Raw genomic sequence first — 72,089 nt, forward strand, 5'->3', positions numbered from 1 at the left:
AATTATCCATGTAGAAAAAAAAAAGAGACAGACAGAAAAGACAGAGACAGAGACAGAGAGGGACAAAGACAGAGAAAAAAAAGTCTTAATCTGCAGTCTATCTGGAGGTAGACAGCATGTTTCATTACAAGTCCTCTGGAATCATGGTTGGTCTTTTCTTTCTATTTTTTTGAATTAAGGTTATGATTCTAATGACAGAATTATAGCACAAAAATAATGATTAGTAGAAAATTGAAGCTCAAAATATTGGAGGAAATAGTAAGAGAGTACCAAACCCTGATAAATTCAAGTCAACTGGCCATATGAAGTAAATGAACACATTTTTGGATCTAATTCTTGAATTGCATTTAAAAACATAAATTGGTGGTGAACAGGTCAGAAGCCATAAGCCTAGAGACAATTAACTTCCCTGATATCTATGAAGATTGATATCTTAAACTTTAAACCATGAACTTTGACATTTATTCTTGGGAAGACTCTAGAATATATTGGAGAAAAACTGATCACTCTGAAACAGTTTGGGTTCATTAAGAATCAGTAAAACTAGATTGATCTCATGTCCTTTTTTAACTAGATTATGAGACTGCTAGGTAAATCAAACTATATACATGTACATTACAGAGAGACATTTTACATAGTCATGATATCCATATAGAAAAAACAGTAAGATGTAGACTGGATCAGAATACAGGAACATGTTCAGAATTGGCTTAATGACTATAACCACAGGGTTATCATTGACTGGTCCACCAATACCACTCTGGTGGATATCTACAAAGGCTTATTCCATAATTTTATTCCTGAATTAATTTTTATTATTGATTTTTCTTAACATAAAATAATACACTTACCAAATGCATGTATGACATAAAGAAAAAAAAAAAGATACCTAATATGGCAGATGATGGAATTGCTATATCCTCTCATGGAATTGTTGATTTCCACATGGTCCAATTTTGATTTGAAGGAGTTTGTTATCTAATAAAATTATTTTGCATTTTTAATAATCAGCTGTTTATTTCCCCATGTAGTCCTATAATTCAGAGTTCTTGTGTGTGTGTGTGTTAGTTAACTGATTGTATATGATATATATATATATATATGTATATATATATATATGCATATATATATATATATATATATATATGTATGTATGTTTGTATATATACAATGAGTTAACTAACCTGGTTAAAAAGGCAGAATAAAATCAAACTTTGTATCAAAAGCAAGAGACAGACAGGCAGACAGACAGACAGACAGACAGACAGACACACACACACACACACACACACACAGAATGCAAAATGACTACGGAAGAAAGAAAATTACCAGAAACTATTTTCAATTATATGCCAATAAAAACAATAACTTAGAGGAAAATATACTTAGAAAAATATGTTACTCTTATTAACAGAACTAGACTGCATAAATAAACAAATATTCATCAAAATATTCCTGAAAAGAAACAAAAATTCATTCACAAAACTGAAAAAGAGTTTAATTAATTGAATGTGCTTTTAAAATAGAAAACTAACAAATAAACAAAATAAGCATATAAGAAGCAATATTGCAAACAGAAAAAACTGGAACTTTGAAACTACTAATAAATTGATAAAGACTAGAATATACAAAATCAAACAAAAAAATAGCAAATTAGCAAGGTGAAATCAAAAAAGGGGAAAATTACATAATAACCTGACTTTATTATACAATTATATGCTAACTGAAATGAAATATGAAAGAAATACTCAAAAAATTAAAAATTCTAACTAATAGATCAGATAGAGATCTAACATTTCAAATTTCAAAATCAAATTGAAGTATCTATCAACATGTTTGATGTGATTGTACATATTACCTATATCAGACTGCTTTCCATCTTGGGGAGGAGGGGAAGGGAAGGGGAGACAAGAAAAATTTGGAACTAAAAATCCAGGGAAAACAAATATTGAAAAGTATCCTTTTATGTAATATGTAACTGAAAAATAACAAAATAAAATTTTTAAAAAAGGAAAAGAATGAAGTATTTATCAAAGAATTACCAAAGTTAGGGTAGGTCCTGATGATGCAACCAAAATTTTAAATAAAAATCAATTTGTTATACAACTCAAATTGTAATCAAGGGGATGAATACCAAAGCCCATGACATGTCAAGTACACAACTATTTTATCCATTCCCCAATTGATGACCATCCCATCAATTTCCAATTCTTTGTCACTAAATAGACCTACAAATATTTTTGAACGTATAAATCCTTTTGATTTTCTTTTTATCCGTATGGTATATAGACCTAATGATGGTATTACTGAGTCAAAGGTTATGCACACTTTTATAGACTTTTGGGCATAGTTCTAAATCGTTTTACAGACTAGCTTTACTATTTCATAACCCCGTCAACAATACATCAGTGTACCTATTTGTTTTTTTTTTCATATACCTCCTAGCATTTGTAATTTTTTTTGATAGGTGTGATGTGTACCTTAGAGTTGTTTTGATTTGCATTTATCCAATTATTATTGATTTAGAGTGTTTTTTTTCACATGAACATTGGTACCTTTGATTTCTTCTGTAAAGTGCATATTTCTTGAATATATATCAATTGGGAAATGACATTCCTAGAAATTTAGCTCAGTTTCCTCTGTCTTTGAGAGATGAGACCTTCTTATCAGAGAAATCTGCTGTAAATATGTTTTCCCAATTTTCTTTCTAATTTTGGCTACATTTCTTTTGTTTCTACAAAACACTTTTTAATTTAATGTCATCAGAATTTATTTATATTACCACAAATGGAACTATCTCCTCTTGGTCTTAACCTTTCCCTTTATCCATAGATCTGACTGATTTTTCCCCATGATCCCCTAATTAGATTATAGTATGACCCTTTATTTCTAAATCATGTAACCATTTTGACCATATCTTGTTATGGAGTGAGAAATTGGTCTATGACTAGTTTCTGCCAGAATAGTTTCTAGTTTTCAGAGCAATTATTTATTAAATAGTGTGTTCTTCCCTCAATAGTTTGGATGCCAGGTTATTACAATCATCTACTTCAAAGTATTGTGTATCTACTTTATTCCATTGATCAACTACTCTTATTTCTTTTCCAATACCAGTTTGTTTTGATGTTTCCCACTTTGCAGTATATTTGGGATCTGGTACAGCTAGGTTGCTTTCCTTCGCTTTTCTTCCCCATATATCCTCTTAATATTCTTAAATTTTTGTTCCTCCAGATGAATTATCTTATTTTTTCTAGCTCTATAATTCTTTAGTAGCTTTATGTTTATGCCTCTAAATATATAATTTTATTTAGGTCCTCTTGTCATTTTTATTAGATATACTTGGTGTTAAGGGCTAAAATTCTAGCTAAACTGTCTAAAATATCTAATGAGTGGTCGCCAATAAATTATAAGCTTTAGCAAGAGTTAGACTTTTAAGCATTTATTAAGGAGAATAAGAGTTTGGTAAAGAGAGAGAGAAAGGCCTAGATTCCTATCTATTAAAGGGAGAGCACATTTCTAGCTCCCTTCTCCGCCAGCGTCCTCAGGAAAGAGAGCGAGACTGAGCGCCAGTCTCTTCCTTCCTCCTCCCACTAGCCCGCGTCACTTCCTGACTCCTGGTCTTGCCCTCAAAGACCTTCCCTTCATGGGCAGAACTCCTCTACAGTAAGTATCCAGCAGGTGGCGTTATTCCAATCGTTACATTGGGATGCCCATGAGCAATTCACATTTTCCCAAATCTTTTAGACCTATGTTTGTGTGAAATGTGTATTTTAATCATGTTCATATAATTCCAATGTATATCTTGGAGGCATATTTACAAGTATTTTATAGTGCCTATAGTTACAGTATTTTAACTACAATTTTCTCTTTTTTCTCTTCCTGCTAGGTTTTGTTAGTAGCACATAAATATGCTGATGATTTATGTGGACTTATTTTATGCCCTAAGGATTTTTTAGTATCATAAAAAAAGCATCTCACTAAAATAAAAAGCAAATACTATATGCAATGGGAAAATGCTAGAACCTTTGCCAATAAATAGAGGAGTAAAACAAAGGTATCCTTGCTTTGTTTATTATTTTATATATTTTATAAAAGTGTGAGTCATTCTAAGATAACAGTAGGAAATAAATAAGGAACCATAGGAATTTACTGATATTTATTCTGTGGTTGAGCATGTCCTTGAGAAAGATTAATTTGATAATGAAATAGATGTTGACCTGGAGTGGGGTAAGACTTTGGGCAGGGAAAGGAATAAGAAGGGTTTTGCAATACTCTGTGAATGAGTTCATCAGAATCTGTCCCTGCTTGGTGGTGGTGTAAGAAGTAAGAAGAGGATACACACACACACACACACATACAAATATGTACGTATACATAAATCATCCATATATACATATGATGTTTCAAAGGTAGAACAGTAGAACTTGGCAACTCTTTTAATGTTGGGAGGGAGGGGTAAGATAGAATGAAGAGTTAAAGATAAACTGTATTTCAAGAGGAGCACTGGGGTTTGGTGGTACCATATACAATAAGGGGGAACTTTGGAAGCTTGAGCCAATCATACTTTATTACTTAATAACATAAAGGTTAACACCTTAATATATGCTCAAGATGTATAGTTTTACAAGTGAAAAACAGAGACTACTTTGAAACTGGGAATCCACAGGCAATCTTAATTTGAAACTCTTAACTTGAAAAATGAGTTGGGAGATAGACCACAAAGGGACCCTGCACAAGAATCATAATGATTATATCTGAGATAAGATGTAATATTATTCATCTGTAGTCTAGCATTTATTTACTGAGGGGTAGTTTTCTGTAGACATAAAAAAGTCTACAAAAAAATCCACAACTTTAAAATAGCTTTGTCAATAATCAAATCAAACAATGAAAGTTCTTAAAAACATGAATTGAGAAGACAATAATTTTTTAAAATCTTCATTTCATCACTTTTTGCATCATCTGCGTAATTAGCCTCATGCCATTATGAGAAATTTTAAAATCTAATATAATTGGTAATAGATGTCAAGGCCAAATCTAACACTGTATCTATCATGACATCTGAGATAATTATGGGGATTACCATAAAAGAACAGAGAAATGATGAGAGATGAGCATTCCCACACTTGAGCAATATATACAGCCCATGCAGTTTGTCAGGCTTAAAATAGGTGGATGGGATATATGTCCATGCCACTGAACATATTGGGGGAAACTGAGTCAGGCTTAATCAGATGCATGGGATTGAGACTTCCATGGCATCAGGCACATTGTAGGGGGACTAGAAACCAGGTGTAGAATGAGATGGACGGGATGAAAACTTCCAGCCATCTACATTGTCTCATCTGAGACACCTCCAGGAACCTGTACATTCCTAGGTACAATATTGTGGGGAAATGGAGCCAAAAGAAGCCAACCTCAGCTCTTGCCAATAGCTATTCTTCTGGTCTTTCCCAAGTCAGTGCAGTACCTGAACTTCATAAGTGTCTTCCCTTCTGTGAGAGTTCAGTGCCTGCTCTTGTATGTATTACTCTCATGGGTAAAGGCAATTAATTGTCTTAAATGGTAAATTCCCATAGTCTCATATGGATTTAAAAATTTGAGTATCTCCTAAATCCCATTATTTTAACACAATATCTAAGCCTTTGCTTTATACCTACTCATGTTTGGGTATTAGACATATTTACTGGCTGATTTCTGTTTTGGACTCTCAGGATATCAAGAATACCAACATCAAAATATGAAATTTTATAAATAGTATAGTTCTGGCACATGTAAGTTTTAATAGGCTTACCATTTAGATATAGACTAATGTCAGAGTTTAATAAATAAATTAAAACTCATTAGCTTTTCCCCCAAAACCACCTCGCTTGAAAAATCCCTTACTAGAGTACCACCAACTTCCTAGTGACCCAGGATTCCAATGTCAATATAATCCTCATGCCCACCCACCCAACACATGTAATCCATTACAAGATCATGTTGTCTCCAATATACCTTCTGTGTATACCCTTCTGTCTACTCACACAGTTACAAACCCAGTTCAGGCTCTTATCACCTCTTGAGCACAAAATATGCTTATACATACATACATACATACATACGCACATACATACACACATACATACATACACACACATATTGTGTGTGTATATATATATATATATAAAACTTTGTAATTGCATTTATTGGTAGATTGAGTACAAAATATTTTATACATTTTGCAATTTTGAATGAGATTTCCCTTATTACCATTTAATTTTGTTATTATTACATAGTTCTTTTGATTTTTTGATTAATTTGTTGCCTCCCATTTTTCTATAGATATTATTTTTAATTGCATCAATTAATATATTTATTAATTCCCCCAAATTTTCTAATTCTAGCATCATGTCATCATCAAAGGAATAATTTCATCTCCTCTTGGCTAATTTTACAATTTTAATATATTTTTCTTGTTATACTGCTATTGCAAACTTTTCTAGAACTATTGAAAAATACTGGGACTATGAGCTTCCTTATTTTACTCATAATGACTGAGATGGCTTCTAGTATAATCCTATTTCTTAAGTAGATTTTGTTATGGTATTAAAAGAAAGATGCAAAAAAAGAAATATCCCTCTATGTATGTATTCTCTGTGTGTACTACATTTTAAAAGTATAATTATTTCATACTTTATGACAGGCTTTTCTTCATGTATTGAGACTTTCATGTGGTTTTAGATTTTTTTTTTAAGTTGAAGCATCTGGGGCAGCTAGGTCATGTAGTGGATAAAGCATTGGCCCTTGATTCAGGGGGACCTGAGTTCAAATCCAGCCTCAGACACTTGACACTAACTGTGTGACCCTGGGCAAGTCACTTAACCCTCATTGCCTCACACACACACAAAATAAAGTTGAAGCATCCTTGCGTTCTTGTTGCATATCCAACATTACCAGTGTGAGTGTTTTCTTGGAGAAATTGCTGTAAATGGTTTGATAGAATTTTATTTAAAATTTTGGAATTGATATTAATTAATGTTGTTGGTTTATAGTTCCCATGTTCTGCTTTATCTTTTCCTGTTGAGACTTTTGGATTGTATTTATTTTACAAAATGAGTACAGTAGATAGTCTTCTTTCTCAATTTTCATTCCCATTTTCTATGGAGTCTTCTCTCTGGTTCCACACAGTTCTAGACTTCTGGATCCTGCAGTTCTGATTCTGTTTCTCCTAAAGCACATTATGTACAAAGATAAAACATATTCTAAGAGGCAGTGGTTACCTGGATTGCCCAATACCTGCAGAAAATACTAGTTGTAAGATTCTTGTCTCCTACTGCAGAAAATATTTCTCCACCCTCTGTAGGAAGGTTCTTCAATGAGATTCTCTCCTAGTACTATGTCAAGAACTTCTGTCTTCTCAATTTCAATTCTTCCCTATGGCATTTCACCTATTCTCCAGTAGCCTCTCTTGCTGATAAACTACAGAATGTCCTCCCCTCCTTATTATTACCATTGGCACACAGTAAATGCTTAGTAAATAATTTTTCATAAGTTATTTATTCATCTATCTATCTGTCATTTAATAACACTCAGCCAAGAGAAACAATCAGCTCAAGGCAAAAATATCTAACATGGTAAGAAAAATAGTGACAAAACATTTTCCCATAAATCAGAGCATATTATCCTTCAATTATCAACTGTGTAGTAAGGAAGAGTTGGTACACACATGGAGTATATTATTATAAACATGGGAAATATATATGGCCGAGACAACTCACATATGTAATTTGAATGTGTGCTGATGTATTTCTCCTGACTTTACTGCAGATGTCACTCATATGTGCTGCTTGGTCCTATTTTTCTCTGAAACTCCACTTTTGAAAGTAAAGCTCTCTTTAACCTTCCATAGGTCACAGAACTTATCTTAATCCTTCCTTGACTCACATGATTTCTTGACTGCAGATTCCTTCTACCTGTTATATTAGCGGCATAATTACTGGGTGAGTAGTTTTGCTGTAAGATGCCATGACTACTTTATCTATCAATCATCTATCCATCCATCCATCTATCTATCTATCTATCCATCCATCCATCCGTCATCTATTAACTATCTATCTATCTAGATGTGTGTGTGTGTGTGTGTGTGTGTGTGTGTGTGTGTGTGTGTGTGTGTGTGTGTGTGTACAGAGAAATACTTTTCTCAGAGGAGGCAAAAAGTGATTTCTTCTTAGGACTTTGGTTTGTCTTCTACAGAGAAGACTTATTTCTCAGCTGCCAGATACCACTTTCATTAGAACTACCTTCTCCTTCGACTCTTGATTGCCTTCTTAGAGTGTTTCCTTTTTAATTTTTTTTAACTTTCATTTTAATTTTTATTTTTTTGAGGGCATGGCTGATCTTTGGCAAAGCAAAGTGTATTTTTTTTTTCTCATCCAGCTTTGGTTTATGAAGTTCTTCTTCTTCTTCTTCGTCTTCTTTTTTTTTTTGCAGGGCAATGAGGGTTAAGTGACTTTCCCAGGATCACACAGCTAGTAAGTGTCAAGTGTCTGAGACTGGATTTGAACATATGTCCTCCTGAATCCAGGGCTGGTGCTTTATCCACTTCGCCACCTCACTGCCCCTCACCACCTAGCTGCCCCAGTTTATGAACTTCTTTATACCTTATAAAGGGATAACTAATTGTAATCCTTTCTTAACACTTTTCTTAAGGCCTCAACCTTTCACTCTTTATTTTACTTTCTCCTTCTGTAATTTTATCAACTGGGTGGCGGAGAAAATAGGGATCTCAATGTCAACCCCCTCCAACTACCTACTGTGCCAGAGGTGTCAAACTCACAGCCTAGAAGGTGGCAGGTAGCCAGCAAAACTCTCAAGTATATCTCAAACTAGATTAAAATGTACTTGGGAAATGTTTAACAGAATAAATGGAAAAAAAATTCCTTATAGATGATATCAATTTGTGATTTTTCTAAGTCAATATATGGCCCACAGGGTTCTGTTTGTCTTTGAGCTTGACACGAATGGCACCATTAACAGTCCATGTTGCTGACCCTAGTGACTATCCAATCTAGATGTAGTAGTTTGTCTTGAACTTTGTGAGCAATCTCTCACAGGCTCCAGAGCTTTACATTGCTCCTACATCTATTGTTGAACTTTGCAACTTTAAATGACAGAGTTTACATCCCTTTTCTTTGCTATCCATGAGGGTTTCATCTATGTTGTCATGGTCAGAACCAATCATATCATCATTATTGCAGACCTCCATTGTGGGATAGCAGGGACAACATGCCAAGGTTTCATCAAATTAAGTTGTGGCAGATGGCCAGTGAGTCCTCATAGTCCTTAAACAGGATCGTAAATTTGTATTCTTTTCCTTAGCAGGGAATAGCAAACAATATTTGATGGTTATTATCCATTGTGCTGAGAAAAATGCCTTGGCAGTATCAATCACTGTAAACCACTTAGCAAATATTAGGCTCAAGTGTTCCAACAGTCAACACATCAGGCAAAGCTGGGAAAACTCTGTGTGACTAGGACTTGATTCCACATTCTATTATCTATTGTCATTCTTCAGAAACTGTTTTATTTTTGTCATATTTGAGTTGGGTGTTAAAGGTTAAAGGTGGTGGCATTTGGGTGACAGGTATTTGTTCTTCACTTTTCCATGCAGTAGACTTGATCTCTAGGCCGCCTTCTGAAATGCAATTTTGTTTTTGATTACTAGTTTCAGAGGGAATTTGTAGCAAAACTTTCACATAGCCTATGCCACAATTTTGGTAGCAATTCCCAACCCCTTACAAGGGTATCCATATGAAAGTTTTGACTTGAGATATACATGCTAGGGGCAGCTAGGTGGTGCAATAGATAAAGCACTTTCCCTGGATTCAGTAGGACCTGAGTTCAAATTTTACCTCACACACTTGACACACATACTAACTGTGTGACCCTGGGCAAGTCACTTAACCCTCACTGCCCCACCACCCGCCCCCGCAAAAAAAAAAATAGATACATGCTTATGCCAGGAATTGGGTATATGGAAGAAAAAAAGGTATGAGGGCCTGTAAGTACCACAGTAATCCTTAGAAGAATAAGAACTCCTGTTATTACCTCACTTCCATATCCCCCAACTTGTATTGAAGGTTCTCTAAATGTCCCTAGTATGTATATACTTATACTCAGTGTCTAATAATGTTCTCTCCAAAAAAGGTACCTTCATTCAACTCCTCCTTTCTTTAGCTTGCTTTTGTGTGTTCTGTTCCCCATTAGATAGCAATCCTTAAGGGTAGGGACTGACTTTCTCTTATTTGTATTATTATTTATTGTATTATTATCATTTATATTTATTCTACCATTTATTTATTTGTATGTCCATTGGTTAGAACAGTGCTTGGCACAAAAAAGCACTTAGTGTTTATTGACTGACCAATGCCCCTTTACAGAATATTTTTCTTCTCCCACGTGAAAAGTCATCAATGTTACCTCCTAATACTATTTATAAAGAAAGATTCCCTCTTCCTCTTTTCCTCCCAAACATCAAATCCTTTTCTTTCCCTCATTTCATATTCTCCCTTTGTTGTTCCAGCCATTCTACTATAGCTCTTCTTCTTGCTGATGGACCATGGGGTTTGTTTTTCTTTTTCCTTTTTTACCCTTCTGCATCATTGCTTACCAGAGGCACATAGTAACAACTAAATAAATGAGTTTTCATAAATTAATTAATTAACTAATTTGTAGTCACTGGGAAAGTAATTTAACACTGTTTGCCTCAGTTTCCTTATGTGCAAAATGAGCTGGAGAAGGAAATGACAAACCACTCCATCATGTCTGCCAAGAAAACCCCAAATCAGGTCACAAAGAGTTGGACACGATTTAAAAAAAAGACTCAACAACAACAGAACTATTGAGTAAGAGGTCATTGCAAGAAAAATAGTTGGAAAATATCCTCCCACACATATCTGGGGTTTCCTATCACACAATTACACATTGTGTGGTCAAGACGAATGGGCATTCACATAAAATATATTAAGAAAGACATAGAAATATAGGGAATGTATGTGGCTAAGGCATTTCACATCTATAACATTAACATTCCCTAATGTAATTCCTTTGACTACTGGACAGCTTGCTCACCTGGAATTCTTAGGCCTGTTCCTCTCTGAAGTTACACTTCCAATACCAAAATTCATCAGTCTTCTTGCCTTCCTGAGATCACATTGCTCAGATGACTCCTTCCTTGACTCATTTGATACCTATCTCCTGCTACTTATAGTGTCTCCTTCTGGATACAGCATTACTGCAAGATTCCATGACTAATGTGTATGTGTATTTGTAGAGAAATATGTTATCTAATTGGAGGCCAAATATAATTTCCTTTCAGGACCTATGGTTTTCTTCTCTACATGTCTCATTTCTCAGCTACCAGATATCATATTCCTGAGATCCATTTCCTGTGTTAACAATTGCTGCCTCCTTAGTGTGTCTTTAGATTTTCTTTTTTTTTCCATTTTTTTTTTTTTGTGCAGGGCAATGAGGGTTAAGTGATTTGCCTATCGTCACACAACTAGTAAGTGTTAAGTGTCTGAATCTGGATTTGAACTCAGGTCCTCCTGAATCCAGGGCTGGTGATTTATCCACTGTGCCACTTAGCTTTCCCCTGTCTCTAGATTTTCTTTAGGGTATGACTAATCGTTTGCTAGGCAATGCGAGGTTTTTTTTTTTTTCTTCCCCTCATTCAACTTTGATCTATGAACTTCTTTATACTTTATAAAGAATAACGGGGCAGCTAGGTGGCGCAGTGGATAGAGCACTGGCACTGGATTCAGGAGGACCTGAGTTCAAATCCAGCCTCAGACACTTAACACTTACTAGCTGTGTGACCCTGGGCAAGTCACTTAACCCTAATTCCCTCACAAAAATAACAAACAAACAAAAACACCCAAGAATAACATATTTTAATTCTTTCTTAACACCTCTTTTAAGGACTTAACACCTCCTTGATTAGGTTCCCTTTTCCTTATATGATTTTAGCAACCTGAAAAGAGACACCTTTGACCGGGGTTCCTTTATCCTATCCAATTATAGCATTAAAGAGATTATAAGTACCATTGTGTGGAATATACTGTCTCTTAAAAACTAAATCCTCCAAAAGGTCTATGTGGTTCTGAATTTCTCAATGTTCAGTGAAGTAAGATGTAGTAGTTTATTTTCAGTTTTGTGGGAAATCTATCATAGGTTATATAACTTATAAGGACCCAAATTTTATATGTGTATATATATATATATATGCATGCGCGCGCACACACACACACACACACACACACACACACTCACAGAAAGGGCAGCTAAGTAGGTAGTACAGTGGATAGAGCACTGGTCCTGGAGTCAGGAAGACCTAAATTCATGTCAAATGTGTAACTCAAAAGTCTACCACTCTATCCACTGTGACAACTATCACAACAGCTATTTGTTAAATGGAATCACTCGGCTTCCCTGAGAACTTAGCTTCCTCTCCCATAAAATAATGGATTAATTGACATTAAGGCCTTTGCTAGCTCTAACCCTATCATCCTATGTACTCAGAGTCTAAGCTTGGAATAACAAGTCCAGAAGAATATTTTGGCTTGTCTCCATTTCTCAAATGTTTAAATTTAAGGTGACATCTTTGGTTAATCTTTCCCAAGGAATAAATTCTTTCTGGTCTAGCTTGATGAGAGCACTCCCTTGCTGTTAGGCTCAAAGGAACCAGGCTGACTCTGCTGCCCTCTGGCAAAATTCTTTGGAAAAATCCTATAATCCATTTTGAATATTATTCCTTGCATTTCAGGTTCAGGCGACTTAAGCTCTTCTATACCTAATAATATCCCTTATGGCAATAACATCTTAAGCCTTATAGTTAGGGTAGGGGTCATCATAGTCTTTGACAAATTATATTCACATAGCACTTTCAGTTTTGCACAGCATGTGTAGTTAGAGGTGATGTGGGTATGTGTATATAGATATATATTGATATCTCTATCATCTATATCCATGTCAATTGTAGCTATGTCACAAATTTTATCTCTACTTGTCCTAAATTTCTACCCATATGACTTCTCTTCACTCTTCTTATTGAGCCATTACATATAATAAAGAATATTTTTAAAAGAAAATTGAAAGGGAAGAATCAGCAAAACTGATTGAAATATAGGAAATATCTGAAAACATTCAATAATATAGGCAAGGGGTCATGGCATCCCCTATGAAAGCAATAGCTATGTGAGTAGAGAGAAGTCAGATTAGAGAATTTAAAAAATTTTACTTTTATTTATTTTATCACATTTAAATTTTTGAACTATCTCCCTCTGCACTAGTATAGAAATGACAGGAATTGGCAACTTTTATGGAGATATAGAGTGAAGGAGAAGGGGAATTAAATGATAATAAAAATTTGGGAGAATGGGAGAGTGCTGGTGCCTAGGAAAGAAATAGGGAAGTTTTGGAAGAGTTTAAGTGTTGGGGCCAAACCTAATGAAAGCAGTCTTTTGGTTTAGCCTATTAACTTTGAGAGGGATTAAATAAATTACTCATAAATTATTGATTCAATTAGAAAGCACTCCTTTCTTTCTCTCTCTTTCTCTCTCTCTTTCTTTTTCTCTTCCTTCCTTCCTTCCTTCCTTATTTTCCTTCCTTCTTTCTTTCTTTCTTTCTTTCTTTCTTTCTTTCTTTCTTTCTTTCTTTCTTTCTTTCTTTCTTTCTTTCTTTCTTCCTTCCTTCCTTCCTTCCTTCCTTCCTTCCTTCCTTCCTTCCTTCCTTCCTTCCTTCCTTCCTTCCTTCCTTCCTTCCTTCCTTCCTTCCTTTCTTTCTTTCTTTCTTTCTTTCTTTCTTTCTTTCTTTCTTTCTTTCTTTCTTCCTTTTTGGTGAGGCAATTAGGGTTAAGTAACTTGCCCAAGGTCACACAGCTAGTAAGTGTTAAGTGTCTGAGGCCGGATTTGAACTCAGGTCCTCCTGATCCAGGGCCGGTGCTCTATCTGCTGCACCACCTAGCTTCTCCATTACTCATAAATTATTAAGGAAGTTTACTTTGATCTAACACAGTAAGGTTATGTAGCAAGGATATAATGGGAATTAGCTTTAAGGGACACAGCCCCCTTTGTGTCCATATGGAAATGTGTCTGTTTCATAGGGCAGATTATGGTAAACCATGTAGTCTCAGAGTGGCAGGGATTAGTCAGATATCTTTGTTGCCTTTTAGGGAGAATTAGTCATTGTTGAGGTGAAACGAGGGAACCCTAGACTTACACTGTTTTCCTTACAGATGAGGAAAATGAGGTGGAAAGGAATTAAGTGACTACATTAGGATCACACAACTCAGTGTCAGAGGCAAGATTTTAACTCAGATTAATCCCTCTATCAGGAGCTAGCTGACTCTACATGGTCCTAATCTTTTACCCTCTGTCCTTCTCACTTTTATTCCATAACTCAAAGGCCATATGAAGTTAAATAATCTGGAAGCAGTAGTCTTCACTACTTCTCTTATAACATTAGCAGTAGTTTATTAAGTAACACCTTGCCACTAGAAGGAAGGAATTAGAGAGGGTGGAAAAGAGAACATGTAAGTTTTGAAGGGGGTAAGAATTAGGGAAAGTCCAGTATATTCCTGAAGCATTATTGAGTCTTAGAGATCTATGGGGAAATGGAATGGATTTGGGTACTGTGGATTGGATGAAGGTAGAGGAGCTAAAAAAGGAGGGGAAGCAAATGAAGAGGATGATTTCTGTACAATTTACAAATTACAATCACTTTGCACTTTATAGTTACAAAGCCTGTTATGTACATATTTTATCTTGTTAACAATCCTATGAGGCAAGGTATAACTATGTCTCACAGAGGTTAAATGAATCATTCAATCACAGAACCATAATGTGGTTAGTAGCAAGAACTGGAACTCAAAATCTGGGCTTCATATTTCAAAGCTACTACTCATTCCACTATATTGCAAACTATGAAAACTGTGGCCATGTCTGTCAACCTATGACTAGCATTGGCCCTGGACATAGTACCTTGTTCTCAGACTTAACAGTGAGCCATTCATGATTTTATTGTGAAACTTGTAAGATGGTTCTTTGTCTTGAAACTGCTTTAATAGTTCATAAATACAAGCAAGGGGTGGGGCTACGTTTAAAATGAAACATACTGATCCACTAAATTTTAAATGCTAAATGATGAACAATTGGTATGTGTGTGTGTGTGCTTGTGAGAGAGAGAGAGAGAGAGAGAGAGAGAGAGAGAGAGAGAGAGAGAGAGATGTGAGAGGGAAAGAAGGAAGGAAGGAAGGAAGGAAGGAAGGAAGGAAGGAAGGAAGGAAGGAAGGAAGGAAGGAAGGGAAATAGTACAAAATTATTCCACTATAATAAAGTATGCAGTGGATTGAGATATACCCAGGCATCAAATCATCTTCACATAACAAAGACATGCTATTTGGTTCACCAATGTGGCATGTATCAACTCTGACCCTCAAGAAGAGTTCCAAGAAAGGATGCCACAAGCCTTTGTTTCAAGAATTAAAAAAAAAAATGTGTGTATGTATTTACATACAATTCTCATAATCATATAAATATATGTATACTATGTGTGTATATACACATATATGTATACATACTGTGATAAATGAATGTTTCTCTCTTGCATTTAATAACTAATAATTGTATTGGGACCAAGGTTTTCCCCCTTTTCTACTTCTTTATCCAAAATTCAAGCAGTGTGGGGAATCTTTCTTAAAGATTTACCCAGGCCAAGATCTAATCAGTTAAACAGTTTTATTTATAGTTTTGAGTATAAATTTATATCTCTCCTTCCCTCCTTCCCCTCGTCCCTCCCTGAGGCTATAACCAATCAGATATGGGTTATACATATGTAATTATATAAGACATAACCATATTAGTCATTTTGTATTAGCTTGGTCTATCCATGAATAGGTAGATGCAGAAAAAAGTTTTGACAAAATAAAGCACTCATTCCTATTAAAAATACAAGAGAGGATAGGGATAAATGGAGCTTTCCTTAAAAGATAAGCATTATCTACCCAAAACTATCACTAAACATATGTTATGGGGATAAGTTAGGGACATTCCCAATAACATCAGGGGTGAAACAGGGATGTCCATTATCACATGTATTATTTAATATTGTACTTGAAATGTTAGCTGTAGCAATGAGAAGAAAAATAAATTGAAGGAATTAGAATAGGCAAGGAGGAAACAAAATTATCACTTTGCAAATGATATGATGGTATACATAGAGAATTCCAGAGAATCAACTAAAAAACTACTTGAAACAAGTTTAGCAAAGTTGTGGAATATAAAATAAATCCACATAAATCATTAGCATTTCTATACATGATGAACAAAGCTCAGTGGCAAGAGAAAGAAAGAGAAATCTCATTTAAAATAACTGTAGACAATCTAATATATTTGGGAATTTACCTGCTAAGACAAAGCCAGGAACTCTCTGAACACAATTACAAAACACTTTTCATGCAAATAAAATGAGATCTAAATAATTGGAAAAATATCAATTGCTCATGGATAGGCCAAGCTAATACTCTGTGGGTATCTCTCTGCTTCAAATGTGTTTCTTGTAAACAACATTTTGTAGAATTCTGGTTTTTAATCCACTCTGCTATTTGCTTCCATTTAACTGGAGAGTTCATCCCATTTACATTCACAGTTATGATTACTATTTCCCTCCATCCTATTTCTCCTTTTGTATTTTTTTCTTCTTGCACCCTATTTCTCCTCAACAGTATTTTGCTTCTGACCACTGCCTCCCTCACTCCGCCCTCCCGTTTATTAGCCACCATCCCTTTTCTTTACCTTTTCCTCCCCTGCTTCTGCCCTCCCTTCCATCAGTGCCCCGCCTTTTCCCCTTATCCTTTTACTTCCCTAAAGGGTAAGCTAAATTTCTTTATCCAAATGAGCATATATGTTATTCCCTCTTTCAACCAAATCTGATGAAAGTTTGAAACAATGCTCACCCCACCCTCCTTTCCTTTTATTGTAATAGGGTTGGGTTTTTTTTTTCTGTACCTCTTCATATGTTGTAATTAACCCCATTCCCCTCCCCTTTCCTCTTCTCCCCATATACTCCTTTTTTCACCCCTTAATTTTCTTTATATCATCATATCCAAGTCAATTCATACCCATGCCCTCTATGTATACTCCTTTTATCTGTCCAAATAGAGATGCAGTTCTCAAGCGTTTTCAGTATTATCTTCACCTTTTGGGGTGTAAACAATTTAACCTTATTGAATCACTTTTTTTCCTGTTCACCTTTTTATACTTCTCTTGAGTCTTGTATTTGAAGATCAAATTTTCTGTTCAGTTCTGGTCTATTCTTCAGAAAACCTTGGAAGTCCACTATTCCATTGAATTTCTACCTTTTCCCTTGAGAGATAATGCTCAGTTTTGCTGGGTAGTTGATTTTTGATCTCAATCCAAGCTCCTTTGCCTTCTGGAATTTCATATTCCAAGCCCTTTGATCCTTTAATGTTGAAGCTGCCAGGTCCTGTGCAATCCTGACTGTGGCTCCATGACACATAAATTGATTTTTTTCTGGCTGCTTGCAGTATTTTCTCCTTTGCCTGGTAATGCTGGCATTTGGCTACAACATTCCTGGGAGTTTTCCCTTTGGGTTCTCTTTCAGTAGGTGATCAGTGGTTTCCTTCAATGACGTCAAGATAATGGAATGTAATAGATGAGATCTGGCAGATACTCAGGAGCCCACCTGAGTGGATTACTGGCTGATTTGACTGGATTAGTAGTTGACTAGATTCTAAGCACATCTGGCTGGTACTTGAGAATACTTAAGAAAGCATGGTTCTCAGAACCTAAAAAAACTTTGAACCTCAGGCCCAGTCAACCAAACAGCTTGAAGAATCTCCCATTTCTGGGAGGGGACAGGAAGGAGGTAAGAGAGCTTGCACAGAGAGAGCTGACTCTTTTGATTCCTGACTTTACCTTGGTGGTGGTGTGGCAGCGGCAGAGGATGAGACAGAGGAATTGAGGAAAGATAGGATTGCCAGGTTGTAGGAATTCTGTTCTCAATCTTTCTCTTCTTTTATTATCTTTCAATAAACCCTTAAAAACCTAAACTAGTTTTATCAGTTATTTTAGTCAGTTTCCCCCCAAACTGGGGGAACAGATTAGGACCCACATTTAGAATTTTAAATTACACAATGACTATTTTATCCTCTGATTCTAGAATATCAGGGCAGTTCTCCTTGCTAATTTGCTGGAATATGGTATCTAGATTCTTTTGTTGATAATGGTTTTCAGGTAATCCAATAACTCTTAGATTATCCTGGATCTCTTTCCAAGGTTAGTTGTATTTCCAATAAGGTATTTCAGATTTTCTTCTATTTTTTTTTTCATTCTTTTGATTCTGTTTGACTGATTCTTGTGTGTCTCACAGAGTCATTAGCTTCTGTCAGACCAATTCTAATTGTTAAGGCATTATTTTCCTCAGTAAGATTTTGCACTTCATTTCCATTTGGCCAAGTTTTCCCCATTTGGCCAATTGTATTTTTTAAGGAATTTTTTTCTTTTTTTATGTTTTACTATATTTTTATTCATTTTATTAAATGTTTCTCAATTGAAATTTTTTTCATAAAAATATTTTATTATTTTCCATTTACATGTACAGATAGTTTGCAACATTTGGTTTTATAAGATTTCTGGTTTCATTTTTTTTTCTCCCTTCCTCCCCTCCCTCCCACCTCCCCAAGGCAGTTAGCAATCTGATATAGGTTATATATGTACAATCACATTAACCATATTTCTGAATTAGTCATGCTGTGCAAGAAGAATCAGAGCAAAAATGAAAAACCTCAAAAAAGAAAAACAAAAAAAAATAGAGATAGTATGGTTCAATCTGCTTCTAGATTCCATTTCTTTTTTTTTTTTTTTTCTGGATTTGGAGAGCATTTTTCCATCATGAGTCCTTTGAAACTATCTTGGACCATTATATTACTGAGAAGAATCAAGTCTATCACAGTTAATCAAGACACAATGTTGTTGATACTGGGTACAATGTTCTCCTGGTTCTGCTCACTTCACTCAGCATCTGTTCTTGTAACTCCTTCTAGGTTTCTCTGAAATCCACCTGCTCATCGTTTCTTACAGAACAATAGAATTCCATTATTCATATTCCACAACTTGTTCAACCATTCAACAATTGATTGGCATCCCCTCGATTTCCAATTCCTTACCACCACAAAAAGAGCAGCTATAAATATTTTTGTACATGTTGGCCCTTTTCCCTTTTTTATGATTTTTTTGGGGAAAAGACCCAAAAGTGGTATTGCTGGTTCAAAGGGTATGCACAGCTTTATAGCCCTTTGGGCATAGTTCCAAAATGCTCTCCAGAATGGCTGGATCAGTTCACAGCTCCACCAACAATGCATTAGTGTTCCAATTTTTCCACAACTTCTCCAACATTTATTATTTTCCTTTTTTGTCATATTAGCCACTCAGATAGGTGTCAGGTGGTACCTCAGATTTGTTTGAATTTGCATTCATCTAATCAATAAAGATTTAGAGTATTTTTCATATGGCAATAGATAGCTTTCATTTCTTCATCAGAAAACTGCCTGTTCATAGCCTTTGACCATTTCTCAATTGGGGATTCTTATAAACTTGATTTAGTTCCCTATATATTTTATTTTATTTCATTTTTTATAAAGTATTTTATTTATTTTTTTCCCTTTACATGTAAAGATAATTCTCATTTTTTGTTTATACAAGCTTTCCAATTTCAGATTTTTTCTCCCTCCCTCCCTTCCCTCCCCCCTCCCCTAGACAGCAGGTAATCTGATATTTCCCTATATATTTTAGAAATGAGGCCTTTATTTTATTTCCTCTTCAGTTAACTTAGGCAATTTGTATTTTTGTAAATATTCATCCATTTCATTTATATTATCAAATTTATTGGCATACAGTTGTGCAAAATAGCTCCTAATTATTGCTTTAATTTCCTTTTCATTAGTAGTGAAACAATCCCTTTCATTTCTGATACTGGTAATTTGGTTTTCTTCTTTCTTTTTTAAAAAACAAATTAACCAAAGATTTATCGATTTTATTGTTTTTTTTTTTTATAAAACCAGCTCTTAGATTTATTGATTAATGCTATAGTTTTCTTGCTTTCAATTTTATTAATTTCTCCTTTGATTTTCAGGATTTCTAATTTAGTATTTAATTGGGGATTTCTAAATTGTTCTTTTTCTAGCTTTTTTTTTAAAGGCAACAAACATTTATTTTATTTTTTTCCAGTTACATGTAAGGGTAGTTTTCAACACTCATTTTCATAAGATCCAGAGTTCCAAATTTTTCTCCCTCCTGACCTCCCTTCCTCCTCCCTCCACAAGATTGCAACCAGGTTATATATGTACAATCCACAAGTGTTCTTTTTATCAGTTCTTTCTATGGGAGTGAATAGTAAGCTTCCTCATTAGTTCCTTGGGATTGTCTTGGGTCATTGCATTGCTGTAAGTAGTTAAGTCATTCACAATTGCTCATTGAACAATACTGCTGTCACTATGCACAATGTCCTCCCAACTCTGCTCACTTCACTATACATCGATGTTCATTAGTCTTTCCATGTTTTTTCTGGAATCATCCTATTTGTCATTTCCTATAGCACATGACCATTCCACCAAAATCATATAGCACAGCTTTTCCCATCATTCTTCAATTGATGGACATTTCCTTGATTCTCAATTCTTAGCCTCCACAAAGAGTTGCTATAAATATTTTTTGTACAATTTTCCCCCTTTTCTCTTTTTCATGATTGCTATTGTTAACTATTTTCCTTCTATCCTATTCCCTTCCCCATGATACTTATTCTATTATCCATCTTCTTTCATCCTATCAGTCTTCAAAATGATTTGCTTCTGTCTTTCCCCTCCCCCACTGTCCCCTTCCTTCTTTTGACCCTCTCTCTTTATCCCCTCCTATTTTCCTGCAGGGTTAGAGAGATTACTCCACCCAATTAAGTGTGTACATTATTCCTTCCTTGAGCCAATTCTAATGAGATTGAGGTCTTTGAGCCAATTCTGATGAGTGTTAGGCTCATTTATTGCCCAGAATAAATAGATTACTCCAGCCAGTTGGGGGTGTGTGTTAGTCCCTCCTTGAGCCAACTCTGATGAGTTTAAGGACATTGAGCCTTTTCTGATGAAAGTAAAATTCATTTACTGCCCTGCTCCTCTTCCATCTCTTACCCCACTCCATAAGCCCTTTCCTGTTTCTTTCATGCAGGATTTCACCTCTGTCCTTCCTCCTTCTCCAGTGCATTCCACTAACTCTTCAATTTAAGCCTAAGGATGTCATCATGGGGCAGCTAGGTGACAAAGTTTAGAAAGCACCACCCCTGGACCCAGGGGGATCAGAGGCAAACCCGGCCTCAGACACAAGACAGCCACCCACTGTACGACCCCAGGTATGTCCCCCGACTCCAATTCTCTGTAGTTCTCTGGGGTCTTGTATTTGAAAGTCAAATTTGCCATTCAGTTCAGGTCCTTTCATCACAAACATCCTAAAGCCTTCTTGTTCATTAAAGTCCCATCTTTTCCACTGAAAGATCATGCTGAGTTTTGCTGGGTAGGTGACTCTTGGTTGTAATCCCATTTCCTTTGCCCTCTGGAATATCATATTCTATGCCCTCTGGTCCTTCAGTGTAGAAGCTGCTAGATCCTGTGCTATCCTGACTAGGGCTCCACAGTAATTGAATTCTTTCTTTTTGGCAGATTGCAATATTTTCTCCTTGACCCGAGAGCTCTGGAATTTGGCTATAATATTCCTAGATTTTTCCTTTTGGGATCTCTTTCTGGAGGTGATCAGTGAATTCCTTCAATTTCCACCCTAGCCTCTGCCTCCAGAACTCCAGGGCAATTTTCCCTGAGAATATCCTGGAAGACAATGTCCAAACTCTTTCCTTGATCATGGCCTTCAGGTAGACCAACATCTTTCAAACTATCTCTCCTGGACCTATTCTCCAGGTCAGTAGTTTCTCCCAGAAGATATTTCACATTGCCCTCTATTTTTTTTATTCATTTGGATTTGCTTTATTGTGTCTTGGTTTCTCAAAAAGTCACTGGCTTCCATTTGTTCAATCCTAATTCTTAGGCAATTATTTTCATCAGAGAGCTTTTCCATTTGGCTTTTCAAGCTGTAGAATTTTTTCTCATGTCTTTGCTGCATCATCCTCATTTCTCTTTCCATTTTTTCCTCTACCTCTTCAACTTTATCTTCAAAGTCCTTTTTGAGCACCTATATGGCCTGAGAACAATTCATATTTTTCTTGGAAGCTTTTGACATAGGGGCCCTGATGTTGGCATCTTCCTCTGAGGGTGCAGCTCTGTCCTCCCTGCTACTGAAGAAACTTTCCATGGTCCTCACCCTTCTCTGTCTGCTCATCCCGCCCTTCCCCCACTCAACTTTTAGCTCCTTAAAGTGGGGCACTGCCTCCGGGCTGTAGCATCCCAAGCCTAAGAAGTCCCAGGTGGCATGAACCAAGGAGGATCAAGTTTCCCACTCGCCAGGCCTGTTCCCCAGTCCTAGATGATCCCAGACCAACTTGCCAATCAACCAGCTTTGTGTGCCATGGTTGTCAGCTCTGAGGACCCTGTGCCCCTCCCCCACCCAGGCCACTACTACTCAAGCCTGCCTCCTGGTTCCCAGCAGGGGTGAAAAATCCAAGTTCTGCCTCAGCACCAGCACAGACCCCTGCAGTCTCCCCCCTGCCTAGGGCTCAGCCCTCTCACCAGACTGTGAGCCTAGTTCCAGACGACAATGACGCCCCAGCTGATTCAGAAGCTGTAGGGGTCCCTCTCTCCAGCAAGGCCCTCCCAGGACTGCATCTGTGTCAGGGTGACAGTGGGGTTGGGCTCAACTCCTGTATCAGCACAGCAGCTCCCTCCCTCCGACCCTCCAAGCCGCTCCTGGCCAGAAGATGACCTCAGCACACCCCTCTGTGAGTTCTGCCACTCTATGCATCCCCCCACTGTGTTATCTGGATGTTTCTTGGAGTGACGGTGCCATGAGCTTGAGAGCTCACTGCCCCTCCTCCGCCATCTTGCCTTTTTCCAGCTTTTTAAGTTGAATGCCCAATTCAATGATCTCCTCTTTCTCTTTTTTATTCATGTAAGCAGTTAGAGCTATAAAATTTTCCCTAAGCACTGCTTTGGCTGCATCCCATAGATTTTGATATGTTGCCTCATCATTGTCATTCTCTTGGATAAAGTTATTAATTGTTTCTATGATTTCTTGTTTGACCCATTCATTCTTTAGAATGAAATTATTTAGTTTCCAATTGATTTTCAGTCTACCTTTCCCTGGCTCTTTCTTACATGTCATTTTTATTGCATCATGATCTGGGAAGGATGCATTTACTATTTCTGCCATTCTACATTTGACTATGATGTTTTTGTGCTCCTAATACATGGTCAATTTTTGAAAATGTGCCATGTACTACTGAGAAAAAGGTATATTCCTTTCTATCTCCATTCAATTTTTTCCAGACATCAATCATGTCTAACTTTTCTAGTAATCTATTCACCTCTTTCACTTCTTTCTTATTTATTTTTCATCTAGATTTATCTAATTCTGAGAGGGGAAGATTCAGATCCCCCCTAGTATAGTATTATTGTCTATTTCCTTTTGTTACTCCTTTATCTTCTCCTCTAAGAATCTGGATGCTTTACCACTTGGTACATACATGTTTAATATTGATATTACTTCATTATCTATAGTAATTTTAGGAAGATGTAGTTTCCTTCTTTATCTCTTTTAATTAGATCTATTTTTGCCTTTGCTTTGTCTGAGATAAGGATTGCTATGCCTGCTTTTTTGACTTTAGCTGAAGCATAATATATTCTGCTCCAGCCTTTTACCTTTACTCTTTTTGTATCTCTCTGCTTCAAATGTGTTTCTTGTAAACAGCATATTGTAGGATTCTAGTTTTTAATCCACTCTGCAATTTGCTTCTGTTTTGTAGCAGAGTTCATCCCATTCACATTCACAGTTATTATTACTAGCTGTCTATTCCCCTCCATTCTATTTATCCCCTTTGTACTTCCACCCCTTCTTTCACCCTATTCATCCTCACCAATTTCTTGTGCTGGGGTATAGGTGCTGTGTCACTGGATTTCTACACTGAGGCCTCTATGGCTTGTTGATATCTCCCTGCCCTGGCTGTGCACTGGGATTGGTAGGCTTAGTCGCACCTGTCTTATGGGTGGCTGTCCAGCTGGCAACCTGCCCTCTTGGCTGGTGCAGGTGGATTTTACCACTGTGCTGCTGCACCATCAGCTTGTTGAGCCAGGATCCAGGGGCCTCAGTTGTTCAGCTGTGGCCCATAGCTTCCTGCTGACTTGCCAGACCCACTCTGTGCTGTGTTGCACCTCCCTTTTGCCCCAGTGAGACCGCCCTTTTCTGAAGTCTTCTACATTATTTCTGGTTGGAAGACTGTGTCTCTCTGTCTCTTTTCAGGTTCTGTAGTTTCAGAATCCATTTAGAGCTTTGATTTAATGTTCTTTTTGAGGGAACAGAAGGACTGCTTTGCAGGCTACTCTCTGCCATATCGGCTCCACCCAGAACCATGTATTTCTTTTTTTTTTTTTAGTGAGGCAATTGGGGCTAAGTGACTTGCCCAGGGTCACACAGCTAGTAAGTGTTAAGAGTCTGAGGCTGGATTTGAACTCAGGTACTCCTGACTCCAGGGCTGGTGCTCTATCTACTGTGCCACCTAGCTGCTCCCATGTATTTCTTATTGAAGAATAACAACTAGACAATGTTTTGCGTACAACTAAGATCCAGATTTAATTAATTTACCCTATAATTATTTAGCAATATACAACCAACAATATTTATTGAACTTCTGCTATGTATTATACAATAGAAAGTTTGTCAGGAAGTAAAGTGAGAAAGACAAAAATGAAGCAGGATGTGCCTGTAGGGATCTTACACTCTATCACTCCAACAAGGAAAACAATATGAACATGTGTAAATGCATACTGTGTACAAAGCACTGTGCTTTGTGTGGCCTTGAGAATAATTTCAAATTGCAGAAGCAAGAAAAAGAAAAGACACACACACATACACAGAATCAATTAGAATTAAATCCATCTGTGTTACAGGAATAAGAGGAAGCAAATTTAAGACAAAGGAAGAACAACATTATTTTATTTCAGTTGTACAATTGCAACTAGCTCTACATTTTAGAGCAACTACCTCATGATTGCATCCAAGAACACGTATAGCATCTAGACAGTTAGCAATATCATCAATGTAGGGACATGGATTGGCTGAAAGACAAACAGATTTGGATATATAAGACATTGTACATAAAAGGAGGAAATGCAATTCAATTAAAAACCATTTTGACATATCTACTGTATGACAGAAATTGTGCCCAACATTGGTAATTCAAATTAAAAATAAAAAGCCAACACATATGTTTGTATGTATAATATGCATTATTATACACAAATATATTCACACACACACACACATATATATATATATATATATATATATATACACACACATTTAAACATATGCATGTACAGGGATAAAGGGTATCTTATGCAAATAAAGAGAGATGGGATAGTGCAGAAACCATTTGAGATAAATTCTTATTCTAGTTTTGATGAGCAAGGGATCAATGGGATGTTTAGAGAGGCTGGCCTTATTGAAGAGGAGTATCATATCCCCTGACACTGGAGCTAATATAGAAAGGATAACTAAAGATATACAGAAGTTAAGGGATATGGAGAGAGTATAAATTATTTTTCAGAATAGATGGAGTCAATCATTTCAGTAAAATATCTGAAATTATCCTGAGAGAGGGAAGAATAGGTTTAAAGTAGGTACCTTGAACACAGAATATGATAGTGAGTCAATTGTTGATTATTAGAATGATTGCTAAATGGATGGGCAGAGTCAACATAACAAAATAACAATTCTACCTAAACCAATCTACTTATTCAATGCCACCCCAATTAAATTACTAAAAAAAAATATTATGAGGTAGGAAAAAATAATAAAATTCATTTGGAGGAATAAAAGATAAATAAAATCAAAAGGATTAATGAGAAATATAAAAGAAGGAGGTTTAGATGTAACAGATCTTAAACTTTATTATAAAGCAGTAATTACCAAAACAATCTGGTACTAAGACAGGGAAAGGTACATCAGTGAAACAGAGGAGATATACCATTCAGAGTGGTAATTGATTATAGTAGCTTTGTGTTTGACAAATGTAATGATGTAAGCGTTGAGAATAAGAATTACCTATTTGATAAAAATTGTTGGGAAAACTAAAAAGCAGTCTGGCAGAGACTGGGTATAGACTAATATCTAATGCCATTTACCAAGTTAAGGTCAAAATGGATACATGTAGATATAAAGGGAGATATAAGAAAATTAAAAGAAAATAGAACATATTACCTAACAGACTTATGGATAGAAGAATTTATAAATAAACAAGAGATAGAGAGCATGGTAAGATGTAAAATAGATAATTTTGATTACAATGAATTGAAAAGTTGTTTTCTACAAATAAAACCAATTTATCCATGATTAGAAGGAAAGCAGAACATTTGGAAAAAAGTATTTATAAAGAATTTCTCACAGATCTTATGTCTCAAATATATAATGTTGGCAAATTTATAAGAATATGTCATTTACCAATTGATAAATGGTAAAAAGATATGAACAGGCAGTTTTTTGAAGTCCTATAAGATACATAAAACTACATCAATATCATATAAATGCTCTGTCATTGATTAGAAAAATACAAATAAAAAGAATTTTGTGATATCATCCTACAGCTATCAGAAAATGATAAAGGGTTAAATGACAAATGTTGAAGGGGGAATGACAAAATTGTGATATTAATATAATATTGGTGGAACCGTGAACTGATCCAACCATTTTGGAGAACAATCTGGAATTATTCCCTAAGAGTTATAAAACTAGGTATGCCCTTTGACCCTGCAATACCATTATTAGGTCTTTTTCCCAAAGTGATCAGCAAAAAAGGAAAAAAAAAACCTATATGTTTTAAAATATTTATAGCAGCTCCCTTTGTGGTGGCAAAGAAATGGAAACTGAAGAGATACCAATCAATTAAAGAATGACTAAAAGAGTTGCGGTATATGATTGTGATGCATCAATTTATTTTAGGAAAACATGGAAAGACTTGCATGAAATAATGAAGAATGAAATGAGCATAACAAAGAGAATGTTGTATGCAGTGACAACAATATTGTTCAAAGAATAATTGAGGACGACTAAGTCATTCTTAGTATTATAAAGGTTCAAATCAATTACAAAGGACCTATGAAGGAAAATGCTCTCCACCTCCAAAGAAAGGACTGATAAAGAGAGGTATGCAAAGAATCAATTGCACAAAAACTGAACTGGTCAAGGGTGAAAAGAAACAGAGTGAATATTAATTTGTCAAAAGTTTTTTTTGAAAAGTTATGAATGGGTATGAAGAAAAGTATGTTGATAAGGTGATATAGGAGCCAAAAATGCACCTTGTGCTGCATTAAGAACGAAAAATTTACCAGAGCAATGTGAAAATAATATTATTTTGCAGATCAAAAGAGGTAATAAACCTATGGCCAGATCACTTGTTGAATATTTTATTTATTACAGCCATATTTTAGGAATGATATCATACAGCTGAAGTGCAACCATTGGAGGGTAATCATAATAGTTAAGGGAGTGCTTAGCATAATATGTGAGACTCATTTGAAGAATCTTGGGAACTTTTAGCCAGAATTTTGGAAGTTTTAAGAAGGATAACTATTGAAGTATTTATAGGTGTTTTTTATGAGGAAACAGAACTAGATTTGTTCTTGTCAACCTAGGAAGGAGAACAGGAAGCAATTTGTAAATGTTTTAAATGGTTCTATGTAAGCTGGAAAAACAAAACAAAACAAAAACTATTGTACCAATTAGAATGGTCACCAAGTGGGATAAGGGTAGTGGCTTCTTGGGGTTTTAGTTTGAGCCTGGATTTCCTTTTTGTGAAAGATTTTGCAAAAGGGACTCTGGATCATGTACCATTTTGACTAGATGATCTCTGAAGTCCTTTCCAATTATGTGATTCTGTAAGATTATGTGGTTCTAAGACAATGAGAATCCATGAAAGCCACAGTTTTTTGTTTGGGTTAAGTTATTATAGCTCCAGAGAATCAGCCCATTAAATCATTACTACTCATTAAGCCATGAGCATTTATTTTTCTATCACATTAACTAGCTGAGAATTCATAGACAAGAGATCAGTACAATGAGAGATAGAATCCAAGAAAAAAAAGGCTGTGGTGGAAAGGTAGAAAGGGTCTGGAGACAAATGTCTAAGATGAGAGTAAATACAATGAGCAGAAAGAGGGTGTTGGGAAATTGGGGAATGTAGTTTGAAAGGACATGAAAAGGAAATAATATCTATCTATATCTATACTCACAAATCTAGATGCAGACATACACATATGTATATATATATATGTGTGTGTATATATGTATACATACGTACACACACTTAAGGAAAAGCAAGACACAAACCAACACGTGTTTTCTTAATCATTTTCTTAGCCTTCCTTATAGGAGCAACAATTTGAAAGCAAAGTGAGATATGGGAATCCAGTTCAACTCCATTATAAATTCCATTATAGGATCATAGATATAGAACAATAAGAGATCTTTCAGGCCAGGTAGTTCAACTACCTCAATTTAAAGATTAAGAAAATGAGGCCCATGGAATTTAAATGATTGATTAAGGGAACATAAAAATTAGACATCAGGGGTGGGATTTGAGCACAAATCTTCTGATTCCAGAACTAGTGCTCTTTCTACCAAAGAGTGGACTTAATCTCTCAGTAAACCTGTGGGTGGAAAGGACAGTACTAGTGCTTTCTACAGGCAACCTGATTAAACTCCAAAATATGGAAATTAAAAATGCTCAACAACAATGAGTTACAGATGGTTTTTGGGATGTCATTGTCTTAGTGATCAATTACTCTCCTCGAATTTTTTTGATTTGGAAAACTTACTGCAAAGTCCATCTTCACATTTGTCTGGGCAGTCTCCACATGGGATCCCCTTCTTATAAGGAGTAGTAAGAGTTGCAAGATTATTTCCCCTAGAACATCAAATCATCAGAGTGACTAAGTCATAGCCATGTCTAAGGGTTATGAACTGTTGGCAGAAAATGATATGTGGAGAAAAATCCACATAATCATATGAGCAAACTTTCATATATAATGTGGATGTTAAAATTCACAAAATCTTGCAGTGAGATTTCTCCATTTTTTACTATGATACACAAAAAACTATTCTATGTAACTGGTATGCCAAACCTGTTTTCCTGTTTGTGTTTTAATTTGATGCTCAGATTTCTATCCTCTCCTTCAAAACACAATTGCAAATTATGGAATTTTAGGTACAAGATGTTAATTGGTATTGAGTCCATATTTTTGTACATGTGGGTCCTTTTCCCTTTATTTATGATCTCTTTGGGCTTACCTAGTAATGGCATTTCTGGGTCAAAGGGTATGCACAGTTTTAAAGCCTTTTGGGCATGGTTCCAAATTGCCCTCTAGAATGCTTAGATCAGTTTACAGCTCCACCAACAATGCATTAATGTTCTGATTTCCTCATATCTTCTTCAACATTTATCATTTCCATTTTTGTCACATTATCCAATTGGATAGGTGTAAGGTGGTACCTTAGGGTAGTTTTAATTTGCATTTCTCTCATCAGTAGTGATTGAGAACATTTTTTAATATGGCTGTTGATAGTTTTAGTTTCATCATATGAAAACTGGATGTTCATATCCTTTGAATTTCTTAATTAAGGAATGACTTATATTCTTGTATATTTGATTCAGTTCTCTATATTTTTTAGATATGAGGCCTTTATCAAAGATACTGTCTGTAAAAATTGTTTCCCAGCTTTCTGCTTTCTTTCTGATATTCTTTGCATTGGTTTTGTTTGTACAAAAATGTTTTAAATTTAATGTAGTCCAAATGATCCACTCTACATTTCATCATGTCCTCTATCTCATCTTTGGTCATAAATTCTTCCCCTCATCTAGATCTTGTACCCATTTTGACTTTACTTTGGTATATGGTGTACGATGTTAGTAAGATGACTATTTTGAAACTGGGGCACTTTTGAAAGGTGCTTTGGTATGCAGGGGAATATGGGTAGTTCTGTTTTTCCCCATGGATAGCTTGTGCTTACAGGCAGAAAAGTTGCCTTTGTGGAATGAATTAAGGGACACTGAACTGCATTGCCTGAAACAGTGAACTGAAGGAGAAATTTCTGTTTCAAATATCTCAGATAAGGATTTTTAATTCAAGACAGAGAGATGACTAAGGTATATATAAAACCAAAAGCCATTCACAAATAAATAAGTGATGAAAGGATATGGACTGGCCTTCAATGAAATATTATGAACCACTAATAACCATATGAAAGAATACTTCAAATCACAAATAATAAAAGAAATGCATATCAAAACAATCCTGAGATTTTACCTCAGACCTAATAAATCAGCAGAGATGGAAAAAAGATGGAAATATGGGCATATAAATGATTTGTTGGTGGTTGTGAATTTTTACAACGTTATGGAAAGCAATTAGGAATTATGCAAATAAAGTGGTTAAAATGCCTATACCCTTTGGCCCAGAGATTCAGATATAAGGCATATATTCCAAGGAAGTGATTTACAATGTGAAAAGACCAACATATACCAAAATATACATATAGCAGAACTTTTTTGCCTTCACAAAGAACTGGAAACAAAATAGATACCCAGTTATCAAAGAATGGCAAAACAAATTATAGTATATGAACATGATACAATTTTACTTTGCTATAAAAAACAATAAATATGAATAAAAAGAAGCAGGGAAAAACTTATAAAAACAGTTTTAAATAAGTGAAGTAAGGTTAGCCAAGAAAGCATTATATTCAATGAATATAAGAATATAAACAAAAAAACCCACAACCACCACAAAACAAACAGAATGTTGCAAAATTATAAAGAAAACTCCCCAAAGAAGAGATATGAAAAAATCATGCTTTTCCATCCATAGATCTGTAGTATCATATATAACATATGAAATTTTACATGTGTTGATTATTTTTTGGGAGCTTCTCCCTTTTTCTTTTTGCCTCCCTTAGAAATTTGTTTGTTTTATGGTATGGTGGTGTGGGAGGGGGAGAAGGAAGAGGTGATCGGTAGATTCTTTCAATTTCTATTTTGCCCTCTGGTTCTAGGACACTAGGGAAGTTTTCCTTGATAATTTCTTGAAAGATAATGTCTAGGCTCTAGATATCCGTCTATGAAAGAATTATACTCTCGCACATGTTCCAATCAGAGATAATAAGGTTCTTATTTGGCACAAGGAAATGTGGCTGGGAGGAAAGTCTAAGTAAAACAGCCTCTCCGGGAGGAGAAGGTTTAAAGCATTTTTCCTAAATAGCCAGAGGGAAGGCAATGCCTTTAAAGAAGATAGATGGAGGTGGGTTCTTTTGGGGGTATGGGATACTTGTCACATTCCTGAGCACTGGGCTCAAGGGGGACCTTTGGTATGATAATCCTGATCTCTGAGATTATTGCTGTCTCCTGGCTCTATCCAGGTAATAAACCCACCTGGCTACCATTTTGCTTCCTGCTAGAAACTTTATAACCCTTTAATTCCTTGATATGTCTGCCCTGTTATCTGATAGATTCATCATTATTCACAGGAAGAGCTTTCATTGATTAGTCCTTGGCCTGTTGCATCTGTTATTTCTTTCTCACAGAAAAAGCCCCTTCTGACTGATTCTAGACCCATGTCAAAATCATATGGAGTACTGAAAAGCATTAATGGCATTAACACACTTGTGGCAAAAGTAACATTAGTAGTAAATTCTCTTTTGGCATTTTCTCCATGCAGAAGACAATATGTTTATTTTCCCCCATCCCACCCCTACCTCTCAGATACTCATCCTAGGAGAAAAAAAATTGACTAATGACTTAGCCAGTACAAAGCATTGATTGTGACAGAATGGAATGAAATATAGATACATTGTGATGGGGTTAAGAATGGCTTATAGCAGGAAATCCAAAATTCTTTTAATTTGGTAAAAGAGTGTGACGACCTAGAAAAGTCAGTGGACAAACGGTGCGTGGCAGTGATACAAGAAATGGAAGAATACAGAAAAAACAATCTTGTTCACTTAATTTTTCACCCTAGGCTCATTTTGTCCCCATGCAAATGGAAGAAGCAGAAATTGCACTTAGGCTGGCCTTTCTTTTGTAAATTTATTCTATTTACAGAAGTAACCAGAGCTTCATGGGAATCACAGTAAGCTTTTAATTTCAGGACTTGTAGTTACCTCAGACTATTTGGATGATGCAGCTGATGCCTAATTCTGTTTGGCTATGGAAATAGATCACCAGATAGAATAAAACATACTGGGTTTTCGGGGGCCTGATATTATATTGTAATAAAAGATCTCTTCATCAGGATCTTTTATATGTGATGACTGAGTTTCTTCAGGACATAAGATGCTGTCAGGGAGTAAGGTGGATATTCTGAGGTATGAAGGGGAAGTGAAGAAAAGGGAAAGTATTTGTTTCTCTAGACCATGAACATGACTAATTCCTTATTAGTACACTAAGTGACATGTCTAGATAGCTTTATATGGCTCCTCTTTGTCTTTCTATACTATAAAACCAAAAGAAAAACAATATTAGTGATGATGTTATTAAAATTTAATATTAGTAGTAGTAATAACAATAATTTCTGGGAATCTTGTGTTCTCTGTATTTATAACAAGGACCTGAGTTCAAATCCAAATGCTTTGACACTATTTGTGAGATCTTGGGGAAGTCACTAACCTTTCTGTTCCTCAGTTTCATTGACAATAAAATAATTAAGTATGAAAAGACAATTCCTAAGGTCAAATCCATCCCTAACAGTGTGAACCTATTTAAAGGTAAATTTAATAGTCAAGAAGTAAAAAATCATGATTAAGCATTCTGAGAAGTGTATTTGTCATCTATTGAATCAACAATGCATGCTTTGGAAAAAGAACCTTCTATCCTGAAAGTTAATGTTAATTTGAATGTCACTTTTTCAACAATTAACAGGGTAAATTATGATGCTTTAGGTGGATACATTGTTAAGAACTTCTAAGTATACAGTTATACATACCCATGACAATAGTGACATGTATAGAAGTATTTAAATGTCTCCTGACTGGGGCAATGAGCGACGCCACAGCCAATCATATAAGAAGTAGACCATACAGTCTGAAAAAACCCAAAAGCAATGTTGTTATAAAATTTAAGTTGCATTTTTGACACTTTATTTTTTTAAAAAATCATGAATCCTTACATGCCAATGTTATTGTTTCTGTTTTTATTCTTCAGCAGCTTTAAAAATAGTCTAAATGCACAGTAGTTAATGCCATTAGTAATGTAGTGTTTGATAAACCCAAATACTCCAGCTTCTGGGATGGGAACTCAGTATTGATAAAAACTGCTGGGAAAGCAGGAAGATAGTATGGCAGAAATTAGGCATAGACCAATATCTTACACCTTATAATAAAATAAGGTCAAAATGGGTACATGATTTAGACATAAGAGGTGATACCATAGGTAAATTAAGATTGGAAGGAATAGGCTACCTTTCAGATCTTTGGAAAGGAGAACAGTTTATGACCAAACAAGAGATAGAGAATTTTATGAAATGAAAAATGGATGATTTTGATTACATTAAATTAAAAAGTTTTTGTACAAACAGAAGCAATGCATCCAAAATTAGAAGGGAGGCGGAAAGCTGGGAAACAATGTTTATGGCCAGTACTTCTGATAAAGGCCTCATTTCTAAAATATATATTGAACTAAATCAAATTTATAAGAATCCAAGTCATTCCCCAATTGACAAATGGTCAAAGGATATGAAGAGGCAATTTTCTGATGAAGAAATCAAAGCTATCTATTCCCATATGAAAAAGTGCTCTAAATCACTATTGATTAGAGAGATGCAAATTAAAACAACTCTGAGGTACCACCTGACACCTGTCAGATTGGCTAGTATGACAAAAAAGAAAATGATAAATGCTGGAGAAGCTATGGAAAAATTGGAACACTAATGCATTGTTGGTGGAGCTGTGAACTGATCCAACCATTTTGGAGAGCAATTTGGAATTATGCCCAAAGGGCTATAAAGCTGTGCATACCCTTTGACTCAGCAATACCACTTTTGGGTCTTTGTCCCAAGGACATCATAAAAAAGGGAAAAGGACCCACATGTTCAAAAATATTTATAGCTGTTCTTTTTGTGGTGGCAAGGAATTGGAAGTTGAGGGGTTGCCAATCAGTTGGGGAATGGCTGAACTAGTTGTGGTATATGAATGTAATGGAATTCTACTGTGCTGTGAGAAACAATGAACAGGAGATGTTCAGAGAAACTTGGAAGGACTTGCATGAACTGTTGATGAGTGAGATGAGCAGAAGCAGAAGAACATTATACACAGTATCGTCAACATTATGTGTTGATCAACTGTGCTAGATTGGATTCTTCTCACCAATACAATGGTACAAGAAACTTCCAGGGGATTCATTATGGAAACGGCTCTCCAAATCCAGAAAAAAAAAAAGAACTGTGGAATATGGATGCAGATTGAAACATACTATTTCTTTTGTTTTGGGTGCTCTATTGTTTTTATTTTTTGAGGTTTTTCCTTATTACACTGATTCTTCTCTTATAGCATGACTGATGCAGAAATAGGTTTAATGTTGTTATGTGTATATATATATATATATATATATATATATATATATATATATATATATATATATATATATATAAACCTATGTCAGATTGTCTGCTGTCTGGGAAGTGGGGGGAGAAAAATCTGAAATTGGTAATCTTATGTAAACAAATGCTGAAAGCTATCTTTACATGTAACTGGAAAATAATAAAATACTTTTTAAAAAAAATAGTCTAAATGAAGAAGTCATGAAAATTGTTCTTTGCTCACAGTCTCAGGCCTTGCAATCCATCAACCTTGAACTAAAGGAAATAAAATTAAAAAGTCTGGAAACCAGCAAACAATTTGATGATTCATCTCTTTAAAATTTTCTTTATTAAAAAAAATATATATCTTTATAGGAATTTGATAGACCTCTTTGCCAAAGTTTTGGGGAGATAGTGCCTGATTTTCTTCATGAACAATTATTAGAAAATGGAGCAAACCACATATGTTAAAAGGCTACTGCACTTTTTTTGTCAATTGACAAGATGACAATTCTTGGGGTAATTGTCACTGAATAAGCACACATTTCACTCAACAGAGAAACACATTTAATAACAACTATCCAGCATGTGGGCTATCAGGATATTTCTGTCTCAATAATGAACATAGAAATTCATTAATATAATTTCTAGAAATCAAGAATTTAATCTTTAACAATAACACCCATGTATCCCTGAAAAGACAAGGGAAACAGGTAATCAATTCATACTTATTCTGAACCCAGCAGACTTAACATACAGTCATCAGAGAAGAAAAAAAAGCTGCTATTCTGCAGAGAAGTAAAATATAGGAAGTACTAGACACTTCCTTCTCTTACTTCGCCCAGTAGGAAATATTAAAGGAGTCCAAATTGGTTTCACAGAAAATTACCTCTTTCAATCACTTTCTTCTAGTTTTTTCATTCTTTTCATTTTTTGTTTTATTTATACTTGATGATTCAAGAAGTCATTAGCTTCCATTTGTCCAATTTTAAATTTTTTAGGATTTCTTTTCTTCAGTTAGCTTTCTTAATCTCATTTTCCATTTGACCAAATCTGCTTTTTAAGGCTCTGTTTTCATTAATAACTTTTTGTATATCTTCTTTTCCACATTTTTGTGCTTCATTTCTCAAGCTATTGATTTTTTAAAATTGTTTTCTTGCATTATTCTCATTTCTTTTCCCAATTTTGTCCCCCACCTTATTTGATTTTGAAAATCCCTTTTGACCACTTCTAATAGTTCTTTTTGGACCTGAGACCAATTCTTAATTTTCTTTGAGGTTTTGAATAAAGGAGTTTTCACATTGTTGTCCTCTTTTGGGTTTGCATTTTGATGTTCCCTATCACCATAATATTTTTCTATGGTCAAGTACTATATTTTTTTGCTCATTTTTTCTAGCCTATTTCATTACTTTTACTTTGTTTTTGTTTTTGGGTGAGGCATTTGGGGTTAAGTGACTTGCCCAGGGTCACACAGCTGGTAAGTGTCAAGTGTCTGAGGCTAGATTTGAACTCAGGTCCTCCTGAATCCAGGGCTGGTGCCCTATCTACTGTGCCACCTACGTGCCCCTTATTTCATTACTTTTAAGGTTTAAAGTTTTAAAGTTTTTTGCTCAATCCACATCTGGATCGTGCCTTCTAAACATTGGTGTCCCTCAGAGCTGTGACCTGGGTCCTCTTGTCTTCTCTCCTATACTACTTAACTTTGATAATCTCATCAACTCCCACAGATTTCATTAGTATGCAGATGGTTCTCAAATCTACCTATCCTGTTCCAATTCCTCTTCTGATTTCCAAAATCTTATCTCCAACTGTCTTTCGGACATCTCAAATTGAATGTACAATAGACATCTTTAGCTAGACACATCCAAAACAGAAATCAATATTATCTTCCCCCCCTAAAACTTGCACCTTCCCTATTAATGTAAAACACAATATTATCCTTCTAGGCCCTAAAATTCACAACCTAGGGGTCATCCTGTATTCTTCACTATCTCTCACAGTCCATATCTAAGACATTTAGAATGCCTGTTAAGTTAAACTCTGCCACATCTTTTGAAAGCTGCACCCCTCTGTAACGATTGGAATGATGCCACCTGCTGGAGACTTACTGTAGAAGAGTTCCACCCATGAAATGAAGGTCTTTGAGGGCAAGACCAGGAGTCTTTTCTTTGGAAAAGGAAGTGACACGGACTAGTGGGAGGAGGAAGGAAGAGACTGGCGCTCGCTCTCGCTCTCTTTCCTGGGGACTCTGGTGGAGAAGGGAGCTAGAAATGTGCTCTCCCTTTAATAGATAGGAATCTAGGCCTTTCTCTCTCTCTTTACCAAATTCTTATTCTCCTTAATAAATGCTTAAAAGTCTAATTCTTGCTGAAGCTTATAATTTATTGGCGACCACTCATTAGATATTTTAGACAGACTAACTAGAATTTTAGCCCTTAACAGATGGCTGACCACGAAGAGGAAAGCTGAACCTCACTTCTGATCTTCTGGTTGGGTAAGAAATTTCCCCTACCCTCTCCCTTTAACTGCTAAGTACTGGCATACTGGCTGTGTTTTCCTTTTAAATTTTTTCAAATGGACCTTTTAAACTCCCTAATTATCCTATTTTTTATTTTAGTCTATTTAACCAGACAAATGGGAGATAAGATCATGTTAATGCTTTGTTTTTGTGGATTTTCTATTTTTCTTTTTATTTTTGTTAAAAGAGCCAGCAACTTACTCACACAAGGAAATATCTCCCCCTCTCCCAACCATAAACCTGAAGAGATTCCTGCAGCTTTTCCCAGTTCTAACACTAATTGTTGCTCTAATTTTGCATGCCTGGAGGCAATGACCCACCCTCTAGAAGCTTTTAATCCCCTAGCACCTGGAGGCAAAGTGGGGGAAGAGGAATCCAGGCCTGAGTTCAAAATCAAGTCTGATTCAAATTGCACTGGTCCCTCCCCTCCTCTCCAGACCCCACCCTCTACTCCTCCCATGGCCAAGCCCATTGCTTCCCCTGCCTGGGAAGTCCAGAGAACTGATGCGCATGCTCAACTTTCTCTAACTACATTTGCTGCTTCAGGCTCAGCCCTTCCCCAGCCTGGCTGTGCTTCTGAGACAACCTTAGAAAGCCCTTTAAATTCCACATATGCCCGTTTTGTTCATAATTTTGCTAACCTGCTTTTGTCTTTAATTAGTAATCTTATAAAGCATTTGTATGGTGAAAAGGCTGACAGACAATATAGAGGGGTTAAAGAAGAAAAACTCAAGCTGAATAAGAATGACAATCATCAACATAGTCCAAGACTCCGCTTCTTTTGCCATGGAAGGGTATATATTTTACAGAAATGTAGAAGTAAGCAGCAAGGTATTGATATGAGTATTGGGGATTTTAGATACTGGAATCAAAAGTGTTCCGAATTCACTCAGAGTAATAGTATCAGTTCAGAGGTTACATAGGATTTCTATGCTATTACATATACATTTTGAAATTAATGGTATGGGTTTATTTTCATAGAGATTTTCATGCTTTTGAGATGGTGTCTTATACTTAGTTTTTAAAACAAGGAGAATATTTGTAAAAGCTTTTTATAGTCATGTGATCAAGTTTATATTTTATAATACTCTTATTAATATAAAGTTCATATTCATTTAGATTTCCCTAGTTTGAATTTCATTGTCTTTTATTATTCCACGTGTATTTTCTTCTATTCATTCATCTATCTAATTTTGAAACATGGTTTTGATTTCATAATACAATGTTAATTCTAGGAGTATTGTGCTCCCATTTTCTGAGTTGTTTGTTTTTGTTATTTTTTCTCAACTGATTATTTGATCAAACTCTTTAAAGCATTTCCTGGCAAATTGTTTGCCATGGCAAGTGTAAAGTGATTCTAGAAGTATTATTTTTGATAAACATATTCCAAAAGAAAAAAAAAGAGGGGAACATTTGTAAAAGTTTTCTTTAGGATTGTGTTGTGCTTTAACTTTTATTTAAATATGTTCTGATTTTTCACAAAAGTAATTGTATACTAAATTTAAAAAAGGGGGTATTATTTGAAATTGTTGCATAATTATATATTATATTCTGAGTCAAGATGTATTCACATTTTTTGCAATCATTTATTATCCTCAATTTTAAAATCCATATGAGACTTGGATTACGGGAATTTATTATTTAAGACATTAATTGCCTTTATTCTGAGTTATCAGATGCCAGCTGGCCAAGATGCCATCCAATCACAAGAGGAATTCATGGAAGAGCAGACATTGAACTGTCACGAGGGGAGACATGCATGAAGTCAAGGTATGGCCGAGGGAATGGCTTTTGACTAATGTTGAGGCTGGATTCTCTTGGTTTAATATTTTATTTTATTTTTCCCCACAATATTGTACAGATGGCTGGAAGTATTGATCCCACCCATCTCATTCAACACCTGGCTTCTATGCCCCCTCCTATATGCCTGATGCCATGGACATCTGAATCCCATGCATCTGATTAAGTCTGACTCAGTTTCCTCCAATATGTTCGGTGGCATGGACATATATTCCATCCACCTATTTTAAGTCTGGCATACTGCATGGGCAGTACATATTGCTCAAGTGTGGGAATGCTCATATCCCATCATTTCTCTGTTCTTTTGTGGTAACCCCCATAATTATCTCAGGTGTCATGATAAATAACAGTGTTGAATTTGGCCTTGACATCTGTTACCAATTATATTAGATTTTTAATTTCTCATGATGGCATGAGGATAATTAGGCAGATGATGCAAAAAGTGATGAAATAAAGATAAAAATTATTTTTTAAAAATTAATATCGCAGCAATTGTCTTCTCAACTACCCTCCATAAGGGGGGACTATAGTAATATTATAATTTTAAAGAATGTTTCAATTTTTGTTTTATTATGTTTCATGTGTAACAACCAAGATTCTGAATTCCCTTAAACATGTTTTTGAGAACTTTCATTGTTTGATTTGATTATTGACAAAGCTATTTTAGAGTTGTGTTAAGCTCAATTTTGTAGGAAATTTTCCTGGCTGATAACCAGCATCCACACATCAACCCCTGAAAAGACTTCCATTCCACGACTACACCTAGAGGACATCTGAGAAAAGACTTTCAGAGACTTTAAATGAAAAGTTTTGTTTTGTTTTTGTTGTTTTTTTTTTCTCTTTTCTCTTTTTGTTATAATATACACCATCTGTAACATGTATTCTCTGCAGAGGCCCTCCCTTTGCAAGACCAATGTCAAAGCGTCGGTTCATGAGGACAAAAAAAAATCGCCCCTCTGGACAAAACTTTCCTCTCTTCCTTTTCTATATTGTTATTAACATATTGTTAGTTAGCATAGGTTATTATATTCTGTTATTTTTGACTGTTTCATCAAGGAAACGTACCGTTTCTTGAGGAAACAAAGCAGGGAACTGTAACAATTGGAATGACGCCACCTGCTGGAAACTTACTGTAGAAGAGTTCCGCCCATGAAACGAAGGTCTTTGAGGACAAGACCAGGAGTCTTTTCTTTGGAAAAGGAAGTGACACGGACTAGTGGGAGGAGGAAGGAAGAGACTGGCGCTCGCTCTCGCTCTCTTTCCTGGGGACTCTGGTGGAGAAGGGAGCTAGAAACGTGCTCTCCCTTTAATAGATGGGAATCTAGGCCTTTCTCTCTCTCTTTACCAAATTCTTATTCTCCTTAATAAATGCTTAAAAGTCTAACTCTTGCTAAAGCTTGTAATTTATTGGCGACCACTCATTAGATATTTTAGACAGACTAGCTAGAATTTTAGCCCTTAACCTCTCTCTTCTGATGCTGATGGTACACTCCCTTATGGATTATTGCACTATGCTGCCGGTGTGTCTGCCTGCCTCTAGTCTCTCTTCCCTCCAATCCATCCTTAATTCAGCCACCAAAGTGATTTTGTTTATGTTCAGGTTCAATAATTTCACTCCCCTACTCAAACTCCAGTAGTTCCTTGTTACCGGATTAAATACAAAATGTTCTGTTTGGCATTCAAAATCCTTGATAACCTACTCCCCCCCCCCCATAACCTCCTTACTAACTTTTCAGGATTCTTACATCTTATTCCAGGCCACATATTCTTCCAATCAGTGATATTGGCCTTCTGTCTGTTTCACAAACAAGACACTCCATCTCTCAGCTCCACTCATTTTCTCTGGCTATGCCACTTGTCTGCAATGCTCTCCCTCCACAACTCTGCCTACTGGCTCCTTTTAAATCCTGAATGAAATCTTATCTTTTACTACAAGCCTCTCCCAAGGCTTTATTCTAGTGTCTTCCTTCTATTAATAATTTGCTGTTTATCCTATAGATAACTTGCTATGTCTATATTTGTTTGCATGCTGATTGTAAGCTACTTGAGGGTAGGGATTCTTTTGCCTTTTTTGGGTACCTTCAAGGCTTAACATGGAGCCTGGAATATTAGAGGTTTTAATAATTATTGATTCATTAATTTATTGCATTTATTAGATAAGTGGATGAAAATGCATTTTGCCTGGACTATGATATATAGGTGGTCCTGAGACCCAAGCTATTTAGATAGACAATGATCTGTTCCCAGAACAAGTTAAAAGAAACAAAAATCAGTTTATATCTTATTCAGGGAAATGTCTAAGATTTCTTAAAATCCCAATCTCATTGATGTAGCATAAATGTTATCTCTTTAAAATGAATATTCTTCTGATGATACTATATGGTAGTGAAGCATAGAATACCACAGTCTCTGAATTAAAATAAGAAATAACTGAAGGATAAAGGAAAGATGTAGTGGCCATAAGTAGGTTGCATGATGTATGGTGCCAAGAATGATCAGCACATTTAAAGTATCATATAACATTTTATCAAGGACATATATGACAATAAAAGGAGGTAGGCCACTCAGTGAGAATAGGAAGCAACAGGGTATACTAGAAATTCTTTCCAGTGTACAAGGTGAGGGGTTGCAGTGACCTCTATGGTCTTGGGAAAATCATCTACAAAAACTTTATGCAAAAACATCAATGAGAACAGAATCATGAAGAAGGTTTAACTTCTATCTAATGAGGGATTACGCTTACTAATGAAATCACACGTGTTACATTGTACCATTTGTCTAAAACATACATCAAAAAAGTTTGTACTTATTGAGTTAGATGGAAACATATGTATAAACTAGGTAAAATGTGAAAGTAGGAATCTGAAAGTGAAAATATAAAATTTTAAAGGAGCTATTGTTTTTGTTTTCTCTCCTTTTCCCAGGATTACATTGAACAAAAAGCAGAAAACCAAGTAACTAGCAAGAATGCTGGGAGCCATCTCTGAATGTTTATAATATAATGTTTTAATTCTCTTTATCCTGCATTAAATCCCATATATATTTCATGTGGGAATGTTCTCTGAGTTTTTCGTTGCATCATTTTATCAGTTCAAAGATAAAAATTTGGCGGGGATCATATTTCTCTTGTACTATATGTGAAACAAAGCAGCATAAGCAATGGCTTGCCACAGAATAGATATTAAAATACAGAAAATCTATTGAGAATGATCAAGTTGATAAATTGATTGGCTGTTGTCCTTTGTTTTCAAAGAGGACCAAAATAACATCACCCAGTAAGAGTCAAGGTACAGAGTGTCCTACTGTGGCTGATCAGACAATATGAGCTCAGAAGGCTCTATCACAGGTCAGGCACAAATAGTTCACATGAACATGTGGAGTGGAGATACCTCCAAATTTGTGCATCTCATGTTTCTTTTGAGCTACTGAAATTCTGCTTTGCTCATAGAGCACAGTGCCTTCTTTGATGTGGGGTAATAAATTGATTAACTGGGGAACAAAATGACTCTATATAAATGAAAATAAACATTTTAGCCTGAAATAGAAACAAAAAAAATGATAACAAAGGAATTAGGGAAAAAACCCCAAATTAAAAAAACAACAACACATTTTCCCAATTTTCTCATTTAATGTGATGACATAGTCAATTACTGTTTAAATCTTCTAATATATTAGTTTAGCACTGAGATTATCTCAAGTTTTTCTAGACTATGACAAGCCCTGAAGAAATGGAGAGTCTTTGGTTATGAGTTTACTAACAGACTCTATGTTTAAGGATCAGTCTAACTACATTTGCAAAATTTCTTCCCCAGCTTATTCAAATGTTGGCCAACTCATTAATAATACCTACTTTAGTAGCTATAAATATATTATAATTTATATTACTGGAGCGTATTCCCACTAAAATAAATGATATATTCCTATAATACTTAAATAAGTGGTGAAGTGATTAAAATACATTTGTAGTTTATTCCATCTTATTATTCAGTCAGGTCAAATTCTTTTTGAGCTCATTTAGGGTTTTCTTGACAGAGATACTGGAGTGGTTTGCCATTTCCTTCTCCAGTTCATTTTATATCAATAAAACTGAAGCAAACAGGGTTAAGTTACTTGCCCATGGTCTCACAGGTAATAAGTGAGAGGCTAGATTTGAATTCAGGAAGATAAATCTCCTCTGGGCCTGATGCTTCATCTACTGTGCCACCTAACTTCTCTTTACTCACTCTTCTCCTTATTTAATTAAGGATGCATTGCTAATCTATATAAAATATCAATGCACATCTTACCTGAGTATAGTGGCCAATCACTGATTTTGGTTTTGTTGGTCCAGATCCATACTTGAAATTTTTTGACTCATCATACCACATCTGGATTACATTTGACCATGACAAGGGAGAAGAAGAAAACAACAAATTTTCTCCACATAAACTGTCTGGAAGTACAGAAAAATCAGGGTCATAAATTATGCAAGGCTGTTATTTAGTTTTGTCTAATCCCATAAATTACACATAGTAGATCCTAAATAAATCCTTTTGTGGTTGGATTTGAAGCAGATCTACTACACTTTTTTCCCTTCTTATTTTGCAAATTTTCTGTCTTATTGACATCACTGAAAAAGGGACATATGAGATCACCAAATCAGTTACACCACATTGGTTCAGTTCTCTGTTTTTAGTGGATAAATCTCCATGTGCTTCCACGGATTGGCCACTACACTAGTTTTATAGTTAATAGCCCAAAGGACTCAATTCATCATGCAAATATAATAGTATATATATGAAATTGAGAAACATATAAACATATAATATGAAATATAATATATCATGGATATTATCGTATAGAATATTATATTGTGTATTTACATAAGTAAACTATATACATAAGTAATATAAGTATGCATGATATAAATGTTTCTATTTTATTATTTATAAAATATATAAATGATGCTTTATGATATATTATTATATTCTCTAATATTAGATATTTAGTAATTGGAATTAGAGAAAGTAGATCCCCATAGCAAAATTTAAAAAAAAATGTTAGAGACAACTAAGGTCTCCAATCATAACCTCTAAATCTGGAAAGTATTTTCAATATCAACTAGACCCACTCAATTCATTTTTAGAGATGTTGAAATTGAAGACTGAAGAAATGAAGTGGTTTACCTGAAGTCACTCAGGTGATAAATGACTGAGTAGAGATTGAAACTCAGGTTTTATCACTCCAGGTTTGGTACTCTTTCCTTACTATTACACTGTGCTAGACCTGGGACTTGATGAGATTCTCTCTCTCTGTCTCTCTCCCCCTCTCTCTCCCACTCTCTGTCTCTGTCTCTCTGTCTCTCTCTTTCTATTTAGCCTCTTAATACCTGTGTGACTTATCTTGAGTTGAACTCAAGCCCCTTCACTTCCTTCAGTATAGTCTTATGGGAAAACATCATTACTATATCAGAACTTTCCATGTTACATAAATGAACCCAGTCATCATATATCTTGGAAGCATATGTCAGCTGAATCGGGCACATTTTTCTAAAAATATTTTCAACTGTGTACATTGTTGTTATTATGATGTTATTTTGACAATAATTCTACTGTTCTTATCAGCTACCGTGAAGAGGCAGTATACTTTTATGCTACTTACTACTTAAGCATAAATCATTCTACTTAGTTTTATTTGTATGTGAGTTCTTTGAAGAAGGGACTACTCAAGTTTTGACTATTATAGTCATAGTGCCCAGAAGAATATGTGATATGCAGTAGAGATTTTGTAATTGTATATTAAGTATAATTTACTTTTAGAGAGAAAGTTTAAAAAAACTGACTGGGGTTGCTGAGAGTGAGCATGTGCTTCTGGTATATTCCTACTGTATGGCTTTCTGGAAAAAGCCAAAGAATGACAGGTATAACTTGCCAACCCAACTTCTATGTAGTCATAGAAGAACAGTAATTATCTCTTTCTGGCACATAAATACTAGGAGGATAATTTGTGTATTTATAAAAGATGTCATCTGCCAAAATCCTCTTGGAGCATAATCCTTTTATAAAATAGATCCATTTCAACTTGCTCAGCCAACATTAACATAGAATATTCTAATGCTGTCAATTGCATATGTAATATTTCACATAAGTAATATTTATTTACTGGTGACAAAAATGAAATAACTGAAGAATATCCTTAGGGTCCAGTTGCATATGTAGTATGAAAAGAACTTCTATAAATAGTATCAGTAACTGATTAAACATGTCATAAAACTTCTATGGGCTGGAGTTGTTTTTAGATATCTGGAATTATACGTATGCACTTCCAGGTAAACAATCTAATCCTTTCCTAAATGTTGTATTTACCTCAAAACTCATTTCCCTCTGTCTCTCTCTTCCTCCTCTGTCTCTCTGTCTCTCTGCTGTCTCTCTGTCTCTTTCTGTCTCTCTGTCTCTGTCTCTTTCTGTCTTTGTCCCTCTGTGTGTCTCTCTGTTTGTGTATGTCTTGGTTATTAAGAAGCTGAAATGAAGTAATACACGTTAAACTTTTTGCAAATGTTAAAAGTTTTTTTTTTATCAATACTAACTATTCTTCTAACCATTTTTATAAATGGTATTGGTCAGTGATTCAACATGTCATAAAAATTCCATAGGCTGGAGTTATTTTTAGATACCTGGAATTATAGGTCTGTTCTCTCTTCCTCCATCCATAATCAATCCATCCATCAAATATCCACCCACTGCTTACCTTAGTAACACATATATTGGTTCTTATTGGTTCTTTTATTCTGGGTTTAATATTGTATTAGAGAAAGTGGATCTTCATAGCAAAACAAAAATGTTAGAGACAAGTAAGGCCTCCAATAATAAAATCTAAGATCTAAATGTGGAAAGGACTTTATAAGTCACTTTGGTCAACCCATTCATTTTTTAGATGATGAAACTGAAGTCAGGAGAAATGAAATTGTTCTCCTGAGGTTACACAAGTGTATATGACAGAGTGTGATTCAAATACAGGTTCTGTGACTCCAAGTTCAGTAATCTTTCCTCAGCACCACATCCTCCCTGCTGAATTGTGACACCATGGAGTTGCTGAGAATGTCTTTAGGACAGCTATAATTATATACCTACTTGTAATCATCCTCTTGAATGGGGGACTATGGTCCTTTGTACATTCCTTAGACCAATTTCTGGCATTTTGTGCAGCCTTTTCATTCCATTCCTTAAGTTGAAGAATAAGAATCTGTTACATAATGTTGTAACTAGTGTATAAAATATTTTCTTGATAATTCAATTCAACTTAGCATATTCATTAATTTTCAGCCATGAAATCTTTTCATAGTTGTGGAAGAGCTAAAAAAGCAGCAAACCCATAGCAGTTGATGTTAAATCTTTACAAGGAAATACTTGAAGAAACATTTGGGTTAACTGAGCAATAATTTTAACATTCCCAAGGTCTTCCCCTGTGCAAAGACCCATCTTATTTTTAAACACATATATTCTCTGTGTAATGCTATATATTTGCATTCTTACAATTCTACAATCTTTATGGAATCAAAGTTGTAGCTCACCTGAGATCAAATAGAAAGACACATGGTGAAATGTAAGATCTCATTAGTGATAAACTATGTACAAGAAGTTAGCTAAAAAGATAGAAATGTATGATCAGAAAAAGAGGTGGACTGTTCATATGTTGAGACAGAGAGAAAATGTGACCTATAAAAAGATTTACAGAAAGTTCTCTTCTGGGGGAATCTATGAAAGAACTTAGAGAAGGATTACACAGGTACATTGTAGACCTAAATATAATATTCTTTGACCCTGTGGACATGGGTTTAAATTTTGACTCTGCTGCTAACTAGCTACAACAAGCATGTTCACTTCTGTATGTCTGTTTTGTTTTGTTTTGTTTAGTTTTGTTTTACTGGATCTGTTATTTCACTAAGTTAAGGATTTCTGTCTGAGAAAACTCCCTTTACCAATGCAAAATGGCAGCTATTCCATTTATAGTCTGAAGGAGTTGCCTCAGACACTGAGATGCTTAGTAATTTACACAGAGTTTCATCACAGAGTCTGTATGGCAGGGGCAGGATTCAAATCATCATTTTCTTGACTCCAAAGCCTATCCTTTATTTACTGAAACATGTTGTTTCTCTGTTTACATTTCCATCAAGTTAGTGATCTTTATGGTACCTTCCTGATCAGGTCTTTATAATTCTAGTGATTCCCAAAAGTTTATGTTCATAATTTGATGGGTTAATATCTGTTATTTCAGTGACACATGGATTCCCTACTTATTCTATAAGATTCCTATCCAAGTTCTCTCATAGAACCTTCAGAGGATATCTACATAATTTATATCTTCATCAAATAATGTGATATCAATACAAGCTATTCCCAAAAGAGATTTGGAAATTCCTTTTGCTGGGTGACTAAAGGGCCTATCAAGATGTATTTTAGAACAAGGAACAGACCTCCTTAAACTAAAATCATAGGTATATACTCCCATCTAGTGGTGATACAGGTGAATTACTTAAACATACCCTTCTGATTTTATGTTTAATGCTATTTCATCATCTTGTTTTGTTTTTTTAAACTGGTTGTCCAGCACAATATTGTTCAGGTAACATGGTGGCTTAGGACACAATGATAAGAAGGTAAAGATGAAAGAATCCATTCTTATATGAGCCATTTAATTTCATATGGATTAAAATTATATCACATGGCCATTTTAAATTTACAAATAAATGCAGTTACAGAGATGTTACATGTTTAAATGAAATATGTCCTTAGTATTTACATGCCCTCAAAACATGTGAGGAACTACTACTGACTTATTGTTGTTATGTTGTTCTAACTGCTCTTGGCAAAAAGCAAAGAGGCCTTAGTTCATGTTCCTGTGTAGTCACTGACTAGCCAATTGGCCTATAGTCATTTCTTCATATCGCTGACTTCAGTATCCCTGCCCCCCACTACGAAATGACAGTATTCAAATAAATCAAACATAATTCTCCTTCCAACTCTAAAATTTGTGTAAATCCATTCTTATTGTCTTATCTCATGCACCATGTGACTATCTGCATCCATTTTCAAAAATGAATTTATAAGTGCAGTAAATTCAGAAAACCTGCAAGCATTCCTAGAATATACCTTAGGCCCAAACCAGCTCTCAACCTGAAGTCTTTTGGGATTAGTGACAATTCTTCCTGAATATGACCATCAAGCTCATCTTTCTAAAATATTTTTTCTCATGTTACTTCCACGTTCAAGAACTTCCCATTTTCTATTGGGTCAAGTCCAATTTTTCTCATCTTGGTATTTAAGGGTGTTTATAATCTAGACTCATCCTAATTTTGTAGTTTTATTCTTCAATATGAACCATACATCCTAGGCAAGGTATTTTCCCCACTGTCTTCTACATATGCTTTTATTTTTCTATCTTCTAACTTCAAAAATAATTTTCTCCTTGTCTCTACTTATTCACTTCTTTATTTGTCTTTCAGGCTTATCCCATGTTCTTACACTTCTGTTAAATTTCTGATCAACTGTACATATATGCACACATAATATACACATATGTATGTGTATTATGGATATCAAGAGGCAGCTAGATAGCTCAGTGGATAGAGTTTGGGCCCTGGAGTCAGGAATACCTGAGTTCAAATCTGGCTTTAGACACTCTGTTTTGTGACCACTTAAGCTCTGTTTGCCTTAATCTTTCACTTGAGAAAGAAATGGCAAACTACTTTAGTCCCTATGCAAGAAAGCTCCATGGATATTTTCACCCATAGGATCTTCAACAGAGAGACCCAGCAGAATGACTGAACAATTATGTATGTAAGTAGTTAATTCAATTGAATAGAGGTACAGAGGCTATCAGATCATGCAGAGGAAAAAGTGAAAAATAGTAGAAGTAGATAATGATTCCTTGACTTGTGATACTAAGACATATATAAAAACACATGTAATGACTAATAAAATATAGATAAATCTTTTTATTTCCAGGGACATATATTTAATCTATAACAATGAAACTGCAAAGATCACCAAACAGATGACAAATCAGACATAACCTAAAAAGTATGGCTAATGACTATGAAGGCTTGGGAACGAAATTGAAGATTTTAAGAACATTAATTGTGTTTTCTTCTCTGATGCCCATTGAAGACAAGGGATGTAAAAGAGCTTAATCGTGACTCTGATTGCTTCACATGTATTTGTTTCCACTTTCTTGAAAGATGCTAACTGCCTAAGAATAGGACATAAATTGTTATACTTTTGTGTAAATCAGTTGAAAAGCACTTATTAATCACATCATATTTGCAAGAATCATTATTAATTAAAAAGGAAACAATTAAAAAATAGAATGCTCTTGACTGTGGGGCAAGAAATACATGTACAAATGTTAATTACACAGAAAATATGTACATGGTAAGTTTTTTTGCGGGGGAGAATTAGTAACTGAGGTGATCAGGAAAGACTTCCTGTATATGAGGGTGTTTAAGCAGAGTTTTGAAAGAAATTAGTCACTTTAAGAGGCAGAAGTTAGGAGAAAGTACGTTTTAAAAATGAGGAGTAGTGAAGGCAAAAGTGTTTGATCAGATTGGCTCAAAAAGGGAATTACATACACACTCAGCTGAGTATAGTAATCGATCTTACCCTGCAGGAAAGCAGGAGGGGGAAGGGGATAAGGGGGGGGGATGATAAAAGAGAGGGCAGATGGGGGAGGGGGCAGTCAGAAGCAAAACACTTTTGAGGAGGTACAGGGTAAAAAGATATAGAGAATAGAGTAAATGTCTCAGGGAGGGAATAGAATGGAGGGAACTGTGAAAATTTGAAGCAAGTTTGTCTGACAAAGGCCTCATTTCTCAAAAACATAAAGAACTGACTCAAATTTAATAGGATTAGAACCATACCCCAAATGATAAATGACCAAAAGACACGAAGGGTTTAAAAATGAAGTAATAAAAGCTGTCTATAGCCATATTTTTTTAAAAGTGCTCTGATTTCCTATTGATTAGAAAGATGCAAGTCAGGACAATTCTGGGGTACTACCTCATACCTATTGGATTGGATAATAGGACAGCCGAGGAAAACAACTGATGTCGTGGAGGATATGGGGAAAATTAGACATTAATGCACTGTTGGTGGAGTTGTAAACTGATTCAAACATTCTGTAGAGCAATTTGGAATTATGGATAAAGAGATATAAAACCATCATATAATCTTTGACTTAATAATACCACTACTAGGTCAATATCCAAAAAGAGTTTAAAAAATCAAAAAGTTATAGGACCTGTATGTACAAAAATATTGGCAGCCCTTTTCTGGTGCAAAGAATTAGAAATTGAGGAGATGCCCATCAATTGGGGAATGGCTGAATGAATTGTGGGATGAGATTATGATGGAACACTATTGTGCTATAAGAAATGATGAGCAGGACATTCTCAGAAAAACCTGGACTTAAATGAGCTGATGCAAATTGAAATGTACTGTATACAAAGTAACAGCAATATTGTAAGATGATCAGCTGTAAATAACTTAGCTATTCTCAGTAATACAATGATCCAAGAGAACTCTGAAGGTCAGATTAATCTCCATATAAAGATTTGACAGTGTCTGATAGTGTCAGATTGAAGCATAATTTTTTTAGTTCTTTTTTCCAAAGGGTTTTTTATTGTTTTCTTTCACAAGCTGACTAATGTGGAAATGTTTTGCATGATTACACATATATAACTTATCTTGAATTGCTAGCATTCTTAAGGGGGGTGAGGAGGAAAGGAAGAAGAGAATTTGGACATAGAGTTTTAAAATTGACTTTAAAATGTTTTTACATGTAATTGGGGGAAAATAAAATTCTAAAAATTCTAAAAAAAAAAATTGCAATGGAAAAAAAGGTGTGGAACTTGAAATGGATTGGCATGTATGAGATACAATAAGAAAGCAAGTTTGACCCAACAAGACCCTTACTGCAGTAACCTCCTTCAAATTTTAGCTCAAATACTATGTTACACAGGAAACTTTTCCATTTTGCCAACCTGTTAGTACTTTCTCCTCTTTCTCATTATCTTTTTTTTTTTTGAGGCAGTTGGAGTTAAGTGATTTCCTTGGGTTCACACAAATAGATACTGGGATCCTCCTGATTCTAGCACCAGTGCTATATCCACTCTACCACCGGGGTGCCCCCTCCCCCATTATTTTGTAATCATTTTAAATTTTGCAAACATTTTGCATTTTATTTGTTTTATACCTGGTGTTTTCACCACTAGAATGTAAGCTCCCTGAGGATAAAAGTTATTTTAATTTGTCTGTGAATTTTTAGTATGCAGCATATTGACTGATGAACAGAAGATATTTAATAACAATGTACTGATTAATCAATTGTTTGGTTGTTTTTTGTTTTTGTTTTTTTGTTTTTTGCAGGGCAATGAAGGTTAAGTGACTCACCCAGGGTCACACAGCTAGTAAGTGTCAAGTATCTGAGGTTGGATTTGAACTCAGGTCTTCCTGAATCCAGGGCTGGTGCTTTATCCACTGTGCCACCTATCTGCCCCTGATTAATCAATTGTTGAGCAAAGAAGTAACATAATCAAACTGTGCTTTAGAAAAAAACAAACATGTTAACAAGTTGCCTATCTGTGCGCCCCACTTCACATAGCTGGGAGAATAAATAATAAGTGTGCAATCAATTCTTATTGATTGAATTGAATTTTGTTTTGTATTGCTTTTAATGAAACAGAGTTCTGAGCATATCTGGGGATGTGGGTTTTAGACCAAAGTTCTACCACACTGTAGCTTGGCCTCCCTCACCCAGTTTTCCTCTCTCTTATGAAGGGAAAGGAGCACCTAGATTTTCCTCAGATCCAATTTTCTTTCTTAGTATAATTAATCAGAACTTCAAGGTCATTCCTATGGCCAATGCATTCAGATTCCTGCTTCTGGAAGAGAAGAATCTGTCGTTAATCAACTTGCAATTTCTCCCAAAGTGTTTTTGGTTTTGATTTTTTGGAATTTTATTTACTGATAAATAGGTAAGGTAGGGTATGTATTGCCATTTCTGGATTACACTTCATTCACTTTATAGTTCAGATCTTACCATTTTCAGCATATTTCTGGCTTTGGGAATTACTCCCCTCCTGAGGGCATTATGTTTGTCAACAATTTCTTCCTGGACATTTGCAGCTTTAGTAGAAACCATTTCATATTGGACCCTCATTGACTCACCCTGTTCCAAGAAAGGTAATTTGGCTTTAGTTTTTTTTTTTTAATTGTTGTTTCAATATGATAATGTTGAGATAATTACTAAGAAGGTGTGTGAGTATTCATATTTGAAAGGAAATGTTCTTCCAAGAGATATAGTATTTTTAGATACCTTATTTACCTGTCTTTTTACATACCCATATTTATTTGGATGTATGTATATATATTACCATATATCTATATATACAGATCTATATCTATCTATATCTGCTCATTGATGATTGATTATTAAGCAGGAAAATGACATAATCAGATTAGACAGATTATGATATTGATATGTATATATGCATATATATGTCACAAGTATATATCATGGTAGATAAGAGGTAGACAGCAAACAATATTGTATGGGTAGAACAGCATAGATATTTTAATTAATAATGCTTTATGGTAGCAGTCATAGAAAGCTGATATTCAGAGATTTAGAGCTGGAAAATACTTTATAGTTCATTTAGTCTAACCTACTTCCTACTACTCATTATACAAATGAGGAAACTAAGTATCAGGGAGGAGCAGTGACTTGCCCAAGATCACACAGATAAAGTGTGACAGATCTTAGATTTTAATCCAATTCTTTTGACTCTAAATTCATCAGTTTCTGTTGCATCATACTATCATACCTCCTTGAGTTTATTTTTTTAAAGAACTGTGTAATTAGATTACAATTGTAAAATAAAAACTCTCATCTGTGAATAAATCCAGATGAATTCTTAGACTTCAATTATATACATGTCCTAGTGTTAGTCACTTAGCCCCCCTGGCCATCAGTTTCCTCTTCTGAAAATTAATGAAGTTGGATTAGAGCAGGACTTCTTCAACTTTTCCACTTGAGACCTATTTTTGTCTGAGAATTTTTACATGACCCCAGATACTTAGGTATATAAAAATGGGGATACAAAAAATGTCGCCAAATTTTTCATGATCCCCACATTTACTTATATGATTGCCAACATGGAGTCATGACCCACAGTTTAAGAAGCTAGGGATTAGATCACATATGGGGTCTCTTCCATTTCTAGTTCTAGGATATGTTATCCCATGAACCGTAAAACTAAAAAAGAATGATAAGAAAATCACTCCATTTTTCTAAGCATTTTGCTTAAGTGTGCATAAGGGTTTGTATTAAACTGTATGTTATTTTGGTCCTCCTGACAATCTCCCCTTCTAGTTAGTAAGTTTATAACTAGCTAGTTATAAACTTATAGCAGGAAGTAAGATTGCCAAGGGGGACCTAGAAGTCACATACAAATTGTTTAAAAGATAAAAGGTGCATAATTTGCAAAATATATCATACATTTTCCCAAAATCACATCCTGGTAACATGTACAAAATCAGGGGAAGTCATCTAGGTTTTGCTGTCTTTTGGTTCTATAGTAACTAAATCTCAGACAAGTGCTAGACATCCTTAATGAGACCAATAGAACACTAAATGCTACTGATAACTGAGATGAGTGTATTTGCTAATTTTAAAGTTTTACCAACAATTTTGAGATGATTTGGATTTATTAATCAACTAAGATCAAGGTGGTATGGATAAGATTTAATCTGCCCCCCCCAAAAATAAAACACTATTAAAAATGTGAACTCAAACCCCTGTTTCCTGAATACTCTCCCATCTCCATCAGGTTTATTATGCTGTCTAATATTCCGAACTCTAATCTATAGTTACATGAATGATTCTTTGTGCTTCACCCCCTCTTCATTAATATTGCCATGCTGCCTGCCTCCCTTCACCACTCCGTCCCTTCCCGTGCTTTTTGCCTGCCCTTTCTCTATAAGTTCTAATATTTTTCATGTCTGTTTGGACCTACACCCTCTGTGCCAAATTAAGGTGTTTGCAGCTTCATTCCCCATGGTCAACATGGTCTTTCCTGGCAGGTAACAGGCCGGCCCCATTTCATAATTTCATTCAGGATTTCTATAACAAGAGAAGTTAGAAAGTGTTTCATGAAGTCAAAAGGCTCATATATTTGATCTGAATAAGAAAATTCTAGCTTTCCTATATTTTCTTTTGTTTTGGTTTTTTTTGTTTGTTTTTTTTAGTGAGGCAGTTGGGGTTAAGTGACTTGCCCAGGGTCACACAGCTAGTAAGTGTTAATTGTCTGAGGCTGGATTTGAACTCAGGTACTCCTGACTCCAGAGATGGTGCTCTATCCACTGCGCCATCTAGCTGCCCCTCCTATATTTTCTTTTAAGAAAATTTACAATAAGCAAAGATCCATGGATCAGGTTAGCACTCAAACATATAAGTAGAGAAACAATGAAACAAACTTACTGGGACAAAATCAACTTTCACTCTTTATGACAATCTTATTTTTCATAAGGATCAAGGATCTAGAAATAGGATCTCAGATGCCATCTAGTTCAACCTCCTTTTTAAAAAAAAAAATCTGATTTAGGATTAAGGAAGTTAAGAGAATTGTCCAAGGTCACTGAGGTTATAAAGATTAGAGTTGGGATTTGAATGCAAGTCTTCTGATTTCAAAGCCAACACTTTCTCTCCATGTTATGCTAAGCCATAACACTTTTATCTATCTCTATCTCTATCTCTATCTCTATCTCTATCTCTATCTCTATATCTTTTGCTATCCATTGATTCATAAAAAGGTAGAGTTAGAAGGGTGCTTAATTAACATGACAACATCTTCTGAATGCTAGGGGCACAGGTGAAGTTAGGTGGCATAATGCATGCCTAGGCCTAGAGTCAGGAAGACCTGAATTCAAATCTGGTCTCAGATAATTACTAGTTGAATAATCCTGGGCAAATCTCTATTTGCCTTAGTTTCCTCATCTTCGAAATTAGCTGGAAAAGTAATTGGTAAACCACTCCAGTATGTTTGCCAAAAACAAACAAACAAACAAACCCAAATGGGTTCATAAAGAGTTGGACATGACTGAAATGACTGAACCAAAATGGTCATAGGTAGGTTTGTACAACTATTCTTTGCTTTTGTTTGTTTGTTTGTTTTCTATGAGGCAATCAGGGTTAAGTGACTTGCCCAGGATTACACAGCTAGTAAATGTCAAGTGCCTGAGGCTGGATTTGAACTCAGGTCCTCCTGAATCCAGGGTTGGTGCTCTATCCACTGTGCCACCTAGCTGCCCCTGGTTTGTACAGCTATTGCTGTGTACCACATGTCCGTGGTCTCAGAATTAGTTGTGTGGGGCAGATGATTGATAAGTAGAGCTGAGGGAAAGGAAAAATCAAAGGCCCAACAACAACCAATGTGTCATCTTATTATTGAGTCATCATAATGACACAGACAGGCAGTATGGCAGAGTGGATAGCTTGCTGGGTATGGAGTCAGGAAGACCTAATTTTGTGAAATACTTTTCTTTTTGTTTTTCTGGTTTTTGTTTGTTTGTTTTTGTGTGGGGCAATGAGGGTTAAGTGACTTGCCCAGGATTACACAGCTAGTAAGTGTCAAGTGTCTGAGGCTGGATTTGAACTTAGGTCCTCCTGACTCCAGGGCTGATACTTTATCCACTGCACAACCTAGCTGCCCCATAGGAAGACCTAATTTCAAATTGTACTTCACATAATTAAACATATGACTCTAGGCCAGTCACTCAACCTCTTGGACCCTTTTCCTTAGCTGTTATAAAGAGGCAGTTGGATTAAATGGATTTTCATGTCTGTTCAAACACGCAGTCTAAAATCTATGGTCTTATAACTCTCCCACATCTCATCTTATATTCTGCCTGTTATTGGATATCATGAATTCATGAAGTAGTGGAAAAAGCCTTGGACTCTGAGTCAAAGGATCACAGTTCCAGTCCTAGACCCACTTACTAGCTATATGATATTCAACAATTTATTTTAATTCTTGTTGCTTCAGTTTCTTCATCTGCAAGATGATGGGAGATAGGACTAGATGACCTTTAAAGTGCCTTCTCTTTCAGAAGTAAGTATGTAATGTTGTGGATGCTCATGGACAGTAACTAGTATATGTATATATTATATGTATTGTAACTGATAGGGCATATATGTACATATATAACAATTGTATTTCATAGTTAATCATAAAATTGGCTCTGGCTAGAATTATTAGATATTCTTGAGGGGTTTTTTTACATTTTAAAAATATTTCTTCTAGTGAATTAGAAGATCTTTTGTCACACTAAATATCTGGAGAACATTTAAATATGTACCAAACAATGGTTAGGTGATGGTTATGTAGGAATTCAACAAAAGTTGTGGGGAGAAGAATCTAGGTATTTCAATGAAAAACTATAAACATTTTGATGAAGTAACTTAATTGTTCAGATGCAGTGGCCATTCCCCAGAATTGCTAAAGAACAGTCATTGATTTTGACCACCACTATCCCTTTGGAGATGTAGTAGGTTTGGTGGGAAGATGTCAATGCATAGAGATCTTAGAAGAAAGAGAGTTTCAGAGTGTTGTGGAGTTAGCAGAAATGGTAAGGTACAGAAGGAACCAAATGCGGATGTGAGGCACTGTAATAGTCAAGGATCACCCTGAGGAAGAACTATGTTCCCCCTCCATATTACCTACACCTAGAACCTCAGGGATAGGGGAGGGGATGACCCAGTTGTCTTCCTTCCTTTTTTGGTTGAATGTTGTTTTGTAATAATTGTCAGCCTACTTTGTGTAACATGAAAACCAATCAGGTAATAAACAGTGAAGTTCATACCTTTATAATTGAGACAGCCCAGAAAGCTGCAGCAACCAAGCAGAAGAGTTTTCTCATGGCCATAGCTGAAAAATAAATGATTTTACTTTTCATTGGGTTATAGGACTTAGAACAAGAAAGAGGAGCGCAGATTTCCCTAAGGTAAAATACAGACCATAGGGATCAGAGTCAGGATTTGATCCTTGCTCCTTTGATTCCAAATGCTCTACATCCAAAGTAATTTTTTCATTTCCCCCTGTTTTTCTTACAACAACCCTTCCAAGAATACAACATTAAAACTTTCATGTCATTCTCAGTGAAGACAAGTGTAGAGACTTTTCAAAAGATCACATAACAGGGTTTTAATCAATCGTCAAATTATTTTCAGTCTTTTGAGCACATAATTCATTAAGAGATATAGAACAGAATCAAAGAATCACTAAAGGATAGAGACCTCAAGTTATTAAAACTAGCTTTCCTTCTCAAGAGGACTAATTAAAGTTAACTCCCTAATTCTTATCCATAGAAGAAGGGACTATTGTGTGTGAACTGGGCAACCCAGATTTTTTGTTTAAGGACTAGCTCTGGTCATCTTAAAATGGGCCTAAGATGTTGTCTACCTATAACCTAAGCCTCTCTATTTCAACTGACATCTATAAATTTTTATTGGGAATAGTGGGACTACATGCAATCTGAAAAAAGTTGTATTGTGTATTGAGATAATTTTATGATTTCTGTTGCTTCTGTTATTGATATGGTCAATTATGCTCATAGTTTTCCTAATATTTGACCAGCCCTGAATTCCTGGTATAAATCCCACCAGCTCATAGTTTATGATCCTTGGGATGTATTGCTGTAATCTTTTTGCTAATGTTTTACTTAAAAATTTTGCATCAATATTCATTAGTGAGATTGGTCTATAACTTTCTCTGTTTTGGTTCTTCCTAGTTTGGGTATCAGCACCATATTTGTCTCATAAAAGGAATTTGGTAGGACTCCACTTATTTTTTCAAATAATTTATATGGAATTGGGATTAATTGTTTTTTAAATGTTTGATAGAATTTGCTTGTGAATCCCATCTCTGTTCTTAAGAGACAGACACACATATATGGATGTATATGAATATGCATAGATGTATAGATATATAACATACAAAAACATAAATATACATATGTAGTATATAGCAACTAGATCATAGAGTAGATACAGTGCTAGGCCTATAAACTTGAAGACCTGAGTTCAAATCTAGATTCAGACACTAACTGCGTGACCTTGGGTAAATCAAGTAACTTCTGTTTGTCTCAGTTTCCTCAACTATAAAAAGGGGATAATAATAGCACCTACTTCATTGAGTTGTTGTTAAGATCAAATAAGATCATATTTGTAAGTGATTTAACACAGTACTTGAAACATTGTAGACATTGTATAAATGCTATTATTATCTGCTCGAATTGTATTTCTTATACTTTGTCATATTTATTGAATATATTTTGTACTTGCTATTAGTTCAAGCTGCAGGCAAGTGGAACATTTCATTTCTCTATTTTCCCCCATCCCCAGTTAAGTTTTTTTTTAAACTTTTTAATATAAATATGTCTTATTGTTTCTTTTTCTATCTGGTTTGGTGGTCTAGGGTAGAAAAAATTATTCCTTATTTATACAAAACATTATCAAACAAGGATCCTAGGAAATTTGGCATTGGAAAGGACATCATAGATGAATTAGTTCAATAGCCTAATTTTATAGAGGATGAAACTGAGTCCTTAAGAAGTGAAATGATTTGTCAAATGTCAGACAGGTGCAAAAGTGTTAGATCAGGGATTTGAATTGATGCCAAGATAAATTTTCTTTCTTTTGCATGACCACAAAGAACAACCAAGCTTTTTTGTTTAATTGAATGAATTCTAATAAAAATAACTACCATTTACATGCCATTTGTGGTTTACCAAGTTCTTTACATATATTATCATATTTGATCCTCACAATAACTATGGGAAGGAAGTGTTATTATTCTCCTTTTACAGAATAGGAAACTGAAGCTATGAAGGCTTAAGTAACTTGATTGTGGTCACACAGCATTGAACCTGAGAGAAGGTGAGAAGAAACCATTCTAACAAATAACCACAGTCAAGCAAAATGAATCCACACAGTGGTCATGTCCAAAAATTTTTCTTTTAGTTCAATATATATGTCAAGAGGAATAATAAGCCACATCATATGCTCCCTGGAGACATAGTCAACCCTTGTATTCATTGAATAGCATTTTGAAGTCTTGATGTTTTTTGAATTATTTTGGTTTTATTCACTTCTCATTGTGTCAGCTTACTCTATGCAGAATTCTCTGAAATTTTCTTTCATAATTTCTTTTTGCCCAATATCATTCCTTTCCATTCACATATCACAATTTGTTCGAGTCTTCCCTAAATTATTCAGCATTTCTTAATTGCTCAAGAGGCCATTCCTTTAAATTCCTCAATTCTTTCTACTCCTTGGACATTTATTTTATCTACCCTCCCCTTCTTGTTAAACTCTGTCAATGCTCTAAATTTTTTCCAATACTTTTTGAAGACATTTTTTTTCCTGAATTGATGATTCTTATCCCTCCATTATGATGTTAGACTATATCATCATACAGATTCTACTACTTGTTCAAATAACTTACCTTTCTAAGTTTCTTTGGACCCTGATATTCATATTTCAATGTGTCTACTCAGCTCTAGCCTTTTAATAAAAAAGTGCTTGAAAGGTCTCAGTTACATATTAGGTCTTTTCCCATGCTCTCCACCATCCTACCCCATCCCATAGGATTAAACTCAACTTTTCAAGGTGAGTAGTAAGTCTGCATCATTTGCCTTTTGGAATATGATATCACAAGACCATTTTTCATGTAAAACAAAGCTGCTAGGCCTTGTTGGATCCTGATATTATTCTTTGTTACTTGAAGACGTTCTTTCTGGATCTATGCAATACATTTTTTTTTTATTTGATGTGAGTATTTTGGGCTTTTTCTAATTTTCATTCTGCCCTTTGGTTTTAAAAGAATTGGGCAATCTTAATTTATTATTTCTTGAAATATAGTTCCCAACCTCTTCCTGGCCTTATTTGTGAGCAAAAGTGAATATCCTAGTACTAACATCCTTATTATTGGTTAAAACTTCCCATATAGTGTTAGGGCGTAAAAACACAATCAAATACAGAAAAAAGGAAAAAAATATTAAATACATCATTTTTCAAATCATTTTGCAATAAAAATTGCATTTAATAAAAGGACCAACTAATTGGAAACTAACTAATCTAATCCCAAAGAATAAGTGAGTCAAAGAATAAACCATAGAAATGATCAAGAATTTCATTAAAGAGAATGATAGCAATAAGACAACATACCAAAATTGATGGAATGCAGCCAAAGCAATACTTAGGGAAAAATTTATATCTTTAAGTGTTTACATCAATCACATAAAGAGCCAATCAATGAATTGGTCATGCAACTAAAAAAACACTAGAAAAATAACAAATTAATAGTCCACTATGAAACATCAAATTGGAAATCCTGAAAATCAAAAGAGAGATTAAAAAAAAACTGAAAGAAGACCATTGAATTAATAAAATTAGGAGCTAGATTTATGAAAAAAAAAATGTAGCTAGACCATTGGTTAAAAACGAAAAAAAATTGGGGGCAGCTAGGTGGCATTGTGGATAAAGCACCAGCCCTGGATTCAGGAATACCTGAGTTCAAATCTGGCCTCAGACACTTCACACTTACTAGCTGTGTGACCTTGGGCAAGTCACTTACCCCCCATTGCCCTGCCCCCCCCAATTTAATTATTAATATCATAAATGAAAAGGATGAACTTACCACCAAATGTAGATGAAATTAAAGCCAGTATGAGGAGCTATTTTGCCCAGTTATATATCAATAAATCTAATAATCTAAGTCAAATGGATGACTATTTAAAATTAAATTGCCCAGATTAACAGAAGAAGAAATAGACTACTTAAATAACCCTATCTTAGAAACAGAAATTGAACAAGCCATAAATAAGCTCCATAAGAAAAAAAACCACCAGGAGCTAATGGATTCACAAGTAAATTCTACCAAATATTTAAAGAGTAATAAATTCCAATAATATATAAACTAGTTTGGAAAATAGCCAAAGAAGGAGTCCTACCACATTTCTATTACAAAACAAATATGGTGCTGACACCTAAACCAGGAAGAGCAAAAAGAAAGAAAGAAAACAATAACCAATTTCCTTAATGAATATTGATGCAAAAATTTAAAAAATATATATGATCAAGGAGATTACAACAATATATAACAAAGATCATACACTATGACAAAAGGAGGAAAATTATCAGTCTAATCTACCATATCAATAACAAAAGCAAAATATGATTATCTCAATAGATGCAGAAAAAGGCTTCTGAAAAAAAAATACAGCATTCATTTCTAATAAAAACACTGGAAAGTATAGGAATAAATGGAGCTTACCTTAAAATGATAAGTAGTCTCTGAGATATCTCATCTCAGACACTTACTAGCTGTGTGACCCTGGACAAGCCACTTAACCCCAATTCCCTTAAACATCCAGGACCACCTCCAGCCATCTTTATGTATATCTTGCCACTGGACCCATAAGGCTCTGGACAAAAGATTGAGGTTGGTGACTTTGCAGAGCCCGCTTTCACTAAAATCCAATTCAGTGCAAGTCATGACATCCCCCCAATGTCATGATCCTCTTCAAGAATGAAGGATAAACAACAAATGGTATCTATCTAAAGGCATCAGCAAGCATTATCTGTAATGACGATAAACCAGAAGTTTTCCCAAAAAGATCAGGGTGAAGCAAGAATGCCCATTATAACCACTATTTTTCAATATTGTACTAGAAATGTTAGGTATAGAAACAAGAGAAGAAAAGAATTAAAGAATTGGAATAGGCAATGAAGAAACAGAACTATCACTTTGTGCAGATCATATGGTTTTGTATCATCTGGATTGGAAAATCCTAGAGAATCAATTAAAAGGTAATTTAAACAATCAACAACAAGCAAAATTGCAAAGTTGGAGAAACCTCCATCTAATATTGGAGAGTCTTAGAGAAGCAACTAAAAACTAGGTGAAATAACTAACAACTTTAGGAAACTTACAGGATATAAAATAAGCCCTCAACAGTCATCCACATTTCTATATAGTACCAAAAAAGTACAACAGCAAGAGATTAAAAGAGAAATTTCATTGAAAATAACCATGGACAAGATAAAATACTTGGAATTACACCTCCCAAGATAAAGACAGGAACTATATAAACATAATTACAAAAAAAAAAAAAAAGCTTTTCATTGAAATAAAATGATATCTAAACAATTAGAAAAAATATTAGTTGTTCATGGGTAGGCCAATCCCATACATTAAAAATGGTAATTCTCTTTAAATCAACTTTCTTATTCAGTGCTATACTGTTAAAATTAATTATCTGAAATAGAAAACAGTTCTGAGGTACTGTAATGGAATGTACTAAATTTGATCATTGACAACGCTATGCTAAGGTTTAGTAAAAAATCCAGCAATTCAGTTAAAGAAGAAGAATCCAGCTTTCCAGCCCAGAATCCAGCTTCCTCCTGATGACATCTTACCACTCCAAGAAGACAAGAGAACTGAGAAAAGACTTACAAAGACTTAATTATTTTTACTGTTTCATCAAGGAACACCTGTTCCTAGAAGAAACAAAGGGGGGAATGTGATGAAATAATGGGAATTTAGCAGATACTCAAAGACCCACCTGGAGATTAATCAAGACTGATTAAATCAAGTGAGAGTGATTGACTGCTGATTAAGCCTACTTCAAGTTAATTGGATTGTATCAAGTTAATTGGATTGTGATCACACCTGGCTATCCCTTAAGAAGGTATAATTCTCAGAAACTAGACTATGAACTCAACTTGAGAACACCTTCAAAGACAATGGATTTGGATGACGCCAACCAATCACCTTGAAGCAGGGTGTAAGGACCGCCTCTGTTCCAGATGTATAAAAAAGCTTCCACAAATAGCTTGAGGATTGCTGATTAAAACAGCTGGGAAAAGGGTGTTCCTGATTAAAGCAGGCTAGTGGAGGAGGACTTCAGGAAGAACCCAACCAGGCTGGAACTCTAGGCTAGGTAGGACTTCTTTTTCATAACCTTCTGAACTCTTTGTAAATATCTGTATGCTCTAATAAATGTTTAATGCCCAAAGACTGGTACTGAAACCTTTTAATTTTTGGTGACCACAATTAAGATTTTAAACATCACAGTACACAGTTTCAAAGAATATAATTATTTAATATTAATCATTGGCAGGTTACCATTAAGCTCAGATCAATCAGTAATTAATAATAAAGGAGTAATTTACAGAGCTTATTTTTGTAATAGGAAAGTATAACAAGAACAAAGAAGTAGGCCAATTTGTAATATTCTTCTAGATTTGCTTCTCAGGTTCCAAGAGTATGTAAGAGTACTTAATACAAACCCAATATAAAATAGAGCTCTAAGAAGAATATAAAATTAAGAATAAATAATCTACCTAAAACTTCTGAAAATTTAAATTATTATATTATTAGGGTCTGAACTGGAAAATGAGTCTTTCTATTAAAGTTATCAGATAGGTGCTTCAGATAGGAAAACAATTTCATCCTCACAATTAACAATGCAATTTCACATGTAAACTTCTTAATCCAATTTTGAAAATTACATAACATCTCCCACTCACTCACATCTCTCACTAATCCCCCCTCCCCTCATGAGGAAAGTATTATCATAATAATATAATAAAAGGATGCTGTTGTATGATGTCCTATAAACTAAATACTCTATCAATTGCAAGGCTTCATGCTCTCTATTGTTTGTAATTAAAAGGACAATTTTAAATGATTCTTCATTTTAGTAGTACTATACTAGCATGCATTTTTTCACTCAAAAGTCACTAATAGGGTTTTCATTTTTTATCACAATAAAAAAATAAGGAATCATTGTACCCTTGCCCTTATTAGTGGAATTTGCTATGGGAAGAGAAAGGGAGGAACATAGAAGTATCAGTACTGTTCATTAGTTCTGTTTGATTTCAGGTATGAGTCATAAGCATCTAATTGTATATATAGCCAGGCTCAGAATTAACCAGGTAAAAAAAAAAAATGTCTTATATGGGAAACTGAGTCAAGAAGGCTCTTACTTTAGTCTTCCAGGGACAGTTATCCAGTGGTGGGAGTTCACAAATGCTACTCCTATTGAGCTGCTGACATTTTTACCAGTGATTTTATGAGAGGTCTTATATGTGAAACTAAAGTTTAGAAGCTTTTCAAATTGAAGTCCCACAAGATTCCACTTTAAATATCCAAACTTCATTGATCAGATGTTAGGGTAGGATATAATTATTGTGTTCATGTGACAGTAATCATTAACAATGTTGGTTCAAATCCATCCTCACTAGCAGATAATGTTTTCACATATTTAGTATAGCTGTTGGAGGCAAAATTCATCACATGTACATATGTCCTAATGTGTATCTGATGGTTTATTTTAAAACTTCCCCCTTGGTCTGCTCTGTAGCTAAGGTAAAAAAAAGGGAAGTATTTCTGACCACTTTAGATGGGTTTTAGAGTGCAGCTTGCCAATAGGAGCTATATGTTCAAGGAAAAAAAAATTATAACCTACTTAGTTAATTAAAGGGAACAACTGCCAAAGGAAATGAGGAAGGGAGAGGCAATCTGGTTGAATAAATTAGGCAAACAACACAAGACCTACATTCTGGAAATTTATGAGTACAGTGAACACTAGTTTACACACAAGGACAAAAATGTTACTTTATCACATATGTTAAGGGTTAAAATTCTAGCTAAACTGTCTAAAATATCTAATGAGTGGTCGCCAATAAATTATAAGCTTTAGCAAGAGTTAGACTTTTAAGCATTTATTAAGGAGAATAAGAATTTGGTAAAGAGAGAGAGAAAGGCCTAGATTCCTATCTATTAAAGGGAGAGCACATTTCTAGCTCCCTTCTCCGCCAGCGTCCTCAGGAAAGAGCCCCAGAGTCAGCACCAGTCTCTTCCTTCTTCCTCCTCCCACTAGTCCGCGTCACTTCCTCCCGCCAAAGAAAAGACTCCTGGTCTTGCCCTCAAAGACCTTTGCTTCATGGGCAGAACTCTTCTACAGTAAGTATCCAGCAGGTGGCGTCATTCCAATCATTACAGTCCCCCCTGTTGTTCCTCAAGAAACAAAATGTTTCCTTGACGGAACAGTAAAAACAATATAATAACTATTGCTAACTAATAATATGTGAACAACAATATAGAAAAGGAAGAGAGGAAAGTTTTGTCCAGAGGGGCGATTTTTTTTTTTGTCCTCATGAACCGACGCTTTGACATTAGTCTTGCAAAGGGAGGGCCTCTGCAGAGAATACATGTTACAGATGGTGTATATTATAACAGAAAGAGAAAAAAAAACAACAAAAACAACAAATCAAAACTGTTCATTTAAAGTCTCTGAAAGTCTTTTCTCAGATGTCCTCTAGGTGTAGTCGTGGAATGGAAGTCTTTTCAGGGGTTGATGTGTGGATGCTGGTAATCAGCCAGGAAAATTTCCTACAAAATTGAGCTTAACACAACTTTAAAATAGCTTTGTCAATAATCAAATCAAACAATGAAAGTTCTCAAAAACATGTCTAAGGGAATTCAGAATCTTAGTTGTTACACATGAAACATATAATAAAACAAAAATTGAAACATTCTTTAAAATTATAATATTACTATAGTCCCTCCTTATGGAGGGTAATTGAGAAGACAATTGCTGCAATATTACTTAATAAAAATAATTTTTATCTTTGTTTTATCATTTTTTGCATCATCTGCCTAATTATCCTCATGCCATTATGAGAAATTAAAAAATCTAATATAATTGGTAACAGGTGTCAAGGCCAAATTCAACACTGTATTTATCATGACACCTGAGATAATTATGGGGGTTACCATAAAAGAACAGAGAAATGATGGGATATGAGCATTCCCACACTTGAGCAATATGTACTGCCCATACAGTATGCCAGGCTTAAAATAGGTGGATGGAATATATGTCCATGCCACCGAACATATTGGAAGAAACTGAGTCAGACTTAATCAGATGCATGGGATTCAGATGTCCATGGCATCAGGCATATAGGAGGGAGCATAGAAGCCAGGTGTAGAAGTGAGATGGGTGGGATGAATACTTCCAGCCATCTGTACAATATTGTGGGGAAAAAGAGAATAAAATATTAAACCAAGAGAATCCAACCTCAACATTTGTCAAAAGCCGTTCCCTCGGCCATACCTTGACTTCATGCATGTCTCCCCTCATGTGACAGTTCAGTGTCTGCTCTTGCATGTATTCCTCTTGTGATTGGATGGCATCTTGGCCAACTGGCATCTGATAACTCAGAATAAAGGCAATTAATGTCTTAAATGATAAGTTCCCATAATCCAAGTCTCATATGGATTTAAAATTGAGGATAATAAATGATTGCAAAAAATGTGAATACATCTTGACTCAGAACACAATATATAATTATGCAACAATTTCAAATAATACCCCTTTTTTTTACTTAGTATACTATTACTTTTGTGAAAAATCAGAACATATTTAAATAGAAGTTAAAGCACAACACAATCTCAATGAAAACTTTTTTTTTTTGAAAAAAGAAAACTTTTACAAATGTTCCCCTCTTTTTTTGGGGGGGGGAATATGCTTATCAAAAATAATACTTCTAGAATCAATTTACACTTGCCATGGCAACCAATTTGCCAGGGAAATGCTTTAAAGAGTTTGATCAAATAATCAGTTGAGAAAAAATAACAAAAACAAACAACTCAGAATATGGGAGCACAATACTCCTAGAATTAACATTGTATTATGAAATCAAAACCATCTTGCAATGTTTCAAAATTAGATAGACAAATGAATAGAAGAAAATACACATGGAACAATAAAAGACAATGAAATTCAAACTAAGGAAATCTAAATGAATATGAACTTAATATTAATAAGAGTATTATAAAATATAAACTTGATCGCATGACTATAAAAAGCTTTTACAAATATTCTCCTTGTTTTAGAAACTAAGTATAAGACACAATCTCAAAAGCATTAAAATCTCTATGAAAATAAACCCATACCATTAATTTCAAAATGTATATGTAATAGCATAGAAATCCTATGTAACCTCTGAACTGATACTATTAATAATCTGAGTGAATTTAGAACACTTTTGATTCCGATATCTAAAATCCCCAATACTCATATCAATACCTTGCTGCTTACTTCTACATTTCTGTAAAATATATACCCTTCCATGGCAAAAGAAGCAGAGTCTTGAACTATGTTGATTGTCATTCTTATTCAGCTTAAGTTTTTCTTCTTTAACCCCTCTATATTGTCTGTCGGGCTTTTCACCATACAAATGCTTTATAAGATTACTAATTAAAGACAAAAGCAGGTTAGCAAAATTATGAACAAAACGAGTATATCTGGAATTTAAAGGGCTTTCTAAGGTTGTCTCAGAAGCACAGCCAGGCTGGGGAAGGGCTGAGCCTGAAGCAGCAAATGTAGTTAGAGAAAGTTGAGCATGCGCATCAGTTCTCTGGACTTCCCAGGCAGGGGAAGCAATGGGCTTGGCCATGGGAGGAGTAGAGGGTGGGGTCTGGAGAGGAGGGGAGGGACCAGAGCAATTTGAATCAGACTTGATTTTGAACTTAGGCCTGGATTCCTCTTCCCCCACTTTGCCTCCAGGTGCTAGGTGATTAAAAGCTTCTAGAGGGTGGGTCATTGCCTCCAGGCATTCAAAATTAGAGCAACAATTAGTGTTAGAACTGGGAAAAGCTGTGGGAATCTCTACAGGTTTCTCTGAAAAAGCATGGTTGGGAGAGGGAGAGATATTTCCTTGTGTGAGTAAGTTGCTGGCTCTTTTAACAAAAATAAAAAGAAAAATAGAAAATCCAGAAAAACAAAGCATTAACATGATCTTATCTCCCATTTTTCTGGTTAAACAGACTAAAATCAAAAATAGGATAATTAGGGAGTCTAAAAGGTCCATTCGAAAAAATTTAAAGGAAAACACAGCCAGTACACCAGTACTTAGCAGTTAAAGGGAGAGGGAGGGGAAATTTCTTACCCAACCAGAAGATCAGAAGAAGACTGTGGGTTAGCTTTCCTCTTCGTGGTCAGCCATCTGTTAAGGGTTAAAATTCTAGCTAAACTGTCTAAAATATCTAATGAGTGGTCGCCAATCAATTATAAGCGTTAGCAAGAGTTAGACTTTTAAGCATTTATTAAGGAGAATAAGAATTTGGTAAAGAGAGAGAGAAAGGCCTAGATTCCTATCTATTAAAGGGAGAGCACATTTCTAGCTCCCTTCTCCGCCAGCATCCTCAGGAAAGAGCCCCAGAGTCAGCACCAGTCTCTTCCTTCTTCCTCCTCCCACTAGTCCGCGTCACTTCCTCCCGCCAAAGAAAAGACTCCTGGTCTTGCCCTCAAAGACCTTTGCTTCATGGGCAGAACTCTTCTACAGTAAGTATCCAGCAGGTGGCGTCATTCCAATCATTACACATACTAATTATAAACAGTTATAATTTCACGATTTTCTAAATGATCTCAGATGAAAGTCACTTATTACTTAAAGTTTTCTCATAAATTTTTTATTTTGGCTGGGAGAGGTTCTAGTTCCTTAAACTGTTGTACTTCCAACCCAGTTGAATATTCTGAGAAGAGTTCCTCATTAAAAATAAGTAGGCTTGGGGCAGCTAGGTGGCGCAGTGGAGCACCGGCCCTGGAGTCAGGACTACCTGAGTTCAAATCCGGCCTCAGATACTTAACACTTATTAGCTGTGTGACCCTAGGCAAGTCACTTAACCCCAATTGCCTCACCAAAAAAAAAAAAAGTAAGTAGGCTGGAGATTGGTATCACAGAGTCACTCTCTCTGCGCCATGCCTTTCTTCCCACGAGAAGTCCAAGGACATTCATGGTTTCCTTTCCCCTCCCTTCCCTTGCCCCTAAATAAACTACCATCTCATTCTAACTGCAAAAAAAAGTAAGTAGGCTGTTAAAGCCCTACATTGAAGTTGGAACTGAAAAAGGAAGTCTTGAAATTAAAAAAAAAGTGAAATAGATGTGGGTCCAATGACAGGCTGGTTTGTGTAAGAACACACAAGTATATATTGTGTACATACGTGTGAGGAGGAAAGAAAAACACTTTAGTCTCTATCAATTCGGTCTTCAGTGAATCATAGACTCAAGGGACTAGAAACTCAGTAATCTGCACTGGTGGAAGGAGTTCCCACACTAGGGTTGCCTTCATCCTAATGAAATCATCGATCCCTTGTGTATTCATGTACAATGTGCAAAGCACTTTACCAAAAACTGAATAATGGTACTATATATGTCCACAAAAGGCTTATAGCCAAAGGAGAACAAATTATACCCCAAATGAGAGATTATTAAGCTAACTAAGAGTTCTGATTAAATTTTCCCACACATACATAATAGTAAATAAAAGAAAAATATCCCTGTATGGGAAGTTTTAACCAAAGATAGAGGTATTAGTAATAGATAGGATATGTACTACTGCTTGCTAGAGAAATGCATGCACATATTTGTGTATGATTCATTTGTGTGCTTTGTGAGAGAATGCACTGTCCAGGTCAATAATCATAAAAGAGTAAAGATAAAAACTACCTGCAATACTATGTAAACATGCCCCCATTTTTTTCTTTCATTTTTTTTAGGGGCAATGAGGGTTAAGTGATTTGCCTAGGGTCACACAGCTAGTAAGTGTCAAGTGTCTGAATCCAGATTTGAACTCAGGTCTTCTTGAATCCAGGTCTGGTGCTTTATCCACTGTGCCACCTAGCTGCCCCTGAATAGGTCCCCATTTTCTATAGAGTGAAGGATAAGTTTGCAAGTCTAGCTACAACTTAACCAAGTCTTCCTTTTCACCTCAAACAGTAACAAATGCCTAAGATTTGGTATCTTGGATCTAAGAGCAGAGTGATAAAGATAATACCTAAAAAACTGAATTCCTGTAACCAAATGTGGTATTCTAAAGCTATGAAATGTGAGGAAAAGTATAACCCTACCCCCACATCAGGAACTGGAACTTTAAAATATTAGGCCTCATAGACATAGATGATTTGCATTGATATAAAGAACTAATGGACTAGACCAAAGATTTTTGTTTTTGGAAGACTCAATAGTAGTAGAAGTAGGCCTCAACCAGTTGAGGACGACCATGGATCAGTGCCTTGAAGAGCCACAGGCCACAGTGTGGCTGTGTTTTCTGTTGTATCTAACCCATGAGGAGTAGCTGTAGTGTCCTCTCCAGGGCGCTGGCCTAGGCAGATCAATATGGAAAACAAGCTGTTGCACATGCAGAAGGTTTTCCCTCTCTATGACATTGGTGGATCCAAAGGAGAAGCAGAGCCACTACAGTTTGGTACCAGTGCCACCGCAGGAGTTGCCAGAGGGATGTGATGTCCAACATCCAACTGCCTAAGGGACTCCGACTCCTGATTTTTCCTTGGGGTTAACTTCTGAAGTCTTTCCCATATATGGGTATAGCCACAAGGCAGGGGAGGTTTAAAATCAGGGTTCCCTTCTCCTAGGTGGGTTGCCTGCCAAAGCTAAGGAGCCCCACCTTCCTGAAGCGACTGTTTTTTTATTTTTTTTTTTAAAAATTATTTATTTTTTTTTTTGCTGGGCAATTGGGCTTGTGACTTGCCCAGGGTTAGACAGCTAGTAAGTGTTAAGTGTCTGAGGTCGGATTTGAACTTATGTATTCCTGAATCCAAGGCCAATGCTCTATCCACTGCGCCACCTAGCTGCCCCTCGAAGTGATTGGTTTTAAGGCGCCAGTGACTTACTTTCGCCCCTTCTCCTGTTAGTGGAAACAGTCCTGTCACAAGAAGTCCAGTAGTTGGGCTTTGGTTGTCAGAGGCTATTTGAGATGCATTCTATTGGAGCATTTTATAGAGAGTGGGAGCTTATCCCCACTTCCACCCCAGCATGACAAACCTTTGGAACCAGAGACTCAATAAAGCACTACTAAATGATGGTGATGATTGATTGATGGTGATGATGAAGATAATGATAGTATTATGTAGCACATGAAGATTTGTAGTGTTCTTTACATATAATAGCTCACTTAATAAGCAGCCAAAGACAATAACACCTTCTGCTAATAAGGACTTGATGGGGCCAGAGGTGCTCCACTAAAATGATGTCAGACAGAATAGAGGACATCTCTCAATGCCATGGATGATGCTCCAACACAGCCATTCAGGGGTTTTCTTGATCATTCCTGCTGCACATCAAACTAAAATTTTACCTTGACACAATTTTTAGCTATGCCTTCTTTGAAGAAAGGGGGGAGCTGAATTCTGGGTTTTAAGTTCAGGCTCTTTCATACACCTGAGTGTGGGAAGATCATTTAGTTGCTCTATAGACACTGTCCTTTCCAGTAAGAACAATCAATCAAACGAAAACAGGGGCAGAAGGAGTGGTGGGAGTTTAAACCATCTTATATCTATCCATCTCTAGCATTCTGATTTTAATTCTGTTATGATTAAAAATGCTTTATATCATAAAATCATTCAATAATCAGTCTCAAAAACTGATAATTTGTGCCTTAATAAATAAAATGATTATTGCATCTGGAATTATTTGCTGAAATGGCCCTGTTTTTACTTTGTGTACTTCATAATGCACAACCTTAATAAATAGCTTATAAACTATTATGCAATATTTTCCTATCTCAGGTCGCCATCTAGTGACCAAAATAAAATATACAATGGAAGAAATTTTGGATTAACCTCATAGTGTCAACATAACTGTAAGAGCCATAGAAGAGAATTATATGCATCTATTATATTGTCTTATTGATATATGTGTATGCATATGCATATGTATTTGTACCTAATATGTTTAGGTACATATATCAAATGATAGTGACATGTAATCTATATATGTTATACATGAATATATAAGTATTTATGTGTGTGTATATATGTATATATA

The 72,089-nt window shown here is 35.3% G+C and overlaps 1 protein-coding gene across 1 annotated transcript; it reads right to left on the minus strand.

Annotated features, from left to right (window-relative positions):
* Positions 1 to 25,190: 25,190 nt before the first annotated feature.
* LOC122755012 (cysteine-rich secretory protein 2-like) lies at positions 25,191 to 57,065 on the minus strand. Its single transcript, XM_044003422.1, has 7 exons — positions 57,035 to 57,065; positions 52,215 to 52,343; positions 46,250 to 46,340; positions 43,427 to 43,572; positions 33,233 to 33,330; positions 29,075 to 29,163; positions 25,191 to 25,318 (listed from the first exon to the last, which is right to left on the minus strand). Exons 2-7 carry the CDS (start codon positions 52,332 to 52,334, stop codon positions 25,191 to 25,193), a joined length of 672 nt encoding a protein of 223 aa, XP_043859357.1. The 5' UTR covers positions 52,335 to 52,343; positions 57,035 to 57,065.
* Positions 57,066 to 72,089: the final 15,024 nt, after the last annotated feature.

This window comes from Dromiciops gliroides, chromosome 4 (assembly GCF_019393635.1).
Source record: "Dromiciops gliroides isolate mDroGli1 chromosome 4, mDroGli1.pri, whole genome shotgun sequence".
In the NCBI taxonomy this organism is placed as follows: domain Eukaryota; kingdom Metazoa; phylum Chordata; class Mammalia; order Microbiotheria; family Microbiotheriidae; genus Dromiciops; species Dromiciops gliroides.

Coding starts and splice junctions, on each gene's coding strand:
- LOC122755012 (XM_044003422.1), bottom strand. CDS start 52,334: ATGAGGGTCCAATATGAAATGGTTTCTACTAAAGCTGCAAATGTCCAG. Junction 33,331..43,426: donor TGATTGGCCACTATACTCAG/GTAAGATGTGCA, acceptor GGGTTTTTTCAG/ACTGTATGGTCTACTTCTTA. Junction 29,164..33,232: donor ACATGTCACTATTGTCATGG/GTATGTATAACT, acceptor TTGATGTTCTAG/GGGAAATAATCTTGCAACTC.